At 37.0% G+C, this 72,089-nt stretch overlaps 2 protein-coding genes and 1 non-coding gene across 6 annotated transcripts; 1 reads left to right on the forward strand and 2 right to left on the reverse strand.

The window, feature by feature from the left end:
* Positions 1-6,771: 6,771 nt before the first annotated feature.
* LOC112771765 (uncharacterized) lies at positions 6,772-18,888 on the reverse strand. Of its 4 annotated transcripts, none has more exons than XM_025816582.3 (11): positions 18,651-18,888; positions 18,436-18,561; positions 17,673-17,709; positions 17,306-17,521; positions 17,078-17,151; positions 15,320-15,394; positions 10,888-11,369; positions 10,679-10,805; positions 9,442-9,720; positions 7,680-7,787; positions 6,772-7,583 (listed from the first exon to the last, which is right to left on the reverse strand). In XM_025816582.3, the coding sequence occupies exons 7-11, from the start codon at positions 11,364-11,366 to the stop codon at positions 7,188-7,190; spliced, it is 1,389 nt and encodes a 462-aa protein (XP_025672367.1). In that variant the 5' UTR covers positions 11,367-11,369; positions 15,320-15,394; positions 17,078-17,151; positions 17,306-17,521; positions 17,673-17,709; positions 18,436-18,561; positions 18,651-18,888; the 3' UTR covers positions 6,772-7,187. The 4 variants fall into 4 exon arrangements, 3 of the variants coding, with proteins under 3 accessions (XP_025672367.1, XP_025672369.1, XP_072081793.1); XM_025816584.3 differs by having other exon boundaries at positions 18,668-18,855; XM_072225692.1 differs by lacking the exons at positions 15,320-15,394; positions 17,078-17,151; positions 17,306-17,521; ... (1 more) ...; positions 18,436-18,561; positions 18,651-18,888 and adding exons at positions 11,592-12,025; positions 12,122-12,318; positions 12,407-13,786.
* Positions 13,936-15,057, reverse strand: LOC112770138 (uncharacterized). Its single transcript, XM_025814550.1, has one exon. The coding sequence runs from the start codon at positions 15,055-15,057 to the stop codon at positions 13,936-13,938; it is 1,122 nt and encodes a 373-aa protein (XP_025670335.1).
* A 29,297-nt stretch (positions 18,889-48,185) lies between the features above and the next one.
* On the forward strand, positions 48,186-48,293 carry LOC112774457 (small nucleolar RNA R71). Its single transcript, XR_003188948.1, has one exon. It is a non-coding gene; the product is annotated as a small nucleolar RNA R71 (small nucleolar RNA).
* Positions 48,294-72,089: the final 23,796 nt, after the last annotated feature.

Consider the following 72,089-nt stretch of genomic DNA (forward strand, 5'->3'; position numbering starts at 1 on the left):
GTGTTAGTAATTTTCGAAAATTAAAATAAAAAATTAGAATAATTAGTTAATTAAAAAGAAATTTTGAAAAAGGGGAAAGGGATTTTCGAAAATTAGAGAGAGAGAGAGAGAGTTAGTTAGGTAGTTTTGAAAAAGATAAGAAACAAACAAAAAGTTAGTTAGTTAGTTGAAACAAATTTTGAAAAGATAAGAAGTTAGGAAGGTAGAAAAGATATTTTGAAATCAAATTTTTGAAAAAGATAAGGTAAGAAGATATTTTTGAAAATATATGATTGAAATTAGTTTTGAAAAAGATTTGATTTTTAAAATCACAATTAATGACTTGATTCACAAGAAATCACAAGATATGATTCTCGAACTTAAAGTTTGAATCTTTCTTAACAAGCAAGTAACAAACTTGAAATTTTTGAATCAAAACATTAATTGATGATGTTATTTTTGAAAATTATGTGATAAAGATAACAAAAAGATTTTTGAAAAATATTTTTAAAATTTTCGAAAATATCTAAGAAAAATGAAAAAGATTTGATTTTTGAAAAAGATTTTGAAAAAGATAAGATTTTTAAGTTGAAAATTTGATTTGACTCATAAAAACAACTGGATTTTAAAAATTTTTGAAAAAGTCAAATTTAATTTTTGAATTTTATGAGAGAAAGGAGGGAAAGATATTTTCTTTTTTTTTTTTTATTTTTGAATTTTTAATGATGAGAGAGAAAAACATGAAAATGATGCAATGCATGAAAATTTTGGATCAAAACAATGAATGCATGCAAGAATGCTATGAATATCAAGATGAACACCAAGAACACTTTGAAGATCATGATGAACATCAAGAACATATTTTTGAAAATTTTTATATGCAAAGAAAACATGCATGACACCAATCTTAGAAATCTTTAATGCTTAGGCACTAAGAATTCAAGAATGCATATGAAAAACACCATACAACACAAAAATAATGTAATATGAAGATCAATCAAGAAGGTTTATCAAGAACAACTTGAAGATCATGATGAATGCAATGCATGAATGCAATTTTCGAAAAATGCAGGATGAGTATGCAATTGACACCAAACTTAAAAATTGACTCAAGACTCAAAGAAGAAACACAAAATAATTTTTTATTTTTATGATTTTATGATTTTTTTTGTATTTTCTTTTAATTTTTTCGAAAATCATTTTGAAAAAGAAAGATAAGGATTCCAAAATTTTTAATATGAATTTCAGGAATCTTATGCTCTTTAGTCTAAAGCTCCAATCAAAGGGTCAGGCATGGCTTGATAGCCAGCCAAGCTTTAGTATGTAACTCAGACATGACACGCCTGACATACCCTATCCAAAAGAATTAGACATGGCTTTACAGCCAGCCATGCTTCAACATGCTTCATGAAACTCTAGAATTCATTCTTAAAAATTCTGAAAAAAAATATTTTTTTGAAAACATTTTTATTTTAAAATTTTTTTTCGAAAACAAAGGAGAAATTTTTGAAAGGTTTTTTTTTTGAAAAATTTTTGAAAATAAAACAAAAAGAAAATTACCTAATCTGAGCAACAAGATGAACCGTCAGTTGTCCAACTCGAACAATCCCCGGCAACGGCGCCAAAAACTTGGTGTTGTTGCCAGATCAAAACTTGGCACTGATGTTACCGGACCAAAAGCTTGCCGAAAACTCAAACAATCCCCGGCAACGGCGCCAAAAACTTGGTGCACGAAATTGTGATCATCAATGGCGCCATCAACATGGTACGCTCAATTGTAATCTCAACTTTTTATCACAACTTCGCACAACTAACCAGCAAGTGCACTGGGTTGTCCAAGTAATAAACCTTACGCGAGTAAGGGTTGATCCCACGGAGATTGTTGGTATGAAGCAAGCTATGGTCATCTTGTAAATCTCAGTCAGGCGGATATAAAATGGTTATGGGGTTTTCGAAACTTAAATAATAAAATAAGGATAGAAATATTTATGTAAATCATTGGTGAGAGTTCAGATGAATGCATGGAGATGCTTTCGTTCCTCTAAACCTCTGCTTTCCTGCTGTCTTCATCCAATCAGTCTTACTTCTTTCTATGGCTGGCTTTATGTAAGGGCATCACCGTTGTCAATGGCTACATCCCATCCTCTTGTGAAAATGGTCCAAATGCTCTGTCACAGCACGGCTAATCATCTGAGGTTCTCGATCATGTTGGAATAGGATTCACCCTCCTTTTGCGTCTGTCACTACGCCCAGCACTCGCGAGTTTGAAGTTCGTCACAGTCATTCAATCCCAGAGTCCTCCTCGGAATACCACAGACAAGGTTTAGACTTTCCGGATTCTCATGAATGCCGCCATCAATCTAGCTTACACCACGAAGATTTTGATTAAGAGATCCAAGAGATAATCATTCAATCGAAGGTAGAACGGAAGTGGTTGTCAGGCACGCGTTCGTGGGGGAATGATGATGATTGTCACGTTCATCACATTCATGTTGAAGTGCGAATGAATATCTTAGAAGCGGAATAAGTTGAGTTGAATAGAAAAACAGTAGTACTTTGCATTAATCTTTGAGGAACAGCAGAGCTCCACACCTTAATCTATGGAGTGTAGAAACTCTACCATTGAAAATACATAAGTGAAAGGTCCAGGCATGGCCGAATGGCCAGCCCCCAAAACGTGATCAATAGATCAAAAGATAATCCAAAGATGTCGAATACAATAGTAAAAAGTCCTATTTATAATAAACTAGTTACTAGGGTTTACAGAAGTAAGTAATTGATGCATAAATCCACTTCCGGGGCCCACTTGGTGTGTGCGTGGGCTAAGCTTGAATGTTACACGTGTAGAGGCTCTTTCTGGAGTTGAACGCCAGGTTGTAACGTATTTCTGGCGTTCAACTCTGGTTTGTGACTTGTTTCTGGCGTTTAACTCCAGACAGCAGCGTAGAACTGGCGTTCAACGTCCTTTTACGTCATCTAAACGCGTTCAAAGTATGGACTATTATACATTTCTGGAAAGCCCTGGATGTCTATTTTCCAACGCAATTGGAAGCGCGCAATTTCATGTTCTGTAGCTCCAGAAAATCCACTTTGAGTGCAGGGAGGTCAGAATCCAACAGCATCAGCAGTCCTTCTTCAACCTCTGAATCTGATTTTTGCTCAAGTTCCTCAATTTCAGCCAGAAAATACCTGAAATTACAGAAAAACACACAAACTCATAGTAAAGTCCAGAAATGTGAATTTAACATAAAAACTAATAAAAACATCCCTAAAAGTAACCAGATTCTACTAAAAACATACTAAAAACAATGCCAAAAAGCGTATAAATTATCCGCTCATCAAGTAGATTGGGTATAATTGAGCAAAATGATTCTGTATGTGGGGTGTGTAATAAAGATGTTAAAAGTATATACCACTTGTTTGTTGCGTGAGAGTTTTCGTGGCAAGTATGATGTACTTGGATAGTTGATATTAGAGGCCTTTGGACAATACAAGGACTAATGAATGATCATTTCGAAAATTGGGAGGATCGCCTTTGATCAAGGATCACTGAAAAAAAATGGTTGATTGGGTTTTTTTCACTTTTGGTGTATTTGGGTGGAAAGAAATCATCAGGTTTTTCACAAAAAGGCTACAGTTGCTGTGGTGGTTATTGTTGACTCTTTTGCACGCTATAGGATATGGAGTTGTCTTATTTTCTTCTACTGTTGATGGTAATGTCGGAGATGATGAAGGAATTGGAGTTGTTATTGTACTCTTTTATTTCTATTTCTATCTTCTGTTTAATGCTCCACCTTGTTATATTGAGCTCTTTTATTCAAAAAAAAAAAAAAAAAACTAGGTATATGCTTCCACTAACCACTCATATACTAAATTGTTAACTGCTTTTTGCTTAAAAAGCTCTTATCCATCTATAAGTAATTACCTATTATCATAATTAATAGAAGACCTTATTTATATATAAATTAATGTTTGGGAGAAAATAATTTAAAGTTATTTTATTTAATTTAATATTTATAATTTTATGTGTGTAATATTCATAATACATATTTATTATATGTCGAATATTATATATTTATTCTAGTAGTAATTAATAAACAATAAAGCAAGGCATTTAAGTTTTTTTAAATCAAGTATTTAATTAACCAAGTCACAGCGCGCTTGATGTTCGAACGTACGTATATACATGTTGTCGCTGTTTTTTCTTCTTTTTTCTCTTTCTCTTTTTCATCTTCTTCCTCCTTTATTATCGCTCGTTGACCTTGTCATCTTCTTCTTCAAGAACATCATCATTGTCGTCACCTTCTTCTTTTGTTCTTCTTTTTCAACGTCGTCTTCTTCTTCTTTTGTTCGATTTCTTTTCTTCCTTTTTTTCCCTTCTCATCCTCCATCATTATCATAATCATCGTCGTCATTTTTTTCATCTGCTTCTCCTATATACGTTGAGAAAATTAGAGCACAAAAAACTTTGATGCACAACACAGAAATTTTAAAAGGACCACATATCCAGAACATTGATACGTAACCAATAAAATACATATAACGCAGAAATTTTAGTACACAATATAGAAAATTTGGTGCATAGCACAGAACTTTTAATTTGGTGCACAAGATAATTTTTTTTTTAAGAACTACATATTCAAAACATTGACATTCAACCAATAAAATACATACAACAAATAAATTTGTTATGCACATCACAAAAATTTGTAAAGGACCTTATGTTCAAAACATTAAGGTACCCAACCAACAAATTATATTCGTAGAAAAAGTTTATGTGCTATGTTTAAAAATTTTTGTGTTATATCGAGAAGTTTGTATTTTGCACAAAAATTTATGTACTATGCACAAAAATTTCTGTGTTATGTCAATAAATTTTTATGTTTTCCAATAAAAAATTTTACATTAAAAATTAAGAAAAAAAAAAAAACAATGATACATGTGTGCATTTTTTTGTTGAACTTGTATTGGACTTAATTACAAAAAGACTTATACATATAAAAAAAGATTAGCCATGTTTACCCTTGGTTCTAAAAATATGGCTTCCAAATATTTTTGTATATATTAGATATGCACTATAATCTTTAACTTAATATTTCTTGTGATTCATGTCAGAATTCCTATACATCTATTAGAGAGCAACGGACTTTAAAAAAAAAAAAACGATGGACGATCATTTCATGTCTTATTTCTTGATTTTTTCTACAATTTTATTTAAATAGCTCTATATATCCTAGTATCAAATGATCATCATTTCATCTATACAAAATATATTCTATTTAAGGAAGGAAACTAAAGTGGGAATCTTAAGAATAATGATGAATTACTACTCTTTTTCTACCTACGTATAGTACGTAATCTTCTCAACTCCAATATTCTCCTTTCTCTCTCATTTTAATTTATTCTTCTTCTTTCGTCATATTTCTAAACTAGTTACGTATTATAATATGACAGATCCATAGGGTTTTGAACAAGAAGAAGCCAACAAATGGAACCTTTTGAGATTCAGCATAATTTAATTGATAAGTTTGATTGTTTACCTATATTGACGTCTACAAACTGATTACACTTAAATCCATAAAAGCGAATTAGTGATAATTATTCTCTTACTTGGTTCAAGTTCAATACAATGGTATATTCTAAGTTCAAGTTCAATACAATGGTATATTCTAACAACAATCCCATTTTTTATGGATGAGAGGGGAGAAAGTCATGTTGAAAGTTGAATTAATGGTTGAAATAAAGTTGAACGGGTTTCTTTTGGTAATATTGTTATAATTTTTTAGTATAGTTGAAGTTATAATTTCTTGGAATCATTATTATATTAGTTAGTATAATAGATAGGAAATATTAGTGTAATTTTCGTAAAGAAAAATGAAGATTTTGGTCATTTTCATGCTTAGGCCCTCCTTCCCCAATTTATTTTTGTTTTATTTTAGTTAAAACCTTTACCTGATTGATGATGATCTAACCTACATATATTAAAAAGTAAAAACCTAAACTCCAATACCTTAAATTGTCTTGCATCTTGCCGTCCTCCGCATGCAGCACGCTGCCAACTTCTCATAATTAAGGCCCAACTTGGTCAGTATATATATATATATATATACTACAAGAAACGTCGTTAAAATTGACGGTCAAATCGAGGGCTTAGCCGTCGATAATATTGAAATTCGACGGCAAAATAGACGGTGCAGTTGGTCGCTATAAAGTCTGTCGATTTTTCAAAATGCTAATAAAATCGACGGCTTTCATGGCCGTCGATAATAATTTAATAAAATCGACGTTAGTTCCGTCGGTAATATGGGTGTGAGAATTTTACATTCTTAATAAAATCGACAACATTGCTGTCGATATTTCTATTTAAAATCGACGTCCTCTTTGTCGATAATTGATTCAATAAAATCGACAGCCTTTGTGTCGATATTTAACTCAATAAAATCAACAACACTTTTGTCTATAATATGTTTAATAAAATCGACATCAGAGCCGTCGATATGTGCTTGAATAAAATCGACATCTTTGTCGTCGATTTAATTATTTAGATTTGTCTATTTTAACTATTAAAACGACGGCAAAGCTGTCGATATGTGCTTGAATAAAATCGACATCTTTGTCGTCGATTTAATTTTGTCTATTTTAACTTTTAAAAGCGACAACTTTGCCGTCGATTTTAATAGTTATATATTTTATTTTTTTTCTATTTGAAAAATAGTAAACCGTTAATACAAATAAACTTTTAAATATAAAAATAAAATTTAAACAGAATATTAGATAACAAGACAAATAAACTTTTAAATATAAAAATAAAATTTATACCAAATATTAGATAATGAGTTTACAAACTTATCAAAATAATAAATAACCCTCTAACATAAAGACTCAAGACAAGATAAATAACTAAACTTAGAGTTATATTCGTTTAAATTGCAATCTACTAATAATATAAAATATTCAAAGTATAGTAATTAAATAACCTACTCATACTCGTCTAAATAATCATCTGAGTCATCAAAATCGTCAGAATCATCCTCCCTTTGAGAACTCTGTGGTTGTCCTGGTCGCTGCAGAATAGGTGGGAGTTTTCTACCTGGGGCTGGGGCTATGCTTTTCTGAGAGCTTGGGAAAGTAAAAGGAGGAGGTGGGGAAACACGTGATCCAGAACTACTAGGACCCATGGCTCTCACATACTCAGTCAAACTGCTCAACTAATGACTAAATTGATCCATCTGTGAGTTACTGGTGTTGAGATCCTCACGGAAGGATTCAACAGTCTGTTGCCACTCTCTTTTCTCCCTTTGGTAGCGGTCTTCAAGCTCTCTATATTTAGCGGCATGTTGTTCAACTTTCCTATTGAGTATTATGATTCGTTCTCTAAGATCCAAAACATCAGCGCTGGTGGTCGTGGTTGGCCCATCAACTCGAGGCCGCACCATGGAAGAGTCCCTTACCTCACCCATGCCATATACCCTACCTCTTCGTTTTCCACCCACTGTCTCAATCCATATGCTTTCTTCAGAGACAGGCGGTGGATCAATTACACCAGCCTCTATAGCAGTCTGCCGCTCTTGCTCAGCCTGAAACATACGCTCTTGAAATATATCCTACAATGAACAAAAATGATTGATAAATTACTATAAGTATCAATAATGCATAACAATTAGATAACAAAATAGTTCCAATTAATAAAGGTAAGTTACCTTTGTCTTTCGGGAGTGTTCATCAACCCATTGAGTCCTATCCTCTTTGCGAGTATGAGTGTGCTCAAAAAACTCATCCATACGTGATGGTCTTCCAAGCGAATGATTCTACATAATGTAACCAAATTATCAACAAATATGGGATGTGGCTGAAAATTTAGTATGAAAGTTTATTCTTTAAAATTAAAGTTATTCAATTGATTCCTTACTTTTTTATGAATAACCTAACATAGGTAGCCTTATATTCTATATTTTTATCAACAAATATGGGATGTGGCTGAAAAATTAGTATGAGTGTTGGCTGCCATCATGTTCCTTATCCTTTTCTAGTTTTTTTGGTAAAAATTGTATCCTTTTATAATGTTTGGCAAATAATTGTGCTGTACCTGATGTTGGCAAATTATAATATAAAAAATGTCAGACTACATTGAGCACTATGGTTGATCTGCATATGTAAGGTTATTATGGAGTATCTTATTCCTAATTAGTGACAAATCTTATAAAGACATGGAATATATATATAATAAATTAAATAAAATATAACAAAATACAAGTGTATGTGTACCTGTGTTGAACATGATGATATTATCTTATATTTTTATCTACTCATTATATTTAATTAGTGATCACTATCCAGGTGGTTGTTATAGATTTTTTGTGTGTGTATGTGTGAAACATAAAAGCTGTGTAGTATTAGAATTTAACGAATTTGATTCAACTGAAAGAAATTATGATAATTAAGGAATATGTGTAAATGAAAATTCTAATACACTACTATGCACCTTTTCACATTTATATATAATATATTATTTAAAGATGAACTTATTAACGTGAATGGGATGAGACAAGTTAGAATCAAAACAGATTATAAATTGAATTCATAATTTCATATTATTACTACTAGGGAGGACGGCTTTGTGAATACGAGGAGGAAGTGACATGGAGAAAATACATGTAAAAATATAGAATATAAGGCTACCTATGTTAGGTTATTCGTAAAAAAGTAAGGAATCAATTGAATAACTTTAATTTTAAAGAATAAACTTTCATTGATCTTTGACATCAAGAAAACATCACGCAACAGAGAATTGATGTGGCTGCAGAAAGCAAATAAACAATTGAATTCACATAACATGACTATAACTGGTGCTCACGGGACACTCATCTTAAAAGCCTAGTCCACTTCCAACCCAACTATGGGACGTGCTTTTCAGAGTTTATATATTAGATTCTCTTTCTCTTTCTCTAATTTCTCACTATAATATCAATTAATTCATTTCTTTTTTCATTTCAACCAATTAACACTATTATTTTGGGATGTACTTTTATTCTAAATTATTATCATTCTGATTTAATGATTGGTTTTATCTATCGTTAATGTTCAAATTATATGTGTATATGAACAACTCTAAAAAGGGAAAAAAGATTAATTTAGTGTACTACTACTACAAGTGCAGCAAATGTTATATCACGAAGGAGTAATTTAGTGTACTACTACTACTTTTGCATAGCTAGCAGGGTCAACCAGCTACTTTTCTTCTCCAAAACCAAAAGAAGGGCTCAATATTTGATCTTTAGAAGCTCTCCAATGGCAGTATATTAAGAAACCAGTCAAAAGAAGCCACACATAGACAATCAAAACTTCACAAATATTGAAAATGCACATAAAATTTTGAATTTGTATAAAATTCTATATTTTTGCAACTGTCACCATTCACAGAACAGCAAATATCATAGTAAAGATTGTCTATAAACAACTTACCAAGCGTAACCTCGCTTCTGGAAAGGTGGTGCCTCCTGCAGTGTGAAGGGAAGTACCTCGAGTCGATTTCCTGGCAGCTGTATTTCTCGCCTGTAATTGTCTATAGGCATCAGTGTCCCAACGTCTCATCAATTCACCGATAACTTCTGGTGGGATCCAATATGGACGGGCACCTTTTTTGCGAATGGCATGGAGCATACCTCGCAAGCGCTTGGCAGCCCTAAACCTCCAAGCTTGATAGATATCATCCTCTTCCGTATCAATAATGTCAAAGCATTTCTATTTTAAAAAAATCCCCTTCTGTATCAATAATGAGACTTAGGTATTGTAGTTTTAATCATTGGAATAAAAAAAATCACATTTTACAATATCACTTAAAATAAATGTTAAAATTGTTGAGACAAAAACACTGCCAAAGTAACTAGTAAGTATACTACTAGTAATATATCACATACCATAAAAGCTAAGATTACTTTTTTAGTGATAGAAGAAGAAAAGTTCTATTAGCAAGAGGGTCTATGATAGTTCTATTAGCAAGAGCCACAAATTCAAAATAGTAATCAGTTAGTTAAAGGCTTTTCTGCTATGATTATAACACAGCAAATGTCACTCTGCACTATTTGAATATATCCAATTATCATTATTTACTTGAATTTGCAATTTTGCATTATGGATACCTATTTATTTTTTTCCCCTCTCAAAAGTCATCTAATTTAATCCTATAACTAAATAAAGGACTCTGCTGTAATTTCATCAAATTTAAGGAGAATTTAATGTATTGAAGCAATTTAATATACAGTTTTATAATCTTAATAGTAAGATACAAAAGCTAAAACCCTACTCCCACAAGTAACACCACATTTGATCTCATTTAGAAGTGAAGAAAAAGTTTAGTAGAACAATAAAGAAATAAGAGTCCAGTTTTGGTTTTAAGAACTATTAATCAGATGTGAATGGGTATGTCTAATCATTTCTATGAACAAAACTCAATAAACAAATAGGACCCTTTCCCCCTTTCTATCTTTCTCTAACTGCATGCCCATATTCATTAACTTATTTTTTTTATCATTCTATTGGACATTGAACATTAAGCTAAAAAATAAGAATATAAAACACAGATATCAACATATCATACATAATGAGCAAAGCCAAAGTAGATGCAAGAAGGCAGAATATATAGAATATAAGGGGACAGTATAATATTCTATGAGATATAAACAAGGTAGATAAAATTTACCCTCCACTCAGTCCACCATATTTTTCGAGTATCATCATCTGCCTCATCAAAACTCAGACAAGGCTTGTTGTAGTTTTCCTTAAAAACCTGAGAGATATGCTTCAATCCAGGCTTAGGTGGGTGCCAACTACATAAAAAAAAATGATAAAGACATATTACTTAGTAAAAATGAGACATGTTATTCATAAAATTTAAAGCAAATAACAAACCATTTGGCACCATCATATCTAAGCTTGGGAGCACTCGTGCTGGAGTGACCAGTGGCAGTGGATGTTCCTTGACCCTGAGCATCTTGGGTACTATTAGATGTGGTTTGTCTTTCCCCACAAGATCCTGCTAGATTAGGAGCTACAATAGCTGGATCACTCTGCACACCATGTGAGGCAGTGTTGGAAGGTTCATTGGCTTGTTGAGTCCATGATCTTGGCACACCCGGAGTAGGCATCATGTGTATCTGAGGCTCCTGACGGGAGGGGGTAGTAGTAGCAATAGGTGGTTGTCTCCCATTGGTTGGAGCAGTCGTGTCGGATGATGACCCAACGAGAGAGTATGGATCCGCATGCAAGTCAAGAGGGTGACCAGTAGAAAGCCTAGGCCTCCCCCTTCGGCCTCGGCCACGGCCACGGCCACGGCCACGGCCACGGCCACGGCCACGGCCACGACCGCGATCTCCGTCTCTACCAACCATATCCTGTACGCATTAAAATAAGCAAGTTATTATCCATAACATAACCGATACAAGATATATGAATTAACAAATTAACAAATTTATTAAAAATATGCAATTAAAGTAAAATCAGCTAGTAGTGTCATCATCTAGTAGTAAAAAGCAGCGTGTTTTGGGAGATATGCCACAAATGAGTGAAATTGGGTAAATTAACAAATTTGCAAACTAAGAATTTACAACTAAAACCTCAATCCGAGAATTCTGAACTTCCATCATCATCAATGTAAGCATCATCGTCATCATAGTTCTCAATGTCATCGTCCTCCTCATTATTTACGTTAGGAACCTGGAGGTCAGCTACTTGAAGTTGTATCATATCAACATCTCCTGACGTAGATGCTAATGATGGTGGAAACTCAGTTTCTGAAATGATCCTAGCATGTGGAGGCTCATCATTCTGATACACCTCGGTTTCAGATTCATTTTGTGCCTCCTCCATTATTTTTCGTGGTTTACATGTAATCACAACCTTCCAATTAGACTTACAGCCTTGTGGATATGGCATGTAATACACTTGTCTAGCTTTTTGCGCAAGGATGAATGGATCGTAACTCCCATATCTCCTAGTGGGTAATACTTCAATTATTTTGTAGTCTTTGTGTCTACGCGTTCCTCGAGGCCTGGTAGGGTCATACCACTCACAGTAAAACAAGGTGACTCTTAAACTAACAAGACTTGGATATTCAATAATCAAAATCTCTTTAAGAGTGCCGTACCAATCAGATGCATCATTCCCTCCATCACCTTTAACATATATGCCTGTATTATCTGTCTTCTTTCCAGATGCATGCTCAGGAGTATGAAATCTATACCCGTTAACCTTGAACATACCAACACTCGTGGCCCTAGTTTTTGGCCTGAATGCTAAACTCAATAAATGAGGACAAGTTATGCCATTACTGGGATTTTTTACCTGATTTTGTCAAACAAAACATAGTATTTAGAAAAACAAGATTTACTTTTACATATTTTGATACAGTCAACAAAATGTAAAAACTTACATGCTCATGGAACCATGATGGAAAGTTGGATAAAGAATTATTGCTCCCATGGATCTGCTCGTATTTACTTCTAAATGTATCGACTTCAGGACAATTCAACAAGATATGTAAGTGAGCGGCTTTCATTTCCATACTAGTTAACCATTTGTCTTTGTTGGCTCCCCCAGGAACACCCGGTTGATCAAAAATAGAAAGGGTAGGCTCAGATGAACTTACACCACCATCATCATTTCGATTCGGCCTTGTTCTCTTAGACATGACATGTGGCTCAAAGTAATAAGAACAATAACTTGATGTCTCTCTAGCCAGGTATGCTTGACAAATTGAACCCTCTACTCTAGCCCGATTCTTCACTGATCTCTTATACGTGCCTATTTCACACTCAAATGGATACATCCACCTATACTGAGCTGGTCCACAAACACGTGCCTCATATGCCAAGTGAACTGGTAGATGCTCCATTACGTCGAAAAAGGCAGGTGGAAAAATTCTTTCTAACTTGCACAAAATAACAGGAATATTAGCTTTCATTTGTACAAGATCGCTAACCCGAAGAGTAGATGAACAAAGGTCCCTAAAATATTGACTTATTTCGGTCAACGGTTTCCACACGTGGTCTGGCAACTCTTTGAAGGCTAACGGAAGCAAACATTCCATAAATACATGACAATCATGAGTTTTCATCCCAAACAATTTTCCTCCCTTGACATCAACACACCTTTGTAAATTTGAAACATATCCATCTGGCATTTTCAACTCTTGTACCCATTTACAAACATTTTTTCGTTGTTGGAGTGTCAAGACATAGTTGCCCTTAGGCTTTGCCCAATGACCTTCGCGTACCTGCACCAAATTCAAATCTGGTCGCTTACAAAGCACAGCCATGTCTAACGTTGCCTTTTCATTGTCTTTTGTTCTTTCAGTATCCATAACGGTATTCATTATGTTATCAAAAACATTCTTCTCAATATGCATTAGATCCAAACAATGACGAACCAAATGATCTTTCCAATATGGGAGATCCCAAAATATACTCCTTTTGGTCCAATTGTGTTCCACCCCATATCCGCTCAATCTCACTTGTCCTCCTGTGTCAACTATTTTAGGATAGTGTCTAACTCTTTCCCAGACCTGTTCGCCACTAAGCCTAATAGGAGGTTCTTCATCCTCCTCAACATTCTTCTTAAAACCAACTTTATTATGCCTATAAGGATGACCTTCAGGTAAATATCTCCTGTGACAGTCAAACCACGAATTCTTTCCGCTATAATCTAACCAAAAGGCCTTGGTATCCTCCATGCATAATGGACATGCTAATCTTCCCCCTGTACTCCAACCAGACAACATTCCATAAGCAGGAAAATCAATAATTGTCCACATTAATGCAGCCTTTAACTGAAAATTCCTCTTGCTATGAATGTCGTATGTTAGGACGCCTTCATCCCATAACTCTTTAAGTTCATCTATCAATGGTTGAAGATAAACATCAATTTTTGCTTTGGGATTTTCTTTTCCGGGTATGATGCACGTTAGGAACAAAAAAGGGTCTTTATACACATATGAGGTGGAAGGTTATAAGGGGTAACTATAACAGGCCAACAAGAGTACAGTGTGCTAAAATGAACATTAGGAGAAAACCCATCAGAACAAAGTCCAAGTCTAACATTACGCGGTTCGCTTGCAAAATGAGGATGCTTGGTATCAAAATGTTTCCATGCTTCACCATGGGAAGGATGTGTCATCACGTCGTCATTTCTGCGATTTTGGTGATGCCACAACATATGAGGGGCAGTACTCATTGATGCATACAACCTTTGTAGCCTTGGAATCAATGGCAAATAATGCATTCTTTTATATGGCACCTCTTTATTTTTTCCCTTCCTAGGCTTAAATCTCTGCTCCCTACAAAATTTACATTGTCTAAGATCTTTGTCCTCTTTGTAATATATCATACAACCATTGACACAACAATCTATCTTAACCTCCTTAAACCCAAGTTGGGAAACAATTTTCTTAGCTTCATAGTAATTAGCAGGAATTTCATTTGGAGTTGTTTGCATTTCTCTAAACAAAGTTGCCCACTGGTCAAAAGATCCCTGGGATTGGTTTCCCTCTGATTTTATACTCAGCATCCTACTGGCAAGTGACAATCGTGAATGGATACAATTTTCCCACAAGGGTTTACTAACTGAATCTAAGAGGTCATAAAATCTTTTAGCATCTCGATTTGGTTCCTCCACTGTTGGTTGCATGTACATGTGAAACTCAGGTTGCAAAGCATCAACAACCATCTCATGATAACGATCAAAATTTTCTTCCCATGTAACATCACCTAATTCAGAGCTACTTTCAATATCTTCTTCTATCCTAATCTGATTCTCTGTGGGTATCTCTTCTCCATGCTCTGTCCAAACCCAATAATTAGGTTTAAACCCATGAGTATATAGATCAATCTTAATGTCGATCAACTGTTTAAACGTCCCACATTGACATCTGGAACATGGACACCTAACTAAACCTCCTCTGAGAAATTCATCAATTCTAGTACACGCATCCACAAATTCATTTACCCCTTTAATAAAACTAGGTTTAAGACCCCGCCTCTGATCATACGTTCTATCATACATCCAACTTCGGTTCTGGTTTTCCATTATTAATGAATTTAATTTCCTACATATCAAAGGGATAATATTCACTTTTTATTTTTTTTTCAACGAGAAACCACAACAAATAAAAGTCTTATCATGAATATAATTTATACTTCCACCATGAATGGTTTACACAAACAAGCATATATAAATAAGTATAGATAAGCATGCATAATAATTTAACAGAGATAATAAAGATGAAGATAAATTAAAACTCAATATTTTAACAGAAATAATAAATAAATAAAAAAGTAGAAGGTTAAACCTTGAATAGCTTTTTTGGAAGTCTTAAGCTCTACCAATACTCAATCTCTTCTTCAACTCCTTTCTGTTATGAATTCTGTCAGTTTTGTAGAAGATGATTATCAAAATTAAACTCTAATAATGATAATCATATGTATTATCGTATTAAGTAATACAATTCTTTAAATTTATTTAAACATGAGAGATATTTAAATATTAAATTACTTTTTTAAAAAAGAAAAAACTTACCCAAACAAATACTATACCCTAAACAGAGAATGAAACACTTATTTAACTTCAAAAAAAAAATTTCAAACACTTTAATAAGACCAAACTCTTATTTAACCCAATTTTATTTTGGTTTTCCTTTTCCCTTTTGGGTCTTAAAACTTGAGTGCTTTTTTTTTTTTGTTCAGGGACACTTGAGTGCTTGATCCAATTCCAATACGAGGTGGTTTAGTTAATCTTTAAGTTGGGTTTGTTTTTGGTTCACAAATCCAACATGGACTTAATTTTGTTAAAGAGGAAAAGAGGGTGTTCTGAAAATGGCCCATATTACGCTGGGGAACAAAAAACTAAACTTGGCCCCATCCACATGATACCTTCAGTGCCGATTATGGGTTAACAAATACACATTTGTATCATCTGATCCATACCAAAATAATGAAACCTGTACCAGAAAATTTTATTCTAAACATTTACTAATTAAAAATATTACAATAACTACAATAACTTGCTTCCTTTTTCTCTTCATTCATAATTTCTTGCTTTTTTCACTGCCAATCAAATCCAACACACACCACATCACTAGCTCTATATATATATATATCTTGCTATCACAATTCAAGTCTCTCTGACAATCTAATCCTTAAGGACATAGGCAATTCAAGACACAAGAGTGTGCCTCAGGTGCTTAATATATTTATTTCTTTACTTTTCCATTAAGGTTATAAATTTATAAACTTACTTTATAGTGTGAATTAAAAGCAAAATTATTATCATGCAGATAGCGCTAAGATGGATACATGAGCAAGGGGTAACCCCCATTGTGAGAAGCTTCAACAGGGAGAGGATGAGACAAAACCTTGAAATATTTGACTGGGAATTAAGCAAAGAAGAATCAGAAAAAATCAGCCAGATTCTACAGTGTAGGATGTTTAAAGGAGAAGCCTTTGTATCAGAAAATGGGCCATACAAGTCGCTGGAAGAACTCTGGGATGATGATTCGTGAAAAAGTATTAATCGTTCTTAATTCGCAGCACTATAATCTCTCATTCAAATAAATAATGTAATAATTTCACTCGTATTCAACTCCATTAATCCACGGACTTTTTATTTATATAAATTAAATAATATTTACTAAAATATATATATATCTTGCTATCACAATTCAAGTCTCTCTGAGAATTCCTTTGGTTCTTAGATATGCCCTTCTTCTACCTGTTGGGGGTTGTTGAGTGAAGTAATAATTTAATGTTGATTCATGGCAATGACTATGGCTCTAAACAGGGTTTATAAAGAAGAAATAATTTAATGATAAAATGGCAGGATCTAGTAACAAGACACCTAAAAAAAACTATATAAAAACAGTTTCCCATTTTCTATCATTAACTATTTCTAATGGCAATAAGCTTAACAACCTGAGTTGTTCATGCTATTAGCCTAGATAAATTGTAACAAATACACCCACGATGAAGTGCAGCAGTGCAGCAGAGTATTATACTAATACAGATGACAATGCTTATCAAATCCACATATCATTTTTGAATCTAAGCCATACCTGTGATCAAGAGCCCGACAATCACAGTCCTTGCAGAAATAATAGGAATAAGGAACTATTTGTAGAAACTGAACCTGCATAATGGCATTCTACGTGAATTATATCCATGATGAGATATAAAACTTAGCTTTCAGTCTTCCACCAAACAGCTTATAGGAGGAGTTTTTCCTTGATAAATTATATAAAAAAAGCAAAATAGATGGTAGCCCAAAAAGATTCTAGTGTTACCAGAGAATACAGCTCTCCAACACGGTTCTGCAGGAGAGTGCTACTAAGCGCCCATCTGTATGAAGAGTCTAAGGCAAGAAAAGCTTTTGCAGTGTTACAGTGTCGCGACTTTATGTAGTGTGCAGTAGATAAGGATTTGTGATTACATGCAGTGCAAGAAAAGCCACCAAGTATGGCCACAGGACGGGTAGGAGCAGTTGGGCAAATCCATTTTATCTGCACCATATCATATTATAAGATTAAGAAACATTTTATGATACCATATTATATTACTTATCTAAATATTATAGACCTAGCTAGGGAGAGTATTATACTAGAGAAGCAATTAAGAAAGTCTCAAATGGAGTGAAGGAATAAATATTCTTACATTTGAAAGTGGAAGAGTTTCCAGGAGCTGAGATGAGCTGCAAACAAAACAAACTCAAATTCTAGAAATCACAGGTTTCCTTACATAAGTTACTACTCAAACTCAGCCATGCATTTTATTCTTAATTTTCAATAGAGAAACAAGATAAGCATTAGCCAGAGGAGAGGTAAAAAGTTATCAAAAAATTAAGACATCATATAATGTTAGAAGAAGTGAATCAGCTTTATTATACGAATTTCAGTCTCTTAGCTTTTATTTTTGCTTGATTTTTCTGAGTATTATTGTACCATCTGCTTCTTTAGATTTTGCAAAACTGTTATAATGGTTTGGTTTGGTTTGGTGTTTCCAAATCATAAGATAGATACAGAGAGAGAATCAAAGAATATTTGCTAACCAAATTGAAAACTTAAACTTAATCAAGAGAGAGCTATTAGCCTACTAATATTTAGTATTTACTAGTCGATCTAACTACTGTGCATGCTAGTTTTTGGGTCAAAATCTTAAATTCCTAGCACATTTTTAGCAAAATATCAACAACTGAGATAACTGCAACAATTATTGGGTGTTCAGTTCAGCATTACAAATTCCCTCCTTCCATATGTTTTGTCAATCAATAAACAAACTAAATTAAAAATCTAAATTTAAAACCTAATTACTAAATCATCCATTAAAAACCAATCAACAAACTAATTATCTAAAATATGAAATCCCAAATCAACAAATTAATTAGCTAGGTAGGGGAGCAGGAGAGCAGGTAACTCACCCTCACCAGGCCATTGGATAAGCACGAGCTAGCAGCGACGGCAAGTAGAACCAGCGACAATGGCGAAGGGAACTTCGGAACCAGCGACGATAAGGGTTTTCAAATTACGTGCTCCTGCCTGTCATCCTTGACAACATTCAATTCTTATCAAATGCATGTTCGATCAAATAACTTATGAATAAACCCTAAACAAAGAAGAAAGAATGGAAACTGACCCTCGCTGGAGTTCTACCTCGCTGAAAACCCTTGGTTTGAGTAAGGCGTCGGAGTAGGGTTTATGGTTGAGAGAGAGTGTGTGTTGAGGAGCGCCGGCGAAGCAACCGTGACGGAGCGGCGACGGCAGTGGAGAATGACGCGGGTTGGTGCTGAAATGGGGATTTTGGGGTAAAAGGAAATTGTGTTTCTGAATTCTCTGGACGCGGGAAGTGTTTTGGGTAAGTGTTTTTTAATGATAAAAATCTACGGCAGATTTGTCGATTTTAAATTAAAAACAATCGACACTCAATGCGTCTATTTTATATATTAAATCTATACCATTTATTTGGTTTTAGAAAACGATCTAGACCGTTAAAATTTATCGACGGCAATTGTTGTCGATATTTTAATTAATAAAATCGACGCCGTTTTCGTCGATTTTAAAATAAAATTATTTTCAGCCCCAAGTTCGTCGATAATGTGACGATAATATTATGTACCATAACATTATCGACGACCTGGCCATCGATTTTAATATTTTATTTTTAATTATTTTTTTCTAGCAATATCGACAGCAAGCCGTTGATAAATATCGACGGCAGAAATAGCCATCGATTTTTAGCGTCGAAAAAAACGTTTTTTCTAGTAGTGATATATATATATATATATATATATATATATATATATATATATATATATATATATTCTATACTTAATATTTATATAATCTTATATTTATATATAGGGAGGGTATATTGTTATGGTATATTGTAAAATTTAAAAACAAATCTCAAAATAGAAATTGAATTCAACATTCAAAATTTATAAGGGTAGTGTGACAAGTGTTTAGAAAGAGAGTAATTGAAGAGACAAGATTTGACATGTTAATGTTGCAAGTAAAATGTAATGTATTTTATCTTATGTAACATGTAAATAATGTATTGATTAAATAGGCTAATTATATTTATGTTAATTAATTATTAAAGATAATATTGGACCTTGTATGATTTTTTTATTTTTGGACTTTTTGAATGTACGCGCTCTCTCCCCAAAAATATTAACTTTACACACAAAAATTTATTAATATTTAATTATTTTATTAATATATACCTTTTTTTCTTTTTTGATGACTTAGATATATTCAGTTTCACAAATATAAAAATGTATTTACATATTTTAACCAACAAAAAATATATAATTTTACGTATATACATACATTTAAATTAACGGTAATATTTATACATATTTAATTTAAATATTATATCAATATATCTGTCAATATTATTCTGGGTATATATAGATATTTATAAAAAATATTATTCAAACACCATATATTCTTGACATCTTATAAAAATAGTTCGTTATTAATTATTTATATATTTAAATTTTTTTAATTAATGAAACAATAAAAAATTATATTTAATTATTTAAAAAATATTGATGTCAAAATAGCATTTGTAATACTGCCATTTTTGTGGTGCAGAAAGAGAGAATATATATTTTGGGAGAGTTGATTTTTTTTAAGAATGAAAATTGTAATAAAAAATTTTGCTTTTTGTTATAAAGGAAAATTAAAAATAAATTTAATTTTAATGTAGTGTTAGTATAAAATAATTTTATATTTACATCTAATGACGTAACACTACATTAAAATTTTTTATAAACGATGTTTATTGTCATCCAAAAGACCAAATATAATTACACGACTGTGTAAAACACATTTTACACTATTAATACATCAAAATTAAACTCACTAAAAAATGTGCACCCAAAATTTGTATAACACCAGACAAATTATATTTTACTGGTGTTATACAAATTTTGGGTGCACATATTTTTAGTGAGTTTAATTTTGATATATTGACAGTGTAAAATGTGTTTTACACAGTCGTGTAATTATATTTGGTCTTTTGGATGATAATTCACACCGTCTATAAAAAGTAATTATTTTTGTTAATGTAGTGTTACGCATTAGATATAAATATAAAATTATTTTATACTAACACTACATTAAAATTAAATTTATTTTTAATTTCCCATTATAACAAAAAGCAAAATTTTTTATTACAATTTTCATTCTTAAACAAAAATCAACTGTTCCAAAATATATATTCTCTCTTTCTGCATCATAAAAATGGCAGTATTACAAATGCTATTTTGACATCAATATTTTTAAATAATTAAAGATAAAATTTTTTTGTTTTATTAATTAAAAAATTTAAATATATAAATAATTAATAATAAACTATTTTTATAAGATGTCAAGAATATGTGGTGTTTGAATAATATTTTTTTATAAATATCTACATGTATCCAGAGTAATATTGACAGATATATTGATATAATATTTAAATTAAATATATATAAATATTACCGTTAATTTAAATGTATGTAAATACGTAAAGTAATATATTTTTTGTTGGTTAAAATATGTAAATATAATTTTATATTTGTGAATCTGAATATATCTAAGTCATAAAAAAAAGGAATATATTAAAATAAATAAATATTAATAAATTTTTGTGTGTAAAGTTAATATTTTTGGAGAGAGAGAGAGCATACATTCAAAAAGTCCAAAAATAAAAAAATCATACATGGTCCAATATTATTTTTAATAATTAATTAACATAAATATAATTAGCCTATTTAATCAATACATCGTTTACATATTACATAAGACAAAATACACTACATTTTACTTGCAACATGTCAAATCTTATATCTTCAATTACTCTCTTTCTAAACACTTGTCACACTACCCTTTTGACAACACAAACATACACATGTAGAAGAATCTTTCTTTCTACATCATAGAATTCACCATATATATATATATATGAAACTGCCTAAAATTTAAGAAGGGAGTTGAATCAAGTTAATTTTAAAAATTAAGCTCTTTTAGCTATTTTTGCAGAAGTTAAGTTTACAGGACATTATTTGCGTTTTATCTCTAAAACTAGAAGAGAATAATAAAGCAAGAAAGGAGAGAATCACACAAGTATATATTCTGGTTGGGTTTTCATATACAATGAAATCTACATCCAGTCTCCTTCACCACAACTATGGTGGAGTTTTAACTATAATCAAACTGATTATATACACAAATACAAATGAATTACAACCTAATTCATCTAGTATTAACCATTAGACTTCGAACCCAGGCCTAGTAACCACCAAGTGCTATCTCAATTTAGCTAAGAGAAATCTAACTGGTTCAATAGCCACCAAGTGCTATCCCAACTTAGCTAAGACGAACTAATCCTAATTCAAAAACCAAAACATAGAAAATCTCTTTGACTTTTTTAATCTATCTCTTTTGCCACTTTTCTCTCAAGTTTTTTTTCTTTTTCTCACTTCACTGTGATTTTTTTCAATTAGAAAAAGATAGACATCAGATAGTCATAATAAAAAAAAAATCTTAAATGAAGCACAAAGACGAAGAAAAATATTTCAGACTCATGAATGAGATGATGCTCCAATGTAAGTTTATTTTTTTCCTTCAAATATTATGAGGCCAGCTATGTAGTGTGGAGCTTTCTCTTCAAATTGTCTCATTGCCTCTTCAATTTTTCTGTTGATTTTGCCCGTTGTAGTAGACCTCATTGGCATGCATTATTTTTCTATTTTGCTCCACCACCTCTGCTCTCCTTGTAGCTGATGGGTGAAAATTAGATTTCCACACAAACTCACCGGCAAGTGTACCGCGTCGCATCAAGTAGTAATTACTCACAAGAGTGAGGTCGATCCCACAGGGATTGATGGATTGAACAATTTTAGTTAGGTGATGAATTTAGTTAAGCAAATATTTGATGAATTGAGTGATTTTGATTGACAGAAGCTAAATTGCAAGTAAATAAAGGTGTAGAAGGTAAATTGAGCAAAAGAATAAAGTACAGAAGAGGTAAATTGCAAGTAACTTAAAGAACAAGAAAGTAAAAGAGCTGAAACTTAAATTATAAGAAACGTAAATTGCAGAAACTTAAAGTGCAAGAAAGGTAAATTGCTGAATCTAAATTGCTGAGAAATGTAAATTATTTGAAGAGTAAAAGGGATTTAGGTACTGGGATTCAGAATTCAACAAGAAATTGCAAATTAAAGAAGATCAGAGAGCTCTGAGATGAAAAAATTCAACTCAGCAGCCAAACAGAAATGTAAAATTGCTTGAAGAAGCAACCAGCAAGAAAACTTAACTCAATTATGAAATTCTAAAAGAGAAATTGAAAATCGAAGAAGAGAAATGAGATTAGAAAGCAGATCTAGATCTCAATTGCTCTCTTGATTAAGCAGAAAAGTAATTGCAGAAGAAATGAAAAGGAAAACAGTAAATGAAACTTAGATCCAATTCTCCAATTCCCAAAACTATATGAAAGAATAGCAAAGATGATTCTCAGATCCAGATCTAATGGAATTCTTAAATCTCAATTCAAAAACCCAAAAGTAGAAGTTGTAGAAGAAGAAAATGAAAACAAAAAAGAAGATCAAGATCCAATTCTTAGAACAATTGAGAAAAAAGTGAAAGATGATTCTTAGATTTAGAATCAATGGAGCTCTTCAATCTCAATTAAAATTTCAAGAACAAAAAATGGAAGTTGCAGAAGAAAAGAAAATACAGAAAGAAAACTAGATCCAATTCCCAAATCCCAAATTCAAAACAAATGAAAATTAAAAGTGAAAAGTAAAAAATGAGCTAAAGGTCCCTTACAAATCAAACTTAATCCTATTTATACACTTTCTATTTTAGTCTTCAAAGCTTGGAGTGGGCTTTTCAAAGTTGGCCTTGAATGAAAAATGGATTTGAAGAAGGATGGGTCCGGTTGGCTTTAGTTCAAATTGGGTTGGAGGCATGGGTCAGCTCCCAAGGGAGCGCTCTGTTTGGTGTAGTGAACTTAGCGTTCACTCTTTGTTGGTAAGCCTTGGTTGCAATTGCTCCTTGGCCTAGTGTTCACTTTGTGAATGTTTCGCTCACTCTTTGAGCGCTACATTCCTTTGCTTCCCTAGGTGAGTTTTGCTTTCCTTGGTTGAGGCACGAAAAAGTTGGCAAAAGGGAGCGCCACGCTCGAATTTTTGAGCGCTACTCTTCATTGTGCATGCTTCCTCTTTGATGAGAGGCACAAAAAAGGTAGGGAATGTGAGTGTGGTGTTCTCATTTTGGAACGCTACCCTTGGCTTGTCTAGTTCCCAGCTTTGAGTCACGAGAAAGGGAAAGAAAGGCAGCGTAGCGTTCTCTTCTTTGAATGCTATGCCTTGGTTTTCGCTGCACCATTTGGTGCTTGCTTTGAGTGCTGCCTAGCTGAGCGCTCCCTTTGGTTGAGCGCTCCGTTCATAGACGTTCCCTTTGGTTGAGCGCTCCTTGCTTGAATGTCATGGGCCATGCTTTTAAAAGCGTGGCCTAAGGTCCAAAGTGTGCTCAAACTTTGAAAGTGTGCCGAAGATTCCTCTTTTCATCATTTCTCCACCTACAAGCAACCAAACAACTAGTAAAAGTCCCACTAAAATCACTAGATCTTTGCATCTTTTAATTAATCAATAAATTCTAGCATAAAACCTATAATTTTATGTAAAATAAATGATGTTTGATTGATTCAAGATAATCATAAAAATCCACTCCAATTACTTACTTATGGTGAAAGAAAGTGCATAAAACTTAATGAAACTAATGAAAAATGCTTGTAAAAGTAGCATAAGATGACTTGTCATCAGTAGCCACTCTACCAACCACTACTGTTTGTAGTGATCCAACTTTGGACACATTATGACCAATGTCAATAGTCAGACGTTACTCATAGTAAGGACCTATAAGCCTCTAGACTCGAGATATTATTATAATATTATATGAGTCTTTATTGTAAAGCATGATTATTTTCGCAATGATTAAAAATTTTTAAAATAAAATATTAACAAAATTCAAACACAGTTATATAGAGATAAGTAGTATATACATAAACATAAGTAAAAAAGTTAAGAGTATACATACCAATAGATATATATACATAAATATATACAACTAAAAGATATTATCGGCCCTAACCCTCACACGGATCTCTTAGACTAGGACTCGGCCTATGGTAATACAAGAAGATTCTATCCCTCAAAACACTATCAAAAGAGAAGAAAGATGTATTACTAAGGAACAAGGTCGTACAGATCCAGATAGAGAGTGCCTGTTATCTACTCAAAAGTGATCCTCCAAGGATTCTTCAATAATTCCTCCGGAAATCTCTGAACTCAAGTCATCAGCTTCCAAGTCTGTCATTACACCAAATTCAACATATAGCTATACTTGATTTTTGTGGCCCTTATTTTAAGGGTCTCTATTCATGAATATAGTGACATTTACATTTATAATTTTTTAACCGTCGTATTGTATCTCTCAGAGTATCTCTCTCTCTCTCTTTTATTCTTTCTCTTTTATTCTATTTTTTCTCTTTTACATTTATAATTTTTTAACCATCGTATTGCCATTCACGAACTCATTCATGCTACGGTCATGGAGATGAGAGGAGAAAAGATGAGAAAGTAACAACCATTCACCGTCACGATTTGAGTCTACCGTTCACTGTTTTCGTATTGTGATTCGAGTTCGCTGTTCATCGTTCACCGTCGTAGTTCGAGTTCATTGTTCCTTGTTCTCCCATCTCGGTTCAAGTTTGCCATTCACCGTTCAACACCGTCACAATTCGAGTTCGCCATTCTCCGTTCATTACCGTTGTGGTTCGAGTTCTTCATTCACCATCGTGGTTCGAAATTGCTGTTCTCTCGTCACGGTTAGTAGCTGAATTCAGTTATTTTCAAATTATTTTTTTATAAAATATCATCCAGGACCAAAAGGAAACTGGTGAGAGTGCTTATGAAAATGAAGCATATGTTAAAGTATTTAGCAAAGAGAATTCAAGCTATGTTAGAGGTATGAGATTCAGTATTTGTCCATCTCAAGTGATTGGATCCTCATGCCGTTCAAGAGAGTCTATGTAATTTACTACAACCAGTGGACCATCAAGAGGATCCCAGAGATCCTTTCCAACACTCTTCCAAGTAACACAGAGGTAAACCCAAGGGAAGAGTACAAGGCCCTCATGGTGGAGGTTGTGACCGAACCCAAAGAAGAGCCTGCTATTGAGGAACTCAAGGAAATCCGAGCTCATGAGGAGACTGATAATGTCACTTTGCGCGCCCCTTTGTTGGGAGAGGAACCTGACGAATACTCTTCTTCTAACGAGGATGAGGAGTCCAAGGAAGAGCAAATTTCTTGGTTCCTGGCAATCCTCAGGAAGCTGAAATGCAACTCTTCTCATACAGAGGCATTAGAAGAGGAAGATGAGACTGTGGTACTGGCCAAGGAGTGCAGTACCTTGGTCCAGAAGAAGCTCCCGGATCCCAGAAGCTTCTTGATTCCCTGTACTATAGGGACCATCACCTTTGAGAAGGCACTATGTGACCTTGGCTCAAGCATCAACCTCATGCCTCTTTCTGTGATGAAGAGGCTAGGAATTCTAGAGGTTCGGCGTGCCAAGATCTCATTGGAGATGGCAGACAAGTCCCTGAAAAGGGCATATGGTATGGTGGAAAAATTCCTAGCGAAGGTTGAAGACCTTTACATCCTTGCGGATTTTGTGATCCTAGATATTGGGGAGGATAGAGATAAATCCATCATCCTTGGAAGACCTTTCCTAGCCATTTCTAAGGCCATAATTGATGTGGAAAGAGGAGAGCTAATCCTGAGACTACATGAGGATTGTATCTTATTCAAGATTCCCAACCCTCAGTCTCCTTCTAACAAAGAAAGTACCATTGTACAACACATAGTATTTCAGCCTTCCCTCCCAGTGCAGAGATTTTCAGAGACCCCAGACACCAACTCTAACTTTGGTGTTAGGCAACCATCATCAAGCACTAGGAAGGAAGGTACAAAGAAGAAGGTACCTAAAGGTTGGAAGGGTAAGAAGATTCCCACTGAAGACCTCTTACCTGGCATGAGAGTTATCTTCATTAAAATCCAGTCATTCTACATATTATGAACCGGATCCTGTCTCTAGAGTATGTGAAGCTCATTCATGAGAGCATAGGAAGAAAGTTCACTGTGACAGGTGAAGATCTGAGCCCCTATTTACCTCCGTAAAGGAGTTGTCTGTCAAGCTAATGACAGTAAAGAAGTGCTTGTTGAGCGGCAACCCAACCATTAGCATAGTGACGTGGCAGAAATTGGCGAATTAAGATTTGTTATGAGATATGCGTTGCAAGTATAGTTCTTAATCAACCAGAAATCTGCTTATCAATTTAAAAGGGTTGTCACAAAAATTAAAATTAAAATACCGGGAGTATGAATCCTAGGTCGTCTCCCAACGAGTTGCAGAAAGGTGTACTATTTTATTAATCAGATGTTTTCAAAATGGTTTGAGTTGAATAAACAGGAAATTAAATTAGAGAAATTAAATAATTTAAATAGAAGCCTTGATTGGGAGTAGATTAGTTGGAAGCCCTATTCTTGTTGCAGTACTCTCAAGATTAATTGATAATTGAAGGTTGTTCTGTTTAGTTATCCTTTACTAGGTAAGGGAAGGTTAAACAAGTTGGAATGCTGTTTCTATTCACAAGTTCCAATCCGCTCAATTGAAAAGGATTGGTGTCAGTGATTAGAGAGCATTCCAACAATAAACCCAATTACAATTTTTCTTTTAAGCACCCCAACTCAAGGGTTCCTTTCAATCAACTCCCCATCAAGTTAAGGAACTACTCGCTCATTGTGAATGTAGAACTCATAACATAAGCAAGGGAATTAAATGAAGACATGATAAATAAAACTAAAAGGAATCAATTAAAAATAAAAGTAATTCTTGTATTAATAAATTCTAAAATAATCCAATAGTAAAATTGAGTAAATTAAAGGACATGGAAGAGTAAAGCCAAGTAAAGAAAACGAACTAGAATGACGAAGTCTTGATGAGGTAATAAATCTTCTCAATATTCCAATGCAAGAGCAATAGAAGTAAAAATCCTAAGAACTATGAATGTGTAGAGAGAAAATCTAGAGGAGAAGTAAAACTAGATCTAAAAACTAAAAACTGTGTAGAATGAATGTTGTTTTTTGTTTCTGCATGTTCTCTGGCTCTAGTCTGCTTTTTCGGGCCAAAAACTGGGTCAAAACAGGGCCCAAAATCGTCCCCAGCCAATTCTGCAAATTATGCAGATCGCGCACGTCACGCGATCGCGTCATTCATGCGGACGCGTCATTCGGCGTTTTGCTTTGCCACGCGGGCGCGTCATCCACGCCTCCACGTCACTTGTGCTATTCCAATCCGCGCGGTTGCGTGAGCCATGCGGCCGCGTCACTGCAATTTCCTCTCTTTCGCGCGGTCGCGTGAGCCATGCGGCCGCGTCACTTCTCGCTGGTCATTTCCTCAACTTCTTATGTTCCTTCCATTTTTGCAAGCTTCCTTTCCAATCTCCAACTCATTCATGCCCTATAAAGCCTGAAACATTTAACACACATATTACGGCATCGAATGGAATAAAGGAGAATTAAAATGCGTAATTAAAAGTCTCTAGGGAGCAAGTTTTCAATCATGCAATAATTTTTGGAAGGAAATATAAATGCATGTTAATCATATGAATAAGTGGGTAAAGATCATGATAAAACCACACAATTAAACACATTATAAACCATAAAATAGTGGTTTATCAACCTCCCCACACTTAAATATTAGCATGTCCTCATGCTTAGTTGAAGGAGATGAAATAAATGAGTAGGAACATGTAAACCTCCTGCAATGCAATGCAACCTATATATGTGAATGCAACTATATGATTCTTGTCCACTTGATCAATAGTAAATAGGCTCTTCAAAACAATTACAAATCAAATTCCACTAATTCAATTCTCATACAGTAAGAACAGATAAAAATGCAAGAAGATAGCTCATGAAAGTAGGGAACATAGAATTTTAAGCATTGAACCCTCACTGATGATGTATGTACGCTCTAATCTCTCTAGTGTATAGGGCAATCACTCTATCCTTCTCTAATCATGTTCTCCAATTTTTGTTCTTCTCCCAATCAATCAACAACATTTAATATACCAATGCAAACATCATGAGGTCTTTTCAAGGTTGTAATGGGGCCAAGGTAATGGTAAGGATACATATATGGCTAAGTGAGCTTATAAACTGAATCTTTAATTAACCCAAGCTTTAACATAACCTATATATATTCTATGTAACTTTAGAATTCATACCTAGCTACCCAGAATTTCCCTTTCACATTCCATACTCATGTATTAACTTTTTATCTTAATTTTATCATACATGCACTGATCTTTGAATTTTTAACTTAACATTGGGGTAATTTTGTCCCCTTATTTATTTATTGAATATTTTTGGTTTTTTTTTCATAAGCATAAAAATAAACATAGCTTATCAATGCACATAGATTTTTAATTCTTATAGTTTCACATGAGTAGGTCTCCAAATTTCCATTATATTATCATGACACATTCCCTTATTATCTTTTGTTCCCACAATTTCCCATTCTTAATTAGCACACACAATTCTATCTTAAGCTAACCAAAGATTCAGTTTGGGATATATAATTATTTTTCCGCTTAAGGCTAGTAATGTGGTAAAATATAGAACAAATGGGATTTAAAGGCTCAAAGTGTCTAACAAAGGTAATTGAAAGTGTAGGTTTAATTTGGATAAGTGAGTTTAAACAAATAATGGCCTCAATCATATGCAAGCATACAAATATAATAAACATTGGACATATAGGATAAAACAAAATATAGATTACAATCATAGAGAAGTAAACACACAAGAATAAAATAATTATGGTTAAATAATGTAACCATGTATAAAGGCTCAAATCTTACAGGTTGTGTGTTCTTTAGCTTAAAAATTATGTTCCAAATACAACTTCAAGCAAATTTAACATAAAAATTTTAATTAAAATTAGTGAAATTTTGTTCCAAAAATAGAGTCTTAGAAGAAACTTATTGTCTTTTCAATCAAGTAGAACATGCATGCAACTAATCTATTACTATGCAATTTATCCTATTCTACAAAAGAAAAAAAAACTAACTGAATATCCTAATTTATTGGTATTTAGGGAAGAGAAATTACCTCCGGAAGTCAGGTACTGACCGACCTCCCTACACTTAAGGCTTTGCACTGTCTTCGGTGCCATCTGTTAGAAACAAAGGTGGGCTGGTAGCAGTATCTCCATAGTCAGGGCAATCATGGCTTCCTGTGCTGGTAAAGAAAGTGGAGTCCGGGGTGTCTGAGTCCTTGAATTTTCCCATAATCAGCTCCTTGAGGTATGTGAATCGACGCTTGTTATGGCACTCTCTCATCTTAGCTTTGTGTTCCTGCCGATCCAACCTTTCGAGTATCTGATGGAGCAGTTGGTCTGTTGTAGGTGCTTGTGGCGTTGAAGAAGGAATATCTTCAACCGGTGCAGTAGGATGGCTTGTGGCGGCTGGTGGAGGTATGATGTATTTTCCGTTAGGGACATACTGATCATCCCGTGGAAGCATGGCTTTGGTGTCCCTAGCTCTGTAGGAGACTTTGGCTGCTGAGATAAGATCTGAGACCAAGGCGGGAAAAGGTAAGTTGCCCGCAATTTGTACGTGTCCCATGGCATTCCGGATGTGTCTTGGTAGGTTCAGAGGTTGGTCTCTAAGGATGCACCATAGTAGAACGGCCATGTCCGCAGTGAAGGAGGACTCGTGAGTGCTCGGAAAGATGTAATGGGATATGATCTGTGCCCATACGCGAGCCTCCAAGGTAAGTACTGAAGTTGATATTCCCTTAGGGCGAGTACGATGGTATCCGTAGATCCAACGGCTGCCAGGTAGTGCGATAACTCTGAGAACGGCGTCCCAGTCAAATTGGTACATCTGGCGCTTGAGTGCGGCTTCTTGAAAGGCGTCCAATCCTTCTGGAATAGGGGGAAGACCTAGAGCTTTTTGAATGGCTTCTTCTGTAATGGGGACTTGCTTCTGTCGGACAAAGACAGACTGCAGGGTTGGCAGGTGGAAGTTGGAGTAGAACTCGACTACCTAAGAAAGATTGACCTGCCTCGGGTGTCTCTGTAGGAAACCCCATTGTCTTTGTGCAATCTGTGGTTCAACAAAGGTAGCAATATGGTTTGGGAGGAGAAGAAGGTATTCGTTGTTGTAGCTCCTTTCTGCCAGGATAGGGAACATCTGCTCACAGTAGCGATTGGGAAATCGTACAGTGTCCTTTGCTGGGAAGGCTTTTTCTTTATCGTCAACCTTTATAATCCTCTTAGTTCTTTTTGTTGAGGGTTTAACCGCAGTTGAAGAGGGTTCTGCCACTAATGCTCTTTTTGTTCCTCTTCTTGCTGGTGGTTTGGGAGTAGCTTTCTCTTTTCCTTTCTTGGTGGCCATCCTGAAAAAGGGAAGAGAGAGTAAATTAAATTAAAAGAGATAGAGCAAGGAAGAAGATTGTATGAGTGATAATCAATGCATGGCAAAAAATATGTAATTAACACATGGTCATGACTACATGTGAAAAGTTCATCAATGGAAAAATAGCAAGTGCATGTTTGGGTGATTAGATGCAAGATGTTTATTGGCATGCTGGCAAAGGCATGAGTATCATAGATCAAGCATCATTCGTAACAAACCATCACATTTGTATTGACAATTATATTCAACGAATAAAATATGAAAGGGGTTTTGTGAAAAACAAGCATTTAATAGTATAATAGAATAACGGAGAAAAAGGGCATAATGCCATATTGGCGTTTTCACAAACACATAGCATGCATGGTAAATAGGGTATAGAAAGTATTAAATTAAACATGCAAGCAATCCTTTTAAAAGCAATATATAATTGCCAAACAAATTTACAATAATCCACAAGCATATAATGAGAAATAATGACTCAGGTAAAATTCCAACACCAAGTAAAAAGGAAAAAGAAAGAAAAAGAAAATATGGATAATGAAAGGAAAAAGAAAAAGAAAAGAAAGTAAAATATAAAAATAAGAAGAATAATAGAAAAGTAAGGGAAAAAGAAGAAAAGAAAACCTTGTTAATGGGAGTGAGAGAGAGAGAGAGAGAGAGTAGAAAGTGAGAGAGAAGGAAGAAGGGAGAAAGAAGAAATTAGCGGGGGAAAAAAGAAAATAGGATTTGGGTAAAAGAAAGATAAGATAATTAGCAAATCAGGTAAGCTGTGCGGCGCAAGCGACGCGGCCGTGTGAGGCACGCGGTCGCGCGACTTGCGCTTATACTGATTCACGCGGTCGCGTCGGTCATGCGGTCGCATGACCCGTTTCATGGTACTGGCGTGAGGGCAGCCTCGTGCTCGCACAACTCTCTGTTCAAAATCTTATTTTGCCAAATTTTTAGGTGACGCGATCGCGTGGGGCATGCGATCGCGTGAGTGGCCATTAGAGGGATATGACGCGGTCGCGTCGGTCATGCGGTCGCGTGGGAAGAATTGTGCATTCAGCACCAATTCAGCACCACTCTAGCACAACTTTCGGTCGTGCACCCTTTTTACGTCGAAATCCAGGGCACGCGGCCGCGTCGGTAACTCGGTTGCGTGGAGCGATTTGTGCCACTGGCACGCCTCCAGCCACGCTCTTGCGTGACTCTCTGTTCATTTTATTAATTCCTCCCATCTCCTGCGACGCGGACGCGTCAATAAGGCGGTCGCTTCGCGTGAAATTTTTTTTTTTTAAATAAAAGTATGTAAATGCAGATGCACGAAATGTAGTAATAAAGAGAAGAGTTATTGAAGAGGGAAAACTAAGAGTAAAGAAAAGAACGATCATACCATGGTGGGTTGTCTCCCACCTAGCACTTTGCTTTAACGTCCGTAAGTTGGACGCTCCACTAGCTCAGGCTTCGGCTATGTGGGGATCTTCCAAGAGGAAGATCTCGAGCTCCTTGTTTTTCTTCAGCGGCTCGCCATGGTACAACTTTAAACGATGTCCATTAACTTTGATAAGTTCAGAGCTTAAAGGATGGCTCAGGTGATAAAATCCGTATGGTTCGGCCTTCTCTACTCTGTATGGACCTTCCCATCTTGATCTCAACTTGCCTGGCATGAGCCTTAGTCGAGATTTGTAAAGGAGGACTAAGTCCCTAGGTTGGAACTCTTTTCTCTTGATGTGCTGATCATGTACAACCTTCATCTTCTCCTTGTATAGTCTTGAGTTCTCATAAGCTTCTAGGCGAAGGCTTTCCAGTTCTTGCAGTTGCAACTTCCTTTCAGCTTCGACTTTCTCAATTTCCATGTTGCACTCCTTTACTGCCCAAAAGTCTTTGTGTTCTACTTCAACAGGGAGATGACAAGCTTTTCCATAAACTAAGCGGAAAGGACTCATCCCAATGGGTGTTTTGTATGTTGTTCTGTATGCCCAGAGTGCATCTTGTAGCCTGGTGCTCCAGTCTCTTCTATGAGGTTTGACTATCTTCTGCAAGATACGCTTTATCTCTCTGTTTGACACCTCGGCTTGCCCATTAGTCTGAGGATGGTAGGCTGTTGCAACCTTATGAATTATCCCATGCTTCTTCATTAATCCTGTTAGTCTCCTGTTGCAAAAATGGGTGCCCTGATCGCTCACGATTGCTCGTGGTGATCCAAAGCGACAAATAATGTGGTTTCTCACAAAGGAAACAACAGTGTTAGCATCATCAGTGCGGGTAGGAATTGTTTCCACCCATTTGGAAACGTAATCCACAGCTAACAATATATAAAAATAACCATTAGAATTTGGAAATGGACCCATGAAGTCAATGCCCCAAACGTCAAAGATTTCACAAAAAAGCATAATTTGTTGAGGCATCTCATTCCTCTTGGATATATTACCAAATTTTTGTCATGGGAAACAAGATCTACAAAATTCAGCAGCGTCTCTAAAAAGAGTAGGCCACCAGAATCCACAGTCTAAGATTTTTCTAGCTGTTCTTTGAGGGCCAAAATGTTCTCCAATCTCAGATGAGTGACAGGCCTCTAAGATGGACTGGAATTCTGATTGAGGCACACACCGTCTAATTACCTGGTCAGCCCCACATCTCCATAAATATGGGTCATCCCATATATAATATTTAGACTCACTTTTCAGCTTGTCTCTTTGATGCTTAGAAAAGTTTGGAGGAAAGGTGCGGCTAACTAGATAATTAGCTACAGGTGCATACCAAAGGACTACCTCAGATACTGCTTACAGGTTATCAAATGGGAAATTATCAGCTATAGGAGTGGGGTCATCTGTAATGTGCTCAAGGCGACTCAAATGGTCTGCCATTAAATTCTGGTTACCACTCCTATCCTTAATTTATAAATCAAATTCTTGTAATAGCAGTATCCAATGTATAAGCGTTGGTTTGGACTCTTTTTTAGATAATAGATACTTTAGAGCTGCGTGGTCCGAGTACACTACTACCTTCGTACCAAGTAAATAGGCTTGGAATTTATCCAAAGAAAAAACAATAGCAAGAAGCTCTTTCTCAGTAGTAGTGTAATTGGACTGAGCGGCATCTAAAGTTTTAGACGCATAAGCAATAACAAAGGGGTCCTTACCTTCACGCTGAGCCAGTGCTGCTCCTACTGCATGGTTGGAGGCATCGCACATTATTTCAAATGGCTGGCTCCAGTCTGGTCCTCTCACTATAGGAGCTTGAGTCAGGGCGGTCTTCAGCTTATCAAACGCTTGTTTGCAATCCTCACTGAACTCGAACTCAATATCTTTCTGCAGTAGCCTGGATAAGGGAAGTGCTACCTTACTGAAGTTCTTAATGAATCTCCTGTAAAAACCTGCATGGCCAAGGAACGAATGGACTTCCCTCACAGAAGAGGGGTAAGGTAAACTAGAAATAACATCCACCTTTGCTGGATCTATAGAAATGCCAGTATTAGACACAACATGTCCTAGTACAATACCTTGTTTTACCATAAAGTGATATTTTTCACAATTTAATACAAGGTTTGTACTGACACATCTATCTAATACTCTAGATAATCCATCTAAGCAAAGGCTAAAGGAATCGCCATATACACTAAAATCATCCATAAAAACTTCCATACAGTCCTCAATAAGATCAGAGAAAAGACTCATCATGCACCTTTGGAAGGTAGCTGGTGCATTGCACAAGCCAAAGGGCATTCTCTTGTAAGCATAAGTCCCAAAAGAACATGTAAAAATGGTCTTTTCCTGATCCTCAGGAGCTATATGAATCTAGAAATAACCTGTGTAACCATCTAGAAAACAATAATGTGATTTACCTGACAGGCGATCCAGCATTTGATCAATGAATGGAAGAGGATAGTGATCCTTACGAGTGGCCTGGTTGAGGCATCTGTAGTCAATGCAGACCCTCCAGGCGTTCTGAACTCTGGTTGCCATGAGCTCTCCATACTCATTCTTCATTGTAGTGACTCCAGACTTCTTGGGCACCACTTGTACTGGGCTTACCCATTCACTGTCTGAAATGGGGTAGATGATATCTGCCTCCAGTAGTCTGGTCACTTCCTTTTTGACAACCTCTAAGATAGTGGGATTTAGTCTTCTCTGGAGTTGACGGACAGATCTTGCTCCCCCTTCTAAAAATATCCTATGCTCACAGACTTGAGGGTTGATGCCTACTATGTCTGCTAAACTCCAACCAATTGCCTTCTTGTGCCTCCTCAGCACACTAAGTAACTGCTCTTCCTGTTGAGAAGTGAGTTCCCTTGCAATGATAACTGAAAACTTCTGCTCGTCCTCAAGGTAAGCATATTTGAGGTGTGGAGGAAGGGGTTTTAATTCTAACTTCTGGTCATGGTCAGGCTCTGGGTTGTCTGGAGCTGGTAACAATGGTAAAGCACTGTCAATGTCCTCTGAGAATGTCCCCACACTTGGACCTTGTCCTATTTACTTCTCTTCAAATTCCTCCTGGAGAACTTCAGCCACGGTTTCATCTATAATGTCACACTGGAGGATAGAATGATCCTCCGGAGGATGCTTTATAACTCCATTCAGATTGAAGATTACTACTCGGCCATCTATTTCAAAAGAGTATGTTCCTGAAAAAGCATCTAATTTGAACTTCGAGGTCTTCAGGAATGGTCTTCCGAGTAGGATTGATGATGGCTTCTCTGAGTCATTTTGGGGTATCTCCAGGATATAAAAATCAATGGGAAATGTGAGCCCCTTAATGCCCACTAATACATCTTCAGCAACTCCAGCCACTGTAATGATACTTTTATCTGCTAACACAAAACGAGCTGCCGACCTTTTTAAGGGAGGGAGCCTCAAAATATCATATATAGACAAAGGCATTATACTGACACATGCTCCTAAATCACACATGTAGTCAGAAAATACTACACCACCAATACTACAATTAATCATACATGGACCTGGGTCACTACACTTTTCAGGTAAACCTCCCATTAAAGCAAATATGGAACTACCTAAAGGGATAGTTTCTAATTCATTAATTTTGTCTTTATGTATACATAAATGATAAACCCCGATTTCGTGGTTTATTTTGTGCTTATTTTGGGGGATTTATCCACCTTTTCCCACATTTATTCAATGAAATAGCATGGTTTTGTAATTCTCCCTTAAATTATGCTTAAATGTAAAAACATGCTTTTTAGGCCTTAAATTGGTGATTTTAATCCATCCTAATTCCATTCTATGCCTTGATGTGTTTGTTAAGTAATTTCAGGTTCATTAGGCAAGTATTGGATGGAAGAAATGAGGAGAAAAGCATGCAAATAGGAGAATGCATGAAGAAACAAAGATTTGGAATGCACCAATGGACGCGCACGCGTACAAGGTGCGCACGCGCAAAAGTGGTTTCTCACAAGGACGCGCACGCGTACATACTGCTTCCGCGCAGATTGGGAATTTGCCATCGACGCGCACGCGCACAGGGGGCGCGCGCGCCGCTACTCTTACTTGGCCCACTTAATGGCAAAACGCTTGGGGCGATTTCTGAGCTACCCAAGCCCAAATCCAACTTGTTTCTGAGTGTATTTCATGCAGAATTGAAGTCCAAGCAAGGGGGGAGCAATTGTTTGTAGCCTTAGCATCATGTAGTTTAGTTTCTAGAGAGAGAAGCTCCCTCTTCTCTCTAGAATTAGGTTAGGTTAATCTCTTCTAGATCTAGGTTTAATTACATGTTCTCATCTCATTTCTTTTATGATCTCTTACTTCTACTCCTTGATTCTCATGATTTGTAGTGTTAATTTTACTTTTATGCTCTCTTTTACATTCATGCACTTATGTTGGATTTGTTACATTTAATGCAATTTTAATGTTAATGTCTCTTTAATTGATGTTGATTTGAGTTGTGAATTTACTTTTCTTGCAATTAATAGTGGTAGATTTTAGTATCTTTGCAAGTTATGATCTCAATTTTTATTTCACTCTAGGTGTTTGATGAAATGTTTTCTTCAGTTCTTGAGTAGTTTTGTCAACTCTTGGTCTAGGCCAAGGGACTTAAGTGATCTTGAGTTTTGGATACCATGGAATTGGTAATTTGAGAACCCTGTGTGATCAATTTGAAGCCCATTGATACTAATCCACTACTAAACCAATTGGTAGGGAGGTTAGGACTTATGGGTGGATGTGATTAGGCCTATTTGACATACTTCCAGTCTAGGAGTAAATGTTACGTATTTAAGGCTTCGAGAAGTAGACTTAATGGGTTGGCCTCTCATAATTGTCAATAATTGGTATTAACTAGGATTGTGATCTTAAGTACCCAATTCTTAGAGAAGAGTTCTTTAATTTGCTTTCTTTTCTTACTCGCTCAATTTACTTATTTTCTTGCCATCTCATAAACAAAACCCCCTTTTTCCCCTCTATAGCCAATACACATGCACTCCATTAGTTCCTAGGGAGACGACCCAGAGTCTGAAATACTCCGGTTAATTCTTATTTAGGGATTGTTCTTTGTGACAAAAACCATATTTTAATTTGATGTGAGAGTTGTTTGTTAGTTTGGAGCTATGCTTACAACGAAATTCTTCTTCTTTATAAGAGAAATTCCTTACCGACGACAATTCTGGACCATCAAATTAATGGCGCCGTTGCCGGGGAGCCAATGGTGCTATGTTATTGACTATTGTAAATATTGTGAATAGCTTTATCTTTGGTTTATTTGTTGATTTTTGCTAGTTTTAGGATTTAGTCTTCTTCATTTCTTATTGCTCTTTGTTTTTATTTTCCACATCACTATGAATTCTCACTTTGGCTATGAGTGTAGCTCAAACTATGTTGTAGGAGATGAAAGCTTCAATGAGGACGTACATTAAGGAATTGGAGATCAAAGGTGGGAGGAGCCTCAAACACTTGATCAACCTCCATGGCAACAACCTCCACCAATGCACTATGAAGAAGAGCCGTTCTATGATGCATATCAATCTACTAGCTATGGTGAATTTCCTTGTGACTTCCAAGAACTACCACCATATGCCTATGAGACATATCCTCAACATAGCCACACGTCATACTCACAAGCCTCATACCATCATTCGCCTCCATATGACCATAACTTAAACACACCATATCAACCACCATTAGAATTACATGTAGAACAACCCCCATCCCAATACCAATACTCTCAAGAACCACAAATTCCACATACACCACCTCAAGATCTTCACCAACATGAACACCTTCCGATTATAACAATTCTTCCCTAACTGATGAATTTTCTCTTCCAACACCATCTCCTGACGAAGCCTTCATGTTAGAACTGAGAGACCTTAAATCTCGTATTTTAAGCCGACAAGAGGAAGATGAAACCAAGTTCAAGGAGTTAAGAGTAAGGGTGGCCGACATAGTAGAAGCCGTGGGTCACCTAACATCTCACCTAAGCTCATGCGCCATAAATACTTCCATTGTTGGATGCGGAGAAGCAACCCCGGAGCTTAGCAAGGATATGAACATGGAACTCCATGGCGAGGAAGAAGAATTGAATCAAGAACCACAACAAGAAGAGAAGATAGAGATTAGCGAACAAAAGGAAGTGGTGGATGGATGTTTAGGATATGTTGAGTACATAAAGGAATCCCAAGTTGAGGAAACCTCCTTCAAGGAATGTGGAGGGAGTATCAAAGAAGAGAGCAATGTCATAGGACTAAACAATGAGTTAAAGGAAATTGATAGACAAGTGGATTCCATCTCTAATGATTTTTTGCCCACTTCGATCAACTCCCTTAACAATCCTGTTGAACCCTCCCCCAGTACATTGGAAAGCAAGGTTGAAGAGGGCTTGCAACCTCCAAAGCCTGATGCAAGTGAAGAACTGGAAGAAGCGCTCCAAGCAACAAACTTTCCTACCTATGATGATTCTGAATCAACATATGATCCTTTTGAGTTTGAAGAATCCTTCCCCAATTTGCTTAGACTTGATGATGAGGTAGACTTCACTAGACCTCCTATCTACGATGAGAGCGATGGGGAAGAAATAGAAGAAATTGGTGAAGAAGAAGGTGAACCTAAGGAAGCTTGGCATGAGGGGGAACTTGAAGGACCTTACCAAGTGGTGGAAACCTCTCGAAAGGGATGGACGGGAGTAGAGCATGCTTTATCACGATCCTTGGGAATCCCTCTACCTAATTCGTCATCCGATCCTCCATTTGAGTGGGTAAAACTTCTAACTCGCAGCTGTGTTATCCCACTTGAGAATGGTTTGCTTGAAATGGATGGCCAACTCAGGGCGCTTTGTGGAATCAAGCGAAAAAGGAGGATGTTTAGTGATTGGCGTTCTAAATCTAGGCTCATTATGGTGGGAAGCTCGGAATTAGAGAGCATGGATTGGTGTAATGCTGAATTAAATGGGTCTAAGAGAGTAGAGTGGTGCTTCCATGAGAATTCTATTTTCTCGTCGCCCGGACACAGTCAAGATAATCAACTAGAAGATGGGTGCGAGGACAAGATATGGGATCCTGGATTATCCTATGGTAGTCATTCTTGGGAGCTCACGTCTTGGAAAGAACCTCACCAAAGCTTAATGAAAAAGGTTGGAACTTCTGACAACCGATTGAAGGACAAGCACTTTTGGAGGTTCAAGGATGGGTACAAGCATAAGCCACCCTGACAAGGAGCCACCCAATGTCCAACTTAAGGACTTAAACTAAAAGTGCTTGGTGGGAGACACCCCACCATGGTAAACTCTTTCCATTCTCCTGTAGATATAATGAATGAATGAATCGGTTTCCATTGTATATAGTTTCTTTACCTCTTGGTATATTTTCCTTTGTTTACTAAGGTGTTTATGCATTCTATGCTTTAATAAGGGATGAATTTATTTTTGAATTGAGTTTTTGCTTGAATTGCAAGTTTTCTCAAGTTGTTTGAAAATGCCTCAATGTCTCCAAATGTGCTTAATCTTACACCTTAGCTAGAGTTTTAGAAAAGGATGGAAAGTTATGAGGTCTTTTGATGTCTAAAAAAAAAAAAAAAAAGAGAGAAAAAGCAAGCCACGCGCAAGCGTAAAGTGCGCGCGCGCGTCGGCTGCGCATTTTAGTTTCCTGGGCCAAACACCAGAGAGTTGCGCCACTTTTGGGCCAACTCAGTGCCTCAACCCACGCGGACGCACACTGTACACGTCCGCGTCACTCCCTGTTTCGCTGTTCACGCGTTGGCGTACTTCACGCCTCCGCGCCCACCCAATAAGCTCAAGCCATCCGTGCGAACGCGCACAGTGTGCGCGCGCGTCGATGCATCTTGGCATCATCCAGGCTAAAGGACCCGAGAGTTGTGCCAACTCTGGGCCTCTTTTGTGCCTTCAGCCCAGCACATCCGCGCCGACGCGCACCTTACGCGTCCGCGCCCATTCTGATCCTTCCGTCTACGCGCAAGCGCGCATGGCGCTTTCGCGCCGTTCCTCATTTCTTCCACCCACGCAAACGCGCACCGTACGCGCGCGCGTGGATTCGAATTTTCACTTACCCCAGAGACGCGAAGCCCTAGCGCATTCGCGCATCATACCCTTCCCATCCCCAACGTTCCATTTTCCTTCTCCCACCATTCAACCCCCCTCCATCTTCAAACTTCTCCTAGCAACCACCTCACCTCCGGCGAGCACTCCAATCCCGTCGCCGCCGCCAACCACCATCACCGCGCCGTCTTCTCCTTCTTCTCTCACTTTTCTTTCCTTTCTCTTTCACTGCCCCTCTGCTCTCTGTTTCTCGCTGCCTCTGCGCCACTCGCTGCAGCTATCATTGTCGCCGGCGCAAGTTTAGCGGTGCAACCCAACTGCCGCGCTGCTCTGCCCAGTCCTTTCTCTCATCACCCCACTTCACCTTCCTCTTATTTTCCTTGTTCAGTCTTCGTCCCCCCCCCCAGGTTCCATACCTTCCCCTGTTCTACTTCGTTTTGCTGTTTACTGTAATTGCATTAGTGTAATTAGGATTAGCTTAAGTAGGTTAGATTAGTTAGTTTAGTTTGAGTTAGGTGGTTAGCGAATCTGGGCTGAGTAGTGGATTTAGGCATTGTTTGAATTTCCTTTGCTGTGAGGAATTGCTCTGTTTCATTGCTATTTCCATTCAAGCATTAACTTTACTTGGCTGCTGTTATTAAATGTTGCTTTACTCATGGATATTGGCTACTCACTTGTTCATGATTGCTTCTTGGCTGATTTAGTTGAACTATTTTCTGTTGCTCTGCTTACTGCTGTTGTGCTGCATTATTGGCTTGTTCACCCATTCATATGGATTCAGACCCGATTTCTGTGTTTCTGATTCCTTAATGAATCCATATGGAATTTGGTGCAACTGTTTAAATTTGGGAATTAGCCAATTTGCTGCTGAAATGCTGCTGGATTTTCATTAACCACAGTTTTTGGTGTTAATCTTGTTTGATGAATGAAATAGCCCCTAGTTGATGAATTCTGCTCAATTAGAGTGTTGTTGCCTAAATGGTTTATGAAACTCCTAAAGAACAACTTCTTTGGTCATGCTTTTCATATTCTTGCTTGTTATTCATGCTGATTTGCTTCTTTGCATTGCATAGTGAGCAAGCTTTTCGATTGGCCATTACTTGTAATTCTTTTAAAGTCTCATGCCTCTTTTACATCAACGCACAAGTTGAAGATTTTTGATCTGTGAGGCTGGTTTAATTCGCATTATTCATGCACAATTTGCATTAAGCCACATAGACAACAAGGTTTTTCACGTTTCTCTCGACTTGTGACATTGATGCCTCATTGAAATTATTGTTGAACGCCTTTTGATTGTTTCATTCCTTAATGAATTGATTTTACCAACATAGATTCATATGATTTTAGTGATCTTTACATTGGTAGATGGTTGTTTCTTACTAGTTGCTTTCTAGCAATATCATATTTCATCATCAATGACTTGCTGCAATTCATGATTGTGAACGTATTTACTGCCTTGTTGTGTGCATTCTTTTCGAATTGAGAAAGTTATCATCATGTCACTAATTTTCAAACTGATTTCTAACTTTAACCTCTTTAACCACCTGACTTCTTTTGGTTTTCAACCTAACTCTTTTTGTCATTCTTTTGGATATGGTGCTTTCTGAACCCAGTTAACAAATAATGTGCAAAACATGATTTGAATTCTTGGTTTAAAGTTTGGTTTGAATTCTGTATTCTGTTGCTTACATTCCAAGAAATCCTCTTTCCTTATTCACTTCATGAATATGCTTTGCTTTGAGTGTTTTGTATATACTTGGCTATAGGCTTATATTATATTATTTATGTTTTCAGGATGTCGGATAAAGGAAAGGTTATAGCCACCACTTCCAAAAAGAGGAAGCGCTCCAAGACCTCTACACCCTCACCATATGCTAACTATGCTAAGAATCCGCTAAATGATGAGGAAAAAAAATCAGTTACTTCCATCCACTGATCCAACCAAGTTTCCAAACCTCTACTGCAAACTACGCCTTTCTCGTTATGCAAAGACAAAGCTGAACATTGAGAAGAAGCTGAATCTTCCGAATGATGTGAGGCGTTCCATAAATGCCCGTATTTCTGAGCTGGGATTGGATTTCGTCGATAGGGACTTGGGACAGATTAACATCTCATGGGTCAAGGAATTTTACTGTAACTTCTTCCGACAAAACTTGGATTCAGTACACTTGAGGGGTAGAGAGATTATGATCACTGAGGATGCCTTAAGGGATGCACTGCTCTGCAGAGTTGGTACTCCTGAGACTTGTGCCTACCAGCAGGCAGAGGTAGCTCTCCTCTCCATGACTTTTGACTATGAGGCGCTTAGGCGCGTGATTGCTACACCAGATGCTTTCTGGGTGATGGATTCGAGCAACACAAAGCCCAAGGGCATGCTATTTGCATATCTTACTAGAGAGGCTAGGACCTGGCAACAGATATTTGCCCACTATGTCTTCACTACCACTCACTTTTCAGAGATTCCGATAGATATGCTAGTTTTGATTGGGTGTGTCATGGAGGGGAAGGAGGTGTATTTTCCCCGACTGATTAGGCATAGCATGTGGAGAGCTCATATTCGCGGCTTGCTACCGTTTCCGACACTGGTTACTAGCTTAGCTGAGCTAGCTGATGTCCCGTGGGAGGACGAGGACGTGACACCACCGCCTCCAGATGATGATGACAAGGAAGTTACTATTCCATGGGGTGTATGGGTGCACGAGAAGCCCCCGACTAGCCGCTGTTCTCGAGCTAGAGCGGTAGTCGAGGCAGCTAGACCTTCATCCTCCACCGCAGCTAGACCCTCTTCGTCCACAGCAGCACCTGTACCACCATCAGCACCTGAGCCGACCTATCTGTTAGTGCAGCACCTTCTTCGCTTCATGGAGCACTTCGAGCGTCGTGTTATGCGACGCCTCGACCGCTTAGACCAGGCGACTACATCACAGGGTATCGAGCTCCCTCCATTTCCAGAGTCTTCCGCCTCTGATGAGCAGGATCAGGAGGAGGAGCATGGTGCGGAGCCGACACAGCAGGAGGCACCACCAGTGACGCAGACCACCACTGAGGTCCAGCATGACATTTCGGAGCCACAGCCAGTGCCACCTCCAGTCCCACAGCCCGAGCCTGAGCATGAGCCACAGCCTGGTGCGATTGTTGACCCCCATCCCGAGCTTCAGTAGTAGCATCGAGGACGATGTTCAATCCTAAAGTGTGGGGAGGTCACCATTCGTGACCGGTGTTTGCACTTATGTGGTGAACTTTCATACTTTTATTTCTATTCGCTGCTACTCTATTTTGTTTTATTTCGCACTTTACGTTTTAGATCATTTTGGGAATGCTGTACATATTTATGCTTTTGTAGATACTCTTATTTTGGTTGTTGCATACTTTAAGTATATATATATATATTTTGCATCTCAGTTGTTGATTGTGATTAGAAAATTAATAGATTGCTGAAAATCTAGTTAACCCTTCTTATAGACGAAACATTTTTGATTGAAAAAGGGGTAAACTAGGAGAATTTTTCTAAATCACAATTTTACATTAGAATAAGCTCAATCAATATGATGGAAATTTCCAAGAAAATCATTTTTGGGCACCACCCCAATTGGTTAAAATTTTTTTTAGAACTTGCTTGAAATATATACTTTGTGGATCATGTTTTGAGCTAAGAACACAAGCATGTGAGATTTGAGCCTAATTGTGTGGTTACACATACATAACCACTTATTTTCATTCTTGTGTGCATTATTCTCTTCCTATGATTGCAATCCTTGATTTGTTTGATTCTTTATGTCCATTATTTGTGTATACATGCATTTATATGATTGAGGGCATTGTTCAAATAGCTCACTTACCCAAATAGCCTACCCTTTCATCTTCCATTGTTAGCCAATGTTGAGCCTATGCTTAACCCACTTATTCTTAATTATAGCACATTACAAGCCTAAGTGAAAAACAATAAATGTCCCTTGTTTGGATCTTTGATTAGCTTAGGCTAGTGAGAGTGTTCATTATTTGATTTTAGGAGAGTTGGGAACATTGGGTAGAGATAAAAGTGTGTTTATATTTTTATTGAAAAATTTTGGGAATTGGGTATATACTCATGTATTAATCAAATGTAAAACCATATGCATTGGTACTTGTATATATACTTTATGAAAAAAAAATTTTTTTTTTTGAAATGAGAAAAATAAAAAGAAAAAAATATATATAGAAAAAGAAAGAAAAAGAATTGCAATAAAAAGGGCACAAAATGCCCCAAGGTTCAAGGTTCAATAATAATCAATGCATATGTGTGGTGTTTAAAATAGAATGCATGAGTGTGTTAAAAGTGAAGAATGGGCAGTTAGGTTTGTTTAGAATTGTATAGGTTGTCATAGGTTAGGTGGGAAGTTTATCTTAATCAAAGATTCAAATTTCTAGCTCACTTGACCATATGCATCCTACCTTGACCCTAGCCCCATTACAACCTATGCGAAAGCCCTCATGATATTTGTATGCATGCATGAAGTAATTGTTGATTGTTAGATGAAAAACAAATCTTGGAGAGCATGATTAGGGGAGAATTGAGTGAATCAACCCTACACTTGAGTGCCTAGAGCGGATACATATCCGGTGAGGGTTCGATCGCTCAATTACATGTTTCCACCCTTAATAATCTCCTCTTGTAAGTTTGTGAACTCTTTCAATGATTCAATCCAATTGTGGTTTGCTTGATTGCTAATACCTTAGCCCTTGTGCTTACATATGTACTCTTGGAAATTGACTTGTTTTGACTGAGCCATTGCATTCATGTAGATAACTTGCATATAAATAGATTGCATTTAGTTAGTAGCTTGCATTGAATAAATGTGATACCCTTTGCTTCTTTCTTGATTTTAGCATGAGGACATGCTTAGTTTAAGTGTGGAGAGATTTGATAAACCCCGATTTCGTGGTTTATTTTGTGCTTATTTTGGGGGATTTATCCACTTTTTCCCACATTTATTCAATGAAATAGCATGGTTTTGTAATTCTCCCTTAAATTATGCTTAAATGTAAAAACATGCTTTTTAGGCCTTAAATTGGTGATTTTAATCCACCCTAATTCCATTCGATGCCTTGATGTGTTTGTTAAGTAATTTCAGGTTCATTAGGCAAGTATTGGATGGAAGAAATGAGGAGAAAAGCATGCAAAGAGGAGAATGCATGAAGAAACAAAGATTTGGAATGCACCAATGGACGCGCACGCGTACAAGGCGCGCACGCGCAAAAGTGGTTTCTCACAAGGATGCGCACGCGTACATACCGCTTCCGCGCAGATTGGGAATTTGCCATCGACGCGCACGTGCACAGGGGGCGCGCGCGCCGATACTCTTACTTGGCCCGCTTAATGGAAAAATGCTGAGGGCGATTTCTGAGCTGGCCAAGCCCAAATCCAACTTGTTTCTGAGTGTATTTCATGCAGAATTGAAGTCCAAGCAAGGGGGGAGCGATTGTTTGTAGCCTTAGTATCATGTAGTTTAGTTTCTAGAGAGAGAAGCTCCCTCTTCTCTCTAGAATTAGGTTAGGTTAATCTCTTCTAGATCTAGGTTTAATTACATGTTCTCATCTCATTTCTTTTATGATCTCTTACTTCTACTCCTTGATTCTCATGATTTGTAGTGTTAATTTTACTTTTATGTTCTCTTTTACATTCATGCACTTATGTTGGATTTGTTACATTTAATGCAATTTTAATGTTGATGTCTCTTTAATTGATGTTGATTTGAGTTGTGAATTTACTTTTCTTGCAATTAATAGTGGTAGATTTTAGTATCTTTGCAAGTTATGATGTCAATTTTTATTGCACTCTAGGTGTTTGATGAAATGTTTTCTTCAGTTCTTGAGTAGTTTTGTCAACTCTTGGTCTAGGCCAAGGGACTTAAGTGATCTTGAGTTTTGGATACCATGGAATTGGTAATTTGAGAACCCTGTGTGATCAATTTGAAGCCCATTGATGCTAATCCACTACTAAACCAATTGGTAGGGAGGTTAGGACTTATGGGTGGATGTGATTAGGCCTATTTGACATACTTCCAGTCTAGGAGTAAATGTTACGTACTTAAGGCTTCGAGAAGTAGACTTAATGTGTTGGCCTCTCATAATTGTCAATAATTGGTATTAACTAGGATTGTGATTTTAAGTACCCAATTCTTAGCCAAGAGTTCTTTAATTTGTTTTCTTTGCTTACTCGCTCAATTTACTTATTTTCTTGCCATCTCATAAACAAAACCCCCTTTTTCCCCTCTATAGCCAATACACATGCACTCCATTGGTTCCTAGGGAGACGACCCGGAGTCCGAAATACTCCGGTTAATTCTTATTTGGGGATTGTTCTTTGTGACAAAAACCATATTTTAATTTGATGTGAGAGTTGTTTGTTGGTTTGGAGCTATGCTTACAACGAAATTCTTCTTCTTTATAAGAGAAATTCCTTACCGACGACAATTCTAGACCATCAATAAATCTTTTAGAAACTTTGTATATTTAGGTACCTGTTGAATAACATCAAAAAGAGGAACAGTTACCTCAACCTTTTTGTATATCTCTACCATTTTGGGATCAGGTTCTAGCTGTTTCCTAGGCTTCCTTGCAAGTTGTGAAAATGGAATGGGAGTGGTGTCTTTTGCAGTTTCTACGCCTTTTGGTGCTTCCTCCTGTGGTTGAACTTCTTCTTTTTCATCTATGTCCTGTATGTCCTCTTCCTCTTCAACATCTTCTATTTCTACTACCTCTTCAGCTGAGGCATGTTCTGGTGGGCTTGGCTCCTCCTGATTCCTCTCTTGCATTGTTGTTTCGGACCTTAGGGTGATGGCATTAATGCCACCCTTTGGATTGGGTAATGGTTGAGAGGGAATTCCACTGGAGCTCAAAGGCTGGTTATTGGAGTTATTCATTGATCCAATCTGTGAGACAAGAGCTTGCAAAGTAGAGTTCAGACCATTTAGTATGTCATCCTTAGCAGATAAAGAAGGATATGTAATTTGAGAGGTCTGCTGTTGGTTATTCTGTGGTCCTTGGGATTGCCTCAGGTGAGGTGCTCTGTAATGCTGGTTCTGGTTCTGCTGCCTGTTGTTGTTGTTATTCCACCTCTGATTTCCCTGATTGTCTCTGCCTCCTCTGTTGTTGTTGTCCCTCTAATTCTGGTTAGAATTGTCCTGCCATCCATGGCTGTAATTGCCACCTTGATTGTACCGTTGGTTGGGGCGGTCATAGAAGTTATGAGTGGCTACCACGGTGTTGTCTTCCTGCTGGAGCTGTGGACATTTGTCAGTATAATGGCTATAATCAGTACAGATTCTGCAAACTCTCTGTGGGACTAACTGTTGGCTTTGCTGTGATGGAGAAGGTTGAGCTTGCTGAACTTGTTGTTGATTCAATTGTATTTGCTTCAGTAAGTTGGTCATTTCACAGATACTCTGAGTTAGAGCAGCAGTCTCTCTGCTAGAGGATACTTCTGCAATGGCTTTTGAACGGCCTTGTTTCTGCCAGTGATTCCGAGTAGATTCAGCTAAGTCACTGATCAATTGCCATGCCTTATCAGTGGTCTTGTACTTTTTCATAGACCCATTGCTAGAACTTTCCAATGTGGTCTTATCTTGGGGCCTCATGCCCTGTGTGACGTAACCGAGTAACACTATCATGTCAATCATATGGTGGGGGCAAGCTTCCAGAAGATTATTGAAGCGCTCCCAGTATTCATAGAGAGTCTCAGATTCGTCCTGAACAATCATGGAAATGTCTTTCCTCAGTTTATCAGTAACTTCAGCTAGAAAGAACTTTTCCAAAAATTCTCTTCTAAGTGTATCCCAGTTGGATACAGTTGCTGCGGGTTGAGTGTAGTACCACTCTCTTGCCTTTCCCTCAAGAGAAAATGGGAAAGATTTCAACAAAATTGAAGTTTCATTTGCACCGTCAAGCTTGACAGTAGAACAGGCTGCTTGAAAATCTCTCAGGTGCTTGATAGGCTCTTGAGCAGGTAAGCCATGGAACTTGGGCATCAAATTGAGCAGTGCGGTCTTTATTTCAAAGTCTGTAGCCACCGCTGGGTGATGTGCTTGAAGCGGTTGCATTGTAAAATCAGGGGCTCCAGCCTCCTGGATAGTAACTCTCCTAGGTTCTGCCATGTCACCTACACGTAAATCAACCGAATCAGTAGAACGGGGGCTGGTTTCTTCCTCAAATGATGTTTCAGATCCGCCCTCAGAGAGGACTAACCGACGCCGAGCTTGCCTTATTCGTGAAATAGTTCTTTCAATCTCAGGATCGAAAACTGGCAAGCTTGGATCAGGAAGTGATCGCGTCATCTAGCGAAAGAAACAAGCAGCTCATAGTAGCAAGATAAAATAAAATGCAAATAAATAAATTCAAATTAATAACTTTAGCACTCTATTGCAACTCCCTGGCAACGACGCCAAAAATTGACGCGGCAGAAATTGGCGAATTAAGAATTGTTATGAGATATGCGTTGCAAGTATAGTTCTTAATCAACCAGAAATCTGCTTATCAATTTAGAAGGGTTGTCACAAAAATTAAAATTAAAATACTGGGAGTATGAATCCCAGGTCGTCTCCCAACGAGTTGCAGAAAGGTGTGCTATTTTATTAATAAGATGTTTTCAAAATAGTTTGAGTTGAATAAACAGGAAATTAAATTAGAGAAATTAAATAATTTAAATAGAAGCCTTGACTGGGAGTAGATTAGTTGGAAGCCTTATTCTTGTTGCAGTACTCTCAAGATTAATTGATAATTGAAGGTTGTTCTGTTTAGTTATCCTTTACTAGGTAAGGGAAGGTCAAACAAGTTGGAATGCTGTTTTTATTCACAAGTTCCAATCCGTTCAATTGAAAAGGATTGGTGTCAGTGATTAGAGAGCATTCCAACAATAAACCCAATTACAATTTTTCTTTTAAGCACCCCAACTCAAGGGTTCCTTTCAATCAACTCCCCATCAAGTTAAGGAACTACTCGCTCATTGTGAATGTAGAACTCATAACATAAGCAAGGGAATTAAATGAAGACATGATAAATAAAACTAAAAGGAATCAATTAAAAATAAAAGTAATTCTTGTATTAATAAATTCTAAAATAATCCAATAGTAAAATTGAGTAAATTAAAGGACATGGAAGAGTAAATCCAAGTAAAGAAAACGAACTAGAATGACGAAGTCTTGATGAGGTAATAACTCTTCTCAATATCCCAATGCAAGAGCAATAGAAGTAAAAATCCTAAGAACTATGAATGTGTAGAGAGAAAACCTAGTGGAGAAGTAAAACTAGATCTAAAAACTAAAAACTGTGTAGAATGAATGATGTTTTTGGTTTCTGCATGTTCTCTGGCTCTAGTATGCTTTTCCGGGCCGAAAACTGGGTCAAAACAGGGCCTAAAATTGCCCCCAGCGAATTCTGCAGATTATGCAGATCGCGCACGTCACGCGATCGCGTCATTCATGCGGACGCGTCATTCGGCGTTTTGCTTTGCCACGCGGGAGCGTCATCCACGCCTCCGCGTCACTTGTGCTATTCCAATCCGCGCGATCGCGTGAGCCATGCGGCCGGGTCACTTCTCGCTGGTCATCTCTTCAACTTCTTGTGTTCCTTCCATTTTTGCAAGCTTCCTTTCCAATCTCCAACTCATTCATGCCCTATAAAGCCTGAAACATTTAACACACAGATCACGGCATCGAATGGAATAAAGGAGAATTAAAATGCGTAATTAAAAGTCTCTAGGGAGCAAGTTTTCAATCATGCAATAATTTTTGGAAGGAAATATAAATGCATGCTAATCATATGAATAAGTGGGTAAAGATCATGATAAAACCATACAATTAAACACATTATAAACTATAAAATAGTGGTTTATCACATAGTATTTTCATTTTTTTCATTTATTTTAAGTTTCATATTATAGTTTTTCCTTTGCTTCTTGAAATTTGTGATCATGTGCAGCACTTAGGACAGAAATAGAGACATGTAGAACCAAAAACAGAACACCCTAGGGGAAGTCCCCTGCTGGCGTTGAACGCTAGACAAGGAGAAAATTGGGCGTTCAGCGCTGGTGGGTGGAAATCGGATTCCATACCAAAACTCACCGGCAAGTGTACCGGGTCACATCAAGTAGTAATTACTCACATGAGTGAGGTCGATCCCACAAAGATTAATGGGCTGAGCAATTTTAGTTTGGTGATAAGTTTAGTTAAGCAAATAGTTGATGATTTGAGTGAATTGTGATCAACAGAAGCTAAATTGCATGAAAATAAAAGGGAGAGGGAAATTTGACAGAAAAGTAAAGTGCAGAAGAGTAAATTGCATGAAACTTTAAGTGCAAGAAAGTAAAAGAGCTGAATCTTTAAGTGCAAGTAATGTAAATGACTGAAGCCTAGATTGTAAGAAATGTAAATAGTTGAAGCTTAGAGTGCAAGAAATATAAATTGCATTGAATAGTAAAGGGATGTGGGAGCTGGGATTCAGAATTCAACAAGAGAATGTAAAGAGAAATTAATCAGAGAAGCAGAAGATGAAATAAAGTGTAGAGAATCTAAACAGAAAGGGAAAATTTGCTTGAAGAACAAAACAGAAAGTAAACTTAGCTCAATTGTGAAATCTAAAAGAGAAATTGAAGATCTCAGGGGATCAATGAGACTAGAAAGTAGATCTAGATCTCAATTCCTTCCTTGATCAAACAGAAAACAATTTGCAGAAGAAAGGAAGATGAAAGCAATAAATGAACTTCAGATCCAATTCTTAATTCACTGAATTATGCAGAAGAAGAACAAAGAGGGGTTTCGGATCAAGAATTGAAACAGAATTCCTTCAATCTCAATCCAAAATTTAGAAACAGAAAGTAAGAAATGTAGAAGTAAAAACAAAGAGAAAGAGAACTCAGATTTCAAACCCAATTCCCAAATTCAAAATGAAAACTAAAATTCAGCTAAAATGTAAAAGTGAGCAAAAGGTAAAAGTAAAATTGAAAGAAAAGGTTCTCCCTCTACAAATCAAACTAACTCCTATTTATACACTTTCTAATTTTGATCTTCAGACTTTGGAGTGGGCTTTTTCATTTGGTGAAGAATTGGATCCAAATTAGTTTTTTAATTGAGAATTCAACCAAGGCCACCTCCCAAGGAAGCGCTCGGTTAACTCAAATAACGTAGCGCTCAATGGTCTTGTCTCAGGCTTCGAACTAAGCCTCCTTCATGGCGCTACGTTGGTGAATTGAACGTAGCACTCCTTTGCCTTTGAGTTGCTCTTCACTTCGAGCCCTGGTGAAGCCATTTTGAACCAATTTCCTTATGCCAAGCTTAAATTGTATAGCGCTCAGTTGGTGAAAGTAACGTAGCGCTTCATGCTTTGAGTGGGACTCCACTTCGAGCCTTGGTGGCTGCCCCTTTTGCCAATTTCTTTATGAAGCATAGCGCTCAGTGAACTAAGTTCATGTAGCGCCCCTCCTTTCATGCGTGGTTCATGGGTTCGATTCCTGGCTCCACCTTTCCTTGACATTGCGCCTTGCTTTCTTCAGGAGGAGGCCACAAAAAAGTTAGCAAAGTTAACGGAGCACTACATGATTGTGTGCCTCCTTGTAGGGCTCAGTTAACATTCTCAACGTAGCGCCATGCTTTTGCTCCCTTGGTCTTTGCTCTAGCGCTCAATAAATGAACGCTCTGCTCCATTAGTGAACGCTATGCTTGGTTCCTTTGAGTGCCACGCTTTTATTTCCTTGGGCCACACATGGTTGAGCACACTTTCCTGGTTTCTTTCTTTTCTTTACCTACAAGTAATCATAAACTACCAATCAAAGCATCACTAAATTCACAAGGTTTATAAATCATTCAAAAACCAACAAATTCTAGCTTAAACCTCATAATTTTATGGAAATTAATTGATGGTTGATTGATTCAATATAACTATGCAAATACACTCCAAATCAAATTACTTATAATGCAAGAAAGTGCATAAAACCTAATGAAACAAGTGAAAAATGCTTGAAAAGCTAGCATAAGATGACTTGTCATCACAACACTAAACTTAAACCTTGATTGTCCCCAAGCAAGCACTAAACATAAGAGAAAATGAAATGAAAAAGAGAAGTATACATCCTTATTTAGCATATAATTGAACTTGATTCATGGGGTTTTATGCAGACAAATACAGCGAACTTATTACTTTGCTGATAAAAAAGAAATGTTTCCTCAAAGGTTCACTAGAGGTGCTACTATAATGCCTTGCTTTTGATTGATCCCTCTTAGATTTTTCTTTCTTTCCTTTGCTTAGAAAGCTTATTCTTTAATGAAGGCTTGGTGGTAAATGTTGCAGCAGCCTTTTGGCTCAATTTTGCTCAACATTTCTTCACCACAGACACATGGCTCACAATTTCTTCCTAGGAACATTGATGCCCAGCATCTCTGTGGATTACTAAATGATTTGTAACTAGGTTGCTCTTGATAATGGAATTTTGGTTGGCAATCCCAGATCAGTTGATCCAAGTGGCCAAGTTTTGAAATACTCCTCAGAACCTACTTGTCCAAGCATATCCTAGTACAAAAACACCACAGGCATATGTCCTAGGGTCCAAGCTATTGGTGTCTAGCCTTGTTGTTTGCTTCTTTGCCCATTCTTGGCTTTTCTTTTTTTTTTTTCTTCTTATTTTGCTTCATTTTCAAGGGATATTCACTAATAAAAGGCTTTATAGCAGCAACCTAACTCACACTTCAAAGAACATTTTATTATGCAGCATTCGTTATTTGAGCTAACCATTAAATCAAACAAGTACCACCACTGAATTCTCATTCTAATTTCTACAACATTGGACAATCACTTTCTTATTTCAAACATTTTTCTTTTATTTATGCAGAAGGGACGCAAAACAAAATTTGAGCAAATGAGTGATGACAAGCATAATATGCAGGCTAGCATTCTTTAGCAAACATTTACACTTGCACCTAATTGAACACTTCAGCAAGACATATAGGAATCCCCAAGTTAAAACACTTCAAAGCAACAAGGATTAAGTGTCAATACAACCTGTTGGGAATATCTCTCAGCTTTTCCTTCTGTCATCATTATTTCTCTCTGTTGTACTTCCTTTGGACAATGATGTAGACTCCCTCCACAGGTTAAATGTTTTCCTGCATAATCCTTAAAAGTTGCTTGTTTCTCAAGCCCTTAGGCAACTGGTTAGTCTGCAAGATTTTGCTTGTAAGCTCTTGAACTTATTTTTGGTGGGTGAACACCAAACTTAGTTCTTTGGCAATGTTTCTTATGCAACCAGTCAACCACACACACACACACACACACACACACACATACACACACACACACACACACACACCTTGTGCCTTTGCTGAAGGTCACAAAACTAAAAGTAGAAAACAAACAATGGCTAAATAGTTTCTCTGATTGCTTGGAGCTAGCAACTGATTATGCAGAAGGTGAAAATTTGTTTTCAAATGAGATTTTGGTGGAACATCAAACTTAGCATTCTTCATTCTCCCTTGAATTATTTTGGTGTGCAACACCAAACTTAGCTCCTTGCAATACAGATAAGACTACTCAACCTTTTTATTGAAACAAGTGGGAAAAGAAAACTACCTCTGGTTGGGATGCCTCCCAACAAGCACTCTTTTAATGTCACTAGCTTGACATCCTTCATTCTTTCTCAGCTCAGGTTCTGAACTTCCTTTTCTTTGTCCCATTGGCCTCCCAAGTAATGCTTTGCCCTGTGACCGTTTACTATGAAATGGCTCTTTGTTGCTTTATCTAGCAATTCAAGGCTTTCATAAGGGAAAACCTTTGTCACCAAGTAAGGACCAGTCCATTTGGATTTGAGCTTGCCAGGTAAGACTTTAAGCCTAGAGTTGTATAAGAGCACTTGCTGTCCTGGTTTGAACTCCTTCCTTGAGATCTTCTTGTCATGCCACCTCTTAGTTTTTTCCTTGTATATCTTAGCATTTTTATAAGCTTCTAGCCTAAACTCATCCAACTCATTTAGTTGCAGTAGCCTCTTCTCCCCTGCTGCTTGAGAATCAAGGTTGAGGAGTTTAGTGGCCCAGAAAGCTTTATGTTCAAGCTCTACAGGGAGGTGATGAGCATATAATTTATACACTTTTTGGCATTGTTTTTAGGTAGTTTTTAGTAGGATCTAGCTACTTTTTAGTATATTTTTATTAGTTTTCAAGCAAAATTCACATTTCTAGACTTTACTATGAGTTTGTGTGTTTTTCTATGTGATGCGGGGAAAACTTGTCTCTCAACAAATCTCCCTTCGGCAAGTGTACCGAATTTGTCGTCAAGTAAAAACTCACAATAGAGTGAGATCGAATCCCACAGGGATTGATTGATCAAGCAACTTTAATTAGAAGAATATTCTAGTTGAGTGAATCCAGAATTTGGGTTGAGAGTTGTAGAAAATAAAATGGCGGGAATGTAAATAACAGAAAAGTAAATGCTAGAATTAAAGGACTGGAAGTAAATGACTGAAAATAAATTGCAGAATTGTAAATGGGAATGGGGGATTTGCTCATAAAAGTAAATGGCAGAAATTAAAGAGAATGGGTAAGATCAGAGATGGGGAGTTCATTGGGCTTAGGAGATGTTGCAATTCTCCGGATCAAGTTCATTTTCATCTCTTCCTCAATCAATGCACTCATTGATCTCCTTGGCAATCTTAAGTGATTGAATTACAATTTCTTGCAATTCAATCTCTCAAATCTTGATCAATAGCCAATTCCTTAGTCAATTGCTCATGAGAAGAGATGAAGTATGGTCACTGATTATACCACATGCATTTCCCAAATCAAGTATTGAGAGGGTTATAGTCACATACCCATCCAAACCTAATTTGGTCCAGCATGAGAAAGCATTTCTAGCTTGATCTCTTCATTCCTCTTTCAAGGTTCAAAAGAGATCCAAGTTTGAATAGCTTCTCTTCCAAGATAACTACTCAATTGGATGAAGATCGAAAGCTTTCAAGTAAAATCAAGAGGAAAGATAGAAGAAGAATAAGGAAAATTAGTATTGATCCATCAAATTACAACAGAGCTCCCTAACCCAATGAAAGGGGTTTAGTTGTTCATAGCTCTTGAAAATGAAAACAAAGATGGAGAATACATCATAAAACTAGAAATTGCAAAGAAAGTAAGAGAGTAGTTCTCTTTTTCCCAGCCTCCCCATCTCTAATCTTACCCATTCTCTTTAATTTCTGCCATTTACTTTTATAAGCAAATCCCCCATTCCCATTTACAATTCTGTAATTTATTTTCAGTCATTTACTTTCAGTCCTTTAATTCTAGCATTTACTTTTCTGTTATTTACATTCCCGCCATCTTATTTTCTGCAACTCTCAACCCAAATTCTGGATTCGCTCAACTAGAACATTCTTCTAATTAAAGTTGCTTGATCAATCAATCCCTGTGGGATTCGACCTCACTCTATTGTGAGTTTTTACTTGACGACAAATTCGGTACACTTGCCGAAGGGAGATTTGTTGAGAGACAAGTTTTCCCCGCATCAAGTTTATGGCGCCGTTGCCGGGGATTAATTGTGATTAACAAACTACCGGTTGATTGATTTACTAGATTAGACACTTTTCTTTTGTCTTTATTTTCTTTTATTTCTTTATTTTCTCTTGCTAACTAACTGTTTGTGATATTGCCTCATTGGAAATTTCCTCATATGTGACAATGGAGATTCCAATTTCTTTTGGTGATTATTGTTTGAGACAGAGCTTTCTGCAGGAAAGAAAGGAGCATCCATCATATTTTAGTCAATCAAATTTCATGGGAAACTCGCCACCACCACAGAATGATTCACTTTACTATGCTCATGGTGGGTGGGAGTATCGAAAACATGAAATGGGGTGCTTCCCAGGGTCACAAAATGGTCCATATTTTGATGACTTTGATTACTACTCAAGTTGTGCCTGGGAAGATCATAATCAAAGAGATTTCACTCATTCATACCCCATTTATCAAGAGCCATCACCTCTCAATTATACAACCTCACCTCCAAGTTTCACATGCCTAAATCCTTCATCATTTGAGTATGCCTCAGCACAAAAGTCTATCCAAAATCCATACAATTCATTTCACTATCCACAAAACTCAATCCACTACCCACAAGAGTCATACCACTTTCAGAACACACAACCACAAAACACCCAATTCCATTCACAAACCAACCCCGCCCAACCATTACAACCTACCCAACCACCTTTAGATAGACTTGCTAGGATGGAACTCTTCATGGAAGAGCTCAAAAGAAGTAGAGAAGAAGAGAGACTCGTTAGGATAGAGCTCCTCCTTGAAGAAATAATAAAGACAAATGAAGAGGAGAAAATAGCAAGAAGGGACCATGAAGAAAAATTGAGACAGAATGCACAACTCTATTCTGAAGAACAATTCATTGAAGAGCTGAGAGCACAAAGAGAGACCACTTCACTCTCTCCAGAAACAGAGGAGTTCATTCAAAGATCAAGAACAAATGAGGAAGTCAATCAAGGGAGCCCACACTCCAATGAAACAGAGAGTTGCATAGAAGGTGAGTTCATTGAACCACCAATTCAAGAAGTTCTTGATGAAGAGGATGTTCCACCCATCATACAATACCCAAATCCTGAAATCAAGGTGGTAAAGGCAATCAACATGAACACTAACAAAAGGATGGTGACCAAGAAAAGAAGGACAATATTCATGAAGAAGAAAAGGTCAACCAAAAGCCATCCCACCCCCACCCCAACAAGCAAGTTTACTCAAGCTAACAACAGAAGAAGGCTTGCTGGGGAGAGGCACTCAAAACAAGGGGCATTAACTGGCTCCTCTTTCCTCTTAAGGTCATTCCTCTTAACAAACTGGAAGAAGAGGAAGAAAGTCGTGAACAACATGTCAAGCTAATGACATTAAAAAGAGCGCTTGTTGGGAGGCAACCCAACCGTAGGTAACATTTTCTTGCTTTGCTTAGTTTACTTTCAATAATTTGGCATATGATTGCACTCTAAGTTTGGTGTTGCCATGCAAAAATTTGATTTTCAATCTTCACTGGGTACTTGCAACATTCTAAATTGACAGTGGCATACTAAGTTTGGTGTTGCCACTTAACTTTCATGCAAAGTACCATGCCAACACCACTTATTAATGCAATCACATTGTCTCTGTTTTACTTCTTGTGCTTTTGTTGTGATCCATAATCTTGCTTGCTGAAACACATGCATACTCACACTTTATTTTAAGACATTCATGATCCATCATAAACCCTGTCACCACTGTTTTAATTGTTGCTTGAGTATAAGCAATCATTCTATGTCTGGTGTGGGAAGGGGAAGAATAGGAGGAAAAGGGCAACAACAATGAAGATAAAATACAAGGTGGTAAAGTTCCTTTCTCCTCTTACTTATTTCCAGCACTTTAATTTGCATGATTGTCTTCTATGTTCTTTGTATGTATGTGTGCTTTCTCCTTGTGAATAAGCATGTCAGTTCTGTCTTTTAAACTTTTTATTGATTAAGGTTGTGTTTTCTAGTCTGAATGTCATTACTGCATCCTTACTTTGCTTACTAGTATGCTTGTCCCTTTGAATCAAATGAAAAGAGAATGAGTGTTTTTAAAGACCAGAGTAGAGTTCATACTATGGAGTAAGTTCATGAGTTTATGGTGTGTTCATAAGTTAGCTAAGTTAGTTCAACCAGAAGGTGGGAGGACAACTATCTGTCATGAATACTGTGCTTGAGAAACACCCCATGAGACTAGCTAAATAAGAAGATCCTAATAAGAAAAAGGGAAAGAACAATAAAGGTTGAAAAATAAAAGAAAAAGAGTAAGCAATAAGGCTAGGCACCAATGGTTTTAATCTTGAGGCATGTGTCTATGGTGCTCCTGTGTGAGGGATCTACTTGGATGAATAAGCTCTTAGGGGTGCCTTATCACTTGGTAACTTGGGTTAACTAACTCGGGATTATCAGTTGAAAGTCCACTATCAAGAGTAACCCTCACTACAGAGCATTTAGTAACCCAAAGAGGTGCTGGACACCAAGGTCTCAAGAAAAGAAAATAAATAAACCATATGCCTGTGGTGTGTATGTATGGGGGAGAGGCTTGAGCAAGTAAGTCCTTAGGGGTGCTTCAACACCTAGCACCATGAACCAACTGGTTCGGGAGTGTTGGCTGAAAGCTTATTTTAAAGAGTTGCCCCCTTACAGAGCACATAGCTTGAAGAACACAAATAAGCCCTGAAATGACAACAAAAGGATCAATGAATAAAAGTCTCATGGGATGCAATCACAGTGAGTATTCTAGGACGTGATAAAGGTCTCAAAGCTAGGAATGAACCTAAGTTGCTATGCATGAAACCACCATAAAACCAGGGACATGACTTCCACAAGAATGACTCATTTCTCTTGGCATTCCATTCATCATTCTCTTGTTCCAGTACTTGCTTAGGGACAAGCAAGCTTTAAGTTTGGTGTTGTGATGCCAGGGTATTTTGGCCAGTTTCACTGACCTTTTCTTTACTATTTTTAAGGTAGTTTCATGCATTTTCTTAGGAAATAAGCTAGTTTTGGGTAGATATTCACTTACATCTTGATTCAAGCAAACATTGTGAATTTTGAATTATTTCATGAGAATTTTGCATGAATTATATGATAAATTGGATGATGCATAATTCCATAATTAAGAGCAAGACTTTGATGCACTTTGTTTGATTGATTTCAGGCCAAAAGAAGAAGAGAAGAAGCCACGTTAGTGGCTACGTTAGTTACACTAACGTGAGCACTAACGTGGAAGGAAGGAAAGCCACAACGTTAGTGAGAAAAGTTACTGGCATTAACTTTGAAGAAAGGAAATGGAGCCAACGTTAGTGACACTTAACATTATCACTAGCGTTGGACCAAGATCATGAGTGGCCACGTTAGAGTCCACGTTAACTTAGTTAACGTGGTCTCTAACGTTAAGAAGAAAAGGGGGAAAGCCAACGTTAGTGACACTCAACATTGTCACTAACGTTGGCCAAAGCACATTAAGCCACGTTAACTCCCACGTTAACCTAGTTAACGTGGAAGCTAACGTGAAGAAACAAGATGGTCGACAACGTTAGTGACACCCAACATTGTCACTAATGTTGGAAGCACACAAGCCCCCACTAAGCCACGTTAACTCCCACGTTAACCTAGTTAACGTGGAAGTTAACGTGAGGAAGAGAAGTTGTCGACAACGTTAGTGACACCAAACATTGTCACTAACGTTGCCAACACAAGCCACAAAGGGCCACGTTAACTCCCACGTTAACTTAGTTAACGTGGTAGTTAACGTGGGCAAAAGTCCCACCTGGCAGCCTGACCATGCCTTCTTCAAACACGCATAACTTGAGCCACAAATCTTCAAATGAGGTGATTCTAGTGGCATTGGAAAGTAAAATTCCAGAGCTTTCCAAGCATATATGGCACTACATGGTTGATACTAAATTTGAGGGAGAAAACCTGCCCCGAAAGTGCAATGATGAACATGGTATTAGCCTGTATTTTGGCCAACTGACCTCTTCACCTTCCAAGAAGTATAACTCGAGTTGTAGAGCTTCAAATGATGCACTTCCAAAGACATTGAAAAGTAGACATCCAAGGCTTTCCAACAATATATAATAGTATGGGGTGGACACTAAGTTTGAGCTTCAGAAACAGGAAAATCGCTAGCGTTATTGGCAATCAATATTTCCAGTAAGTGTACTGAATTGTCGTCAAGTAAAACTCACAATAGAGTGAGGTCGAATCCCACAGAGATTAACGGATTAAGCGATCAATGGTTAATTGATTATCCTAGTTAGACGAATCAGATTGGAGTGATAAGCAACAAGGAAATGTAAATTGATAGAAAAGTAAAGAAAGCAATAAAGTGCAGAAAAGTAAAATGGCAAGAAAAGTAAATGTAAGAACTAAAAATAAAATGAACATTGGGATCAAGAGATATTACAATCCTCCGGATCAAGTTCATTCTCATCTCTTCCTCAATCAATGCACTCATTGATCTCCTTGGCAATCTTAAGTGATCGAATTACAATTTCTTGTAATTCAATCTCTCAAATCTTGATCAATAGCCAATTCCTTGGTCAATAGCTCATGTGAAGAGATGAAGTATGGTCACTGATTATACCACATGCATTTCCCAAATTAGGTATTGAGAGGATTATAGTCACATATCCATCCAAACCTAATTTGGTCCAGCATGAGAAAACCTTTCTAGCTTGATCTCTTCATTCCTCTTTCAAGGTTCAGAAGAGATCCAAGTGTGAATAGTTTCTTTTCCAAGATAACTACCCAATTGGATGAAGATCGAAAGCTTTCAAGTAAAATCAAGAAGAAAGAAAGAAGAAGAAGAATAAGAACTACACTTAATCCATTGAATCACAATAGAGCTCTCTAACCCAATGTAAAGAGTTAGTTGATCATTGCTCTACAAAAATAGAAAAGAAAGAAAGTGCAGAAAAGTAAAGATGAAGATAAAAACTGAAAATAAAACTTCAAATTCATAAATGAAAATTACAACTAAAAGAAAGAGAAGGAAAAGTGTGTGAGGAAAGGGAGTCCGAAGACCCCTCTTCAATCCCCTATTCCAGAATTCCCCCTCTGTATCAGAATGCTTTCAATGTAAAGACTAAGGCCTTTATATAGGCTCTCCTAAATTACAAAATGAAATTAAAAGCAAATTACAATTAAATGAAAATTCCTATTCTAGATGCTTCTTGTGGCCTTGATTGGTTGACAATTGTGGGCCTACTTGCTTGAGCTTGGAAGTGGACTTGAGAGAGAAGTGAGTTAAGTTGAGGTCCAGGTGCTAAAGTTAGTGCTAAAGTTAGCCACACTAACGCTACAAGTGTGGCGTTAGTGCTAAAGTTATTGTGGCTAACGTTGCACTTGCTGCCCAGTTGGTGTTTTGGGGGCTTAAAAGATGCCTCTTGTTTGTGCTCAAATTTCATGCCCACTATAGAGTATTATATATCGTTGGAAAGCTTTGAATGTCAGATTTCTAACGCAACTAGAATCACCTCAATTGGACCTCTGTAACTCAAGTTATGCTCCTTTGAAGTGGACATGGTCGCTGGCATATATGCCAACGTTACTGGAAATGTTGATTGCCAATAACGCTAGCGATTTTCCTGTTTCTGAAGCTCAAACTTAGTGTCCACCCCATACTATTATATATTGTTGGAAAGCCCTGGATGTCTACTTTTCAATACCTTTGGAAGCGCATCATTTGGAGCTCTACAACTCGAGTTATACTTCTTGGAAGGTGAAGAGGTCAGTTGGCCAAAATACAGGCTGATACCATGTTCATCATTACACTTTCGGGGCAGGTTTTCTCCCTCAAATTTAGTGTCAACCATGTAGTGCCATATATTCTTGGAAAGCTCTAGAATCCTACTTTCCAATGCCACTGGAATCACCTCATTTGGAGCTTTGTGGCTCAAGTTATGCGTGTTTGAAGAAGGCATGCTCAGGTTGCCAGGTGGGACTTTTGCCCACGTTAACTACCACGTTAACTAAGTTAACGTGGGAGTTAATGTGGCCCTTTGTGGCTTGTGTTGGCAATGTTAGTGACAATGTTTGGTGTCACTAACGTTGTCGACAACTTTTCTTCCTCATGTTAACTTCCACGTTACCTAGGTTAACGTGGGAGTTAACGTGGCTTAGTGGGGGCTTGTGTGCTTCCAACGTTAGTGACAATGTTGGTGTCACTAACGTTGTTGACCATCTTGTTTCTTCACGTTAGCTTCCACGTTAACCTAGTTAACGTGGGAGTTAAGGTGGCTTAATGTGCTTTGGCCAACGTTAGTGACAATGTTGAGTGTCACTAACGTTGGCTATCCCCCTTTTCTTCATAACGTTAGAGACCACGTTAACTAAGTTAACGTGAACTCTAACGTGGCCACTCATGATCTTGGTCCAACGTTAGTGATAATGTTAAGTGTCACTAACGTTGGCTCCATTTCCTTTCTTCAAAGTTAATGCCACTAACTTTTCTCACTAACGTTGTGGCTTTCCTTCCTTCCACGTTAGTGCTCACGTTAGTGTAACTAACGTAGCCACTAACGTGGCTTCTTCTCTTCTTCTTTTGGCCTGAAATCAATCAAAAAAAGTGCATCAAAGTCTTGCTCTTAATTATAGAATCATGCATCATCCAATTTATCATATAATTCATTCAAAATTCTCATGAAATAATTCAAAATTCACAATGTTTGCTTGAATCAAGATGTAAGTGAATATCTACCCAAAACTAGCTTATTTCCTAAGAAAATGCATGAAACTACCTTAAAAACAGTAAAGAAAAGGTCAATGAAACTGGCCAAAATGCCCTGGCATCACTATGATTTCAGGTATTTTCTAGCTGAAATTGAGGGACCTGAGCAAAAATCTGATTCAGAGGCTGAAAAAAACTGCAGATGCTGTTGGATTCTGACCTCCCTGCACTCAAAGTGGATTTTCTGGAGTTACAGAAGCCCAATTGGCACGCTCTCAATTGCGTAGGAAAGTAGACATCCAGGGATTTCCAGAAATATATAATAGTCCATACTTTGCCGGAGTTTTGATGATGTAAACTGACGTTTAAACGCCAACTTCTTGCCCTATTCTTGCGTTAAACGCCAGAACTGAGTTACAAGCTGGAGTTAAACGCCCAAACTGGCACCAAAGCTGGCGTTTAACTCCAAGAAGAGTCTCTACACGCGAAAGCTTCAATGCTCAGGCCAAGCACACACCAAGTTGGCCTCGGAAGTGGATTTCTGCATTATCTGCACTTAGTTACTTATTTTCTGTAACCCTAGCTACTAGTTTAGTATAAAAATTACTTTTAGAGATTTATTCCTTAGACCATCTTTTGATGTGAAATCTTTTTGACCATCTTTGGAATGTTTAGTCCTTAGACCTTTGAGGCTGGCCATTCGGCCATGCTTAGACTATTTTCACTTATGTATTTACAACGGTGGAGTTTCTACACCCCATAGATTATGGTGTGGAGCTCTGCTGTTCCTCATGAATTAATGCAAAGAACTATTGTTTTTCCATTCAAATCAAGCTTATTCTTATTCCAAGATATTCACTCGCACTTCAACCTGATGAATGTGATGATTCGTGATACTCATCATCATTCTCACCTATGAACGCGTGCCTGACAACCACTTCCGTTCTATCTGCAATAGCTTGAGTGTGTATCTCTTAGCCTCCATTCCGAAAGATCAGAGTCTTCGTGGTATAAGCTAGAATCAATTGGCAGCATTCTTGAGATCCGGAAAGCCTAAACCTTGTCTGTGGTATTCCGAGTAGGATCTGGGATGGGATGACTGTGACGAGCTTCAAACTTGCGAGTGTTGGGCGTAGTGACAGATGCAAAAGGATCAATGGATCCTATTCCAACATGAGTGAGAACCGACAGATGATTAGCCGTGCGTTGACAGCACATTTGGACCATTTTCACTGAGAGGACGGATGGTAGCCATTGACAATGGTGATCCCCCAACATACAGCTTGCCATGGAAAGGAGTATGAATGATTGAATGAAGACAGTAGGAAAGAAGAGATTCATAAGTAATAAGCATCTCCATACGCTTATCTGAAATCCCACCAATGAATTACATAAGTATTTCTATCTTTATTTTATATTTTATTTATATTTTAATTATCAAAACCTTATAACCATTTGAATCCGCATGACTGAGATTTAGAAGATGACCATAGCTTGCTTCAAGCCGACAATCTCCGTGGGATCGACCCTTACTCACGTAAGGTTTATTACTTAGACGACCCAGTGCACTTGCTGGTTAATTGTGCGGAGTTGTGAAAAAAGATTTGAGATTACAATCGTGCGTATCATGTTTTTGGCGCCGTTGAGATCACAATTTCGTGCACCAAGTTTTTGGCGCCGTTGCCGGGGATTGTTCGAGTTTGGACAACTGACGGTTCATCTTGTAGCTCAGATTAGGTAATTTTATTTTTATTTTCAGAATTTTTAAGAATGAATTCTAGAGTTTCATGATTATCTGTTGAAGTCTGGCTGGCTGTGAAGCCATGTCTAATCTTTTGGACCGAGGTTTCAACTTATCATCACAAGAGCTTGTTGATTTCTATCAATCTTGCTGTTGTATGTAATGTTCTGCTGAAGCTTGGCTGGCCATTGGCCATGTCAAGTGTTTTGGACCGAAGCTTTCACTAAAAGCTTGGCTGTCTATTAAGCCATGTCTAAAATTTTGGACCGAAGCTTTAGACTGATATTGCATGATTCCTGGAATTCTTATTAAAAAATTTGAAATCCTTATTTTTCTTTTTCCAAATAATTTTCGAAAATTACAAAAAAAAAAGTTAATAAAATCATAAAACCAAAAAAAATTTTGTGTTTCTTGTTTGAGTCTAGTGTCAAATTGTAAGTTTGGTGTCAATTGCATCTTTTTAACTTTTCTTAAAATTTTCAAAAATATAAATGTTCTTCATAATTTTCATGTTGTTCTTGATGATCTTCTTTGTTAGATCTTTGCATTTTCATATTTCGTGTCTTTTCTTATTTTTCATATGCATTTTCAATTTATTAGTGTCTAAAGTTTAAAAATTTCTAAGTTTACTGTCTTGCATGTTTTTCTTTTCTTTAAAATTTTCAAAAATAAGTTCTTGGTGTTCATCTTGACATTCAAAGTGTTCTTGCATGCATCATATGTTTTGATCTTGAATTTTCATGTTTTGAGTCATTTTGATGTTTTTCTCTCCCCTCATTAAAAATTCAAAAATAAAAAAATATCTTTCCCTTATTATTCTCATAAATTTCGAAAATTTGGATTGACTTAATCAAAATTTTTTTTAAAAACTTAGTTGTTTCTTATTAGTCAAGTCAAATTTTTAATTTAAAAAAATCCTATCTTTTCAAAACCTTTCCAAAAATCAAATCTTTTTCATTTTTCTTTCAATTTTTTCCGAAAACTTTTAAAAATTGACTTTCAAAATATTTTCTTATTTTTATTTCATATTTTTGAAATTAATGCTAACAATTAATGTGATTGATTCAAAAATTTTAAGTTTGTTACTTGCCTAGTAAGAAAGGTTCAATCTTTAAATTTTAGAATCATATCTTTTTGTTTCTTGTTAGTCAAGTAATTATCTTTAATTTCAAAAATCAAATCTTTTTGAATTTCTTTTTCCAAATCTTTTTCAAAATAAATTTCAATCATATCCTTTTCAAAACTTAATTTCAAAATCTTTTCAAACTTCTTATCTTTTCAAATTTGATTTTCAAATCTTTTTCAATTAACTACTTGACTTTTTGTTTGATTTTAAAAGTTTACTATTTCCTATCTTTTTCAAAACCACCTAACTATTTTTTTATCTCTCTAATTTTCGAAAACTCCTCACCACCTTTTCAAAATTCTTTTTAATTAACTAATTGTTTTAAATTTTAATTTTAATTTTAAGTCTTCCCTTAATTTTTGACTTCTAACTACATTTTAAAATAAAAACAAAAATATTTTCCTTTTATTTTAATTTAAATTCAAATTCAATCTCCCTCTTTCATCTCTTCTATTTATTTATTTATCTACTAACATTCCTCTTCTACTCATAATTCGAACCCCCTCTTCTTCTCTGTGTTCGAATTTTTCTCTTCTCCTATTTCTATTCTTCTCTTCTACTCACATAAGGGAATCTCTATATTGGGACATAGAGGATTCTTCTTCTTTTCTATTTTCTTCTTTTTCATATGAGCAGTAACAGGGATAAAGACATTCTTGTTGAAGCTGATGCTGAACCTAAAAGGACTCTTAAGAGGAAACTAAGAGAAGCTAAAGCACAACCCTTTGGAAAGGACCTGACATAAATTTTCGAAAAAGAAGGAGACATGGCCGAACCCAATAATAATGGTGGAGATGCAAGTAAGATGCTTGGTGACTTTATTGCACCCTCTTCTAACTTCTACGGAAGAAGCATCTCAATTCCTACCATTGGAGCAAACAACTTTGAGCTTAAGCCTCAATTAGTTTCTCTAATGCAACAGAATTGCAAGTTTCATGGACTTCCATTGGAAGATCCTCATCAGTTCTTAGCTGAATTCTTGCAAATCTGTGACACTGTCAAGACCAATGGAGTTGATCCCAAGGTCTACAGGCTTATGCTTTTCCCTTTTGCTGTAAGAGACAGAGCTAGAACATGGTTGGATTCACAACCTAAGGAAAGCTGGTCAGTGCTTTCCTGGCCAAATTCTTTTCACCTCAAAAGATGAGCAAGCTTAGAGTGAAAATCCAAACCTTCAGACAGAAGGAATGTGAGTCCCTCTATGAAGCTTGGGAAAGATATAAGCAATTGATCAAAAGGTGTCCTACTGACATGCTTCCAGAATGGAGCATCATATGTATTGGTCTGTCTGAGTTGTCAAAAATGTCATTGGACCATTCTGCAGGAGGATCTCTTCATCTGAAAACCCCTGCAGAAGCTCAGGAACTCATTGAAATGGTTGCAAATAACCAGTTCATGTACACCTCTGAGAGGAATCCTGTGAACAATGGGACGCCTCAGAAGAAGGGAGTTCTTGAAATTGATACTCTGAATGCCATATTGGCTCAAAACAAAATATTGACTCAGCAAGTCAATATGATTTCTCAGAGTCTGAATGGATTGCAAGCTGCATCCAACAGTACTAAAGAAGCATCTTTTGAAGATGAAACTTATGATCCTGAGAACCCTGCAATGGCAGAGGTGAATTACATGGGAGAACCCTATGGAAACACCTATAATCCTTCATGGTGAAATCATCCAAATTTCTCATGGAAGGACCAACAAAAGCCTCAACAAGGATTCAACAATAATGGTGAAAGAAATAGGTTTAGCAACAGCAAGCCTTTTCCATCATCTTCTCAGCAACAGACAGAGAATTATGAACAGAGCCATTCTATCCTGGCAACCATAGTGTCTGATATATCCAAGACCACACTAAGTTTCATGAATGAAACACGGTCCTCCATTAGAAATTTGGAAGCACAGGTGGGTCAGCTGAGTAAGAAGATTACTGAAACTCCTCCCAGTTCTCTCCCAAGTAATACAGAAGAAAATCCCAAGAGAGAGTGCAAGGCCATAACCATGACCAACATGGCCAAACCTGGAGAGAGTGAGGAGGACGTGAGTCCCAGTGAGAAAAGCCTCATGGGACGTCCTCTGGACAGAAAGGAGTTTCCCTTTGAGGAACCAAAGGAATCTGAGGCTCATACAGAGACCATAGAGATTCTATTGAACTTCCTTCTGCCATTCATGAGCTCTGATGAATATTCTTCCTCTGAAGAGGATGAAGACATCACTGAAGAGTAAGCTGCTAAATATCTAAGAGCAATCATGAAGATGAATGCCAAGTTATTTGGTACTGAGACTTGGGAGGATGAACCACCCTTGTTGACAAATGAATTGAATGCATTAATGAGGCAGATATTACCTCAGAAGAAATCGGATCCCGAAAAATTCTCCATACCTTGTACCATAGGTACCTTGACCTTTGAGAAGGCTCTGTGTGACCTGGGATCAGGGATAAACCTCATGCCACTCTTTGTAATGGAGAAACTAGGAATCTTTGAGGTACAAACTGTAAGAATCTCACTAGAGATGGCAGACAAATCAATGAAATAGACTTATGGACTAGTAGAGGACGTGCTAGTGAAGGTTGAAGGCCTTTACATCCCTGTTGATTTCATAATCCTAGACACTGGGAAGGATGAGGATGAATCCATCATTCTTGGCAGACCCTTCTTAGCCACAGCAAAAGTTGTGATTGATGTTGATAGAGGAGAGTTGGTCCTTCAGTTGAATGAGAACTACCTTGTATTCAAGACTCAAGGTTCTCCTTCTATAACCATGGAGAGGAAGCATGAAAAGCTTCTCTCAATATAGAGTCAAACAAAACCCCTACATTCAAACTCGAAGTTTGGTGTTGGGAGGCCACAACCCTGCTGTGATTATCTGTGAGGCTCCATGAGAGCTCACTGTCAAGCTACTGACATTAAAGAAGCGGTTATTGGGAGGCAACCCAATGTTATTTAATTATATCAATTTATTTTCCATTGTTATTTTATGTTTTCTGTAGGTTGATGATCATGTGAAGTCACAAAAACAACTGAAAAATCAAAAACAGAATGAAAAACAGCATTAAAAACAGCACACCCTGGAGGATAAGCTTATTGGCGTTTAAACGCCAGTAAGAAGCATCAGACTAGCGTTTAACGCCAGAAAAAAGCATCAAGCTGGCATTAAACGCTAGAAATAGGCTACAGTCTGGCGTTAAATGCCAGAAACAGGCTACAGCTTGGCGTTTAACGCCAGAAACAAGCAGCAGTCTGGCGTTAAACGCCAGGATTGCACTCTAAGGGCATTTACACGCCTAAATGGAGTAGGGATGATAAGTCCTTGACCCCTCAGGATCTTTGGATCCTACAGGATTCCCACTTACCCCACATCTCTCTCTCTCTCTCACCTTTTCATAACACTCTTCCCCAAATACCCTTCACCAATCACTTCATTCACTTTTTCCCAAAAACACCACCTACCTTCAAATTCAAAACTATTTTCCCCCCTTGGCCGAACCACTCTCACCTCTCCATCTCCTCCATTTTCTTCCTCCTCTACTCCCTTCTTTCTTCTTTTGCTCAAGGACGAGCAAACCTTCTAAGTTTGGTGTGGTAAAAACGTTGCTTCTTCTTTTTCCATAACCATTTATGGCACTTAAGGCTAGAGAAACCTCTAGAAAGAGGAAAGAGAAGGCAAAAGCTTCCACCTCTGAGTCATGGGAGATGGAGAGATTAATCTCAAAGGTCCATCAAGTCCATCACTAAGAAAAGGATGGAGCAAGCAAGAGAGCCCACTCATGGACCTCAACAAGAGCATGAGGAAGTTCCTCATCATGAAATTCATGAGATGCCTCAAGGGATGTACTTTCCTCTACAAAACCATTGGGAGCAAATTAACACCTCCCTAGGAGAATTAAGTTCCAATATGGGATAACTAAGGGTGGAGCACCAAGAGCATTCCATCCTCCTCCATGAAATTAGAGAAGATCAAAGAGTCATGAGGGAGGAGCAACAAAGGCAAGGAAGAGACATAGAGGAGCTCAAGCATTCCATTGGATTTTCAAGATGAAGAACTAGCCGCCATCACTAAGGTGGACCCATTCCTTAATCTCCTTGCTCTTATTTTTATGTTTTTCGAAAATTATGCTTTATGTTTTATTTATGTTTGTGTCTTTTTACATGATCACTAGTGTCTATGTCTTAAAGCTATGAATGTCCTATGAATCCACCTTTCTTAAATGAAAAATGTTTTTAATTACAAAAGAACAAGAAGTACATGATTTCGAATTCATCCTTGAAATTAGTTCAATTATTTTGATGTGGTGACAATACTTTCTGCTTTCTGAATGAATGCTTGAACAGTGCATATTTTTGATAGTGAAGTTTATGAATGTTAAAATTGTTGGCTCTTGAAATAATAATGAAAAAGGAGAAATGTTATTGATAATTTGAAAAATCATAAAATTGATTCTTGAAGTAAGAAAAAGCAGTGAAAAACAAGGCTTGCGAAAAAAAATGGCGAAAATAAAAAAGAAAAAGAAAAAGAAAAAGCAAGCAGAAAAAGTCAAGAGCTCTTTAAACCTAAAGGCAAGAGCAAAAATCCAGTAACCCTTTAAACTAAAAGGCAAGGGTAAAAAGGATCCAAGGCTTTGAGCATTAATGGATAGGTGGGTCCAAAGGAATAAAATCTTGGCCTAAGCGGCTAAACCAAGCTGTCCCTAACCATGTGCTTGTGGCGTGAAGGTCTCAAGTGAAAAGCTTGAGACTGAGCAGTTAAAGTTGTGATCCAAAGCAAAAAGAGTGTGCTTAAGAACCCTGGACACCTCTAATTGGGGACTCTAGCAAAGCTGAGTCACAATCTGAAAAGGTTCACCCAGTTATGTGTCTGTGGCATTTATGTATCCGGTGGTAATACTGGAAAACAAAGTGATTAGGGCCACGGCCAAGACTCATAAAGTAGCTGTGTTCAAGAATCAACATACTGAACTAGGAGAATCAATAACACTATCCGAATTCTGAGTTTCTATAGATGCCAATCATTCTGAACTTCAAAGGATAAAGTGAGATGCCAAAACTGTTCAGAGGCAAAAAGCTACTAGTCTCGCTCATCTAATTGGAGCTAAGTTTTATTGATATTTTGGAATTTATAGTATATTCTCTTCTTTTTATCCTATTTGATTTTCAGTTGCTTGGGGACAAGCAACAATTTAAGTTTGGTGTTGTGATGAGCAGATAATTTATATGCTTTTTGGCATTATTTTTAGGTAGTTTTTAGTAGGATCTAGCAACTTCTTAGTATATTTTTATTAGTTTTCAAGAAAAATTCATATTTCTGGACTTTACTATGAGTTTTGTGTGTTTTTCTATGATTTCAGGTATTTTCTAGCTGAAATTGAGGGACCTGAGCAAAAATCTGATTCAGAGGCTGAAAAAGGACTGCAGATGCTGTTGGATTCTGACCTCCCTGCACTCGAAGTGGATTTTCTGGAGCTACAGAAGCCCAATTGGCGCACTCTCAATTGCGTTGGAAAGTAGACATCCTGGAATTTCCAACAATATATAATAGTCCATACTTTGCCCGAGTTTTGACTATGCAAACTGGTGTTTAAATGCCAACTTCCTGCCCTATTCTGGCGTTAAATGCCAGAACTGAGTTACAAGAAACTGGAGTTAAATGCCCAAACTGGCACTAAAGCTGGCGTTTAACTCCAAGAAGTGTCTCTGCACACGAAAGTTTCAATGCACAGCCCAAGCACACACCAAGTGGGCCCCGGAAGTGGATTTCTGCATTATTTGCACTTAGTTACTTATTTTTTGTAACCCTAGCTACTAGTTTAGTATAAAAAATACTTTTAGAGATTTATTTGATATCTTTTGACCATCTTTGGACGTGAAATCTTTTTGGCCATCTTTGGAACATTTAGTCTTTAGATTTTTTAGGCTGGCCATTCGGCCATGCTTAGATTATTTTCACTTATGTATTTTCAACGGTGGAGTTTCTACACCCCATAGATTAAGGTGTGGAGCTCTGTTGTTCCTCATGAATTAATGAAAAGTATTATTGTTTTTCCATTCAATTCAAGCTTATTCTTATTCCAAGATATTCACTCGCACTTCAACCTGATGAATGTGATTATCTGTGACACTCATCATCATTCTCACCTATGAACGCGTGCCTGACAACCACTTCTGTTCTATCTGCAATAGCTTGAGTGTGTATCTCTTAGCCTCCATTCTGAAAGATCAGAGTCTTCGTGGTATAAGCTAGAATTAATTGGCAGCATTCTTGAGATCCGGAAAGCCTAAACCTTGTTTGTGGTATTCCGAGTAGGATCTAGGATGGGATTACTATGACGAGCTTCAAACTCGTGAGTGTTGGGCGTAGTCTACAGATGCAAAAGGATCAATGGATCCTATTCCAATATAAGTGAGAACCGACAGATGACTAGTCGTGCGGTGACAGCGCATTTGGACCATATTCACTGAGAGGACGG

This window comes from Arachis hypogaea, chromosome 18 (assembly GCF_003086295.3).
Source record: "Arachis hypogaea cultivar Tifrunner chromosome 18, arahy.Tifrunner.gnm2.J5K5, whole genome shotgun sequence".
In the NCBI taxonomy this organism is placed as follows: domain Eukaryota; kingdom Viridiplantae; phylum Streptophyta; class Magnoliopsida; order Fabales; family Fabaceae; genus Arachis; species Arachis hypogaea.

What these genes read in the sequence shown, in the direction of transcription:
- LOC112770138 (XM_025814550.1), bottom strand. Translation starts at nt 15,057, where the DNA reads ATGGAAAACCAGAACCGAAGTTGGATGTATGATAGAACGTATGATCAG.
- LOC112771765 (XM_072225692.1), bottom strand. Translation starts at nt 11,675, where the DNA reads ATGAGGAGGACGATGACATTGAGAACTATGATGACGATGATGCTTACA. An exon ending in AGATATGATGGTGCCAAATG is followed by an intron (nt 10,806 to 10,887) that starts GTTTGTTATTTG and finishes TTTTTTATGTAG; the next exon opens with TTGGCACCCACCTAAGCCTG. An exon ending in AACACTCCCGAAAGACAAAG is followed by an intron (nt 7,584 to 7,679) that starts GTAACTTACCTT and finishes TGTTCATTGTAG; the next exon opens with GATATATTTCAAGAGCGTAT.